This window comes from Rhea americana, unplaced genomic scaffold (assembly GCF_003343005.1).
Source record: "Rhea americana isolate MKP2758 unplaced genomic scaffold, rheAme1 scaffold_206, whole genome shotgun sequence".
Taxonomy (NCBI): Eukaryota; Metazoa; Chordata; class Aves; order Rheiformes; family Rheidae; genus Rhea; species Rhea americana.
The window spans coordinates 1,124,946-1,197,034 of NW_028186217.1; positions in this window are offsets into that span (position 1 = coordinate 1,124,946).

Genomic DNA, 72,089 nt, shown 5'->3' on the forward strand with positions numbered 1-72,089 from the left:
AGCCTGCCCACACCTCCAGGGAGGTTGTCCAAGAGATGAAGCCAGCCTTTTCACAGTGGTGTATGGCAGGAGGATGAGAAACAGCGAGCATTAGTTGAAACAAGAAAGACTCAGGGACTCAGGCTGGACGTAAAGCAAAATTATTACACAGTGAGGACAGTGAAGCAGTGGAGCAAGTTGCTCAGAGCAGCTTGCAGTCTCCATCCTTGGGAGTTTTTAAGACCAGACTGGGTAGAGGCCTGARCCCCGGTCTCATCCCCCATAGCTGGCTTTGCCTTGAGCAGAGGGTTCAACTATAATGACCTTCTCAGGTCCCTTCCAACCTGAATTATCCTATAATTCCGTGTTTACTTTTTATTATTTAGAATATATAGGTGACTTGATTGCTAGTCTTTGAATTTGGGCATATAGAAAATGAATAGTTTTGAGGCCAATGATTAAGGAAAGGGGTTTGGATGCATCAGGCAGGTCTGCACTATGCATAATGCAGAGATCCATACGRTAGCAAGGCTCTGAGCTGTAAAGTAGCTGTGGTGCAGGTTGATTCTGTATAAACATATTAGTTCTAGTCTGGACGTGGTGAAGACACTTGAATATGCTAATGAACCTGAGCTAGTATGTCTGATAATTGCCCTTCTCTGATAGCTGGCAGTGGGGTTGGTTTGGAATCTGGGATACTTGCAGATTTGCTTGTTCCTTAGCTGAGCTGGAGCGAGCAGTTACTGCTGTTACCCTTGCACTGTGCTCCTGATCGCTTCTGGTTTGGACTCCGAGCCAGGCAATGCCAAGTCWGGGAGCACAAGGAGCAGAGATGCTTTGGGCCTGTTTTGACTATTTCAAGAGCCTAGAGAAATAGGTGGAGAGGGCTGGGGCTGTGGCGGAACAGGTACCGAGGAGAACAGCTCTGCTAGGAGCAGGAAGGTGCCTAACCGGTGTCCTGGGCTCAGCCCTTCGCCTCCCTGTGCTCTGCRGGATTCCCGGGCTGGGGGCAGCAGGACGCTTCCAAGGAAGCTGAGAACCAGGACTGCGAGGTCTTGTTTCCATCTCTGGCTCTTCATGTTTCAGTTCCCTTCCTCTCCATGCTTGTGAAAATGCAGAGTTATGATGAGCAATATGAAGTCAAATTGGTTTTGTGGTTTTAGCACCAGAATTCTTGGAAATATCAGCATTTTTGAATCAGTAGGGAATACAATTTTACAATACAGGATTATGTATTCGGAAAATAACCTGTTGTTTGGTGAATTTGCTATAAATGCAAACACATTATTCTGTTGAATCAGTTCTTCAGGTGTTTGAAAGAGTAATATCTATGGTCATTTTTAAGACTATACCTATCCCAGTTGAATTCCACCCAAAATTCGGCTGCAGAGGGAAGAGGGAGTGAAAGTTTGAAAGCAGTATTTTGAGCACAGAATGGATGGAGTCTGTGGGATGCAAGCTGCTGGCAAATGCTAAGTGAAAAGCTTAAGGGCCAGATAAACAGAGTAAGTGTGTAGGTTTATCATCTCTATCTACAGAACATACTAATTCGCTTTGTACTGAGTGAAGACAGAAAACAATGCAGTAAGTGAGCCTCCTCTCTTCTGTGTTTATATACTGTTTTTGTCCCTTTTATTTAGCAGCAATTACTCTAAATTCTTACTAAGGGTTAGCTTATTTGGCCTAACCTCACCCAGAGCTTTCTGCAACAAGTTTGTTATCAGTTAGCTTCTTGTGAATTCAGAAATTAGACCTGTAGGACGTGAGCCTGGCAGACGTTCGTTTCAATCGTTTTTAAGGTTGAGTTCTCTGAGTGTGTCATCTCTTCTTTTCCMTTCTTCGTTAGAAAGATGCTAGAATAGCTAAATGTGTCAGTATGCTGCTTTCCTTGCGTAAGGGTTTTCATGAGGAGCAAAGGAGGATTTTAATGTATTTAATACTTTTACTAATTTGAAAGGAACTTTTAAAAGTCCTTTTGGCCATATTGCAAGATAGACTTTTAAAGAAGGTGTTCCCAAAGGGAGGAAAAAAAAAAGATGGAAGAAAACGAGGATGAAGAAAGAGATGGCAACCTCTCTGCTTAAAGGAAAGAAAGAAAGCTGATATTGCAGAGGCCTAGCTATAGATTTCTGTCTGAGGTAGGAGGRCGTTTTTCTGACTTGGATCACCAGACACCAATTTGCTATAGCCAAAAGTCAGTACAATTAAAATGCTTTTTTCTCTACTCATCTGACCAGATTAGAAGGGAGATCTGGACCTTGGAAGAAGGAGGACTTTAGAGAATTAGCATGCTGACTGTAGTGGCTGAGCTATCAGGAATAGGGGTATGCATAATTTCAGTAAGTTTTAAATAAGGATTTCCATTTTTGCTAGAAAAAATGCAGAAACTTTGGACAGTTTATATTAATTGCCTCTTTTTTGGAGCTTGCAAATAGGACTGTAAATGTCCTTGAAGATGAACCTTTCTGAGAGAATTCAAGGACCCAGCTTTCTGTTGCTGTCAGGTAGTAGGGGCACAAAAAGTAGTTCTTCATAGTATTTAGTGGAGCTGCTTGTAGCCAAAGCCCAAAGAGGCAGTGGTAAAGCTGCAGGTGAGAAGCAGACTCATTCAGATATGTAAAGCAGACCAGTGTGAGTAGTGAGGAAATATTGGGGGTTAGTGTTTGGGAGCTTATCTTTAGCCTGGATTTATGCATGTTTGGTGGCATCAGGCTGAACTGCCAGATCTACCAGTAATGCAGTACTTGGTTTATTTAGCATATTATGTCAAGGTAATTTGAGTGTTAAAGACCCTTCTGAATGTAAGCTAATACTTGATGGTTTTAAGATGATTTATTTGGAGGGCAGCATTATTCTTTGTGACCCAGTGAGCAGTAGATGTTTTGGATCTCCTGAGGTTGGCTTGGCTGTCATTTTCATTGTCCCTCATCATGTGTGGATGTAAAGGGAGTTGGTCCAAGGTTTGGAATTTATTGAGACGGATAATTTATGTGGTGATGTGTCATGCCCTTGTCCATCCACTTGTTTTATCCATCGTGGCCAGAGTGCATAAATAACATGCTATCTTGAATGCACTCCAGTCCTGTGTTTGTAGAAATTGAGGTGTGTGTTTTCARATGATTGAAACCCTCTTTTTCTTAACCCCTTCATGCCCTCTACAATGAAAAGCAAACTTTTCTTTTCTTTTCTTTTTTCTTTCTTTTTTTTTAATATTCACCACTGACAGAAGAGATTAGAAAGTAGGTTTTGACCTCTCCATGGCAACTGCCTGTTGTTTTTCTTGCAAAGTCCTCATTGCTCTCTTCAGACGTGAGAACTTCGTTGCAGGATCCATGTCAAAGTTTGTCCCCAAGAAGCCAGGTACTCTGCACTAGGCAGAGTACTTTCCACAGTGTTTTATTCTGTGGCAAGGTACTTGCAAGATTGGGGCGCCACGCTGAGAACTGTTGGTAAAAGAAGATTCTCTGTAGGTTCTTAATATGTTCTTAACTTTCTTGTTTCACCTKAGCAGAAATTAACTTTCTAGGCTATTTGCATGTACTGCTTTACCATGTAACGCATTGCATTTTAGCCTTGCAGAAAAGACAGTGACATCAGTTAAGCATAAGTTTAATTCTCTGTAATAAAAGAGAAGTGACTGTGTTAAAACTCATTTGGAGTTGTAGAAGTGTTGACACAATTAAAGAATAGTCTTTAAAAAGCGAACAGTCTATGACGGCTGAGTCGGTCAAGGCCCACCTTTTCTGTATACCTTTTTGGTCTAGTTCTTCACAGATTTTACTCAAATGAGTTACATCAGAATAATTTCATTCTTGTCTTCATATAAAACTATATTTTTGTTGTCAGTAGTCTTTTCTGTGTGTTCTAATAATCTTATTTGTTGACTTATTTATTTACTAAATAAGTCATAAATAAATTATTTACTAAATAAGCAATGTTTTTGATTACTTAAGTGAAGCAAGTGAATCGCTCAAGTGACAGCATTGTTGTGGTTGAATTCACCAGTATAGGCCCCGCATGCAGACGTGCAATGCRTGCACGTGAGTCTGCGTGTTTAGGAGGAGGATTATTGGCAGAGAYTGTGTGGTTGCACACTGGTTTTATACTTTGTTAAATTGTGCCAGWTAGGGCTGTGATGCTTTCCTGAGACTGTGTGAGTGTGGCTGCAGAGACAGAGACACTGGTATTGCTCATTCCTCTCTGCGCAAAACCAAATTGTGCTGAAATAAGCCCTTTATGCCATCTCTCTGTGTCAGARTCACTCTACTTTAATCATACCAAGAGAGATAAGGTCTCCAGTTTTTGTAGACAAGACCTTGAGTAGTACTTCTGTCCGGTATATTTACCTTTAGCTAATGCTATTAGAGCCTCCTTTCTGAGAGCATAATGAAAACCTGTGACACCCCATGAAGTGAGCAGAGAAACTACCTTAAATGCAGTTGATAATTTCTGTGAAAATGTTTTATTCTATTAAATAGAGGAATTAAAAATTCTTTGAAGTATACTAAAGTATGGATACAAAATGACAGAAATCAAAGTATTCAAACTTAAGACCACGACTGGAGTTACACTCTTGCCCTCCCGCCCTTCCCAGCAGTSGTGTGAATTAAAGACAGTGTCAGCTGTGACTTTGCATTTGCTTGCTTTTGTCAGTTTGTGTCACAACCTTAGCATTATTTAAATGAACTTTTTTTGTGTGTTTAATATTCATATGCAGGTAGTCAAGCCATAATTTCTGTTAGTRAAAGTGACATTTTGTAAAGTTCATTATTTTTTTACAGAGAAATCTTAGACATTTAAAAAAATAGACATAAAACAGTGGAATGGCAGTGCCTCTAGGCTAGTAGTCATCCCCACAGTTTGTCATTTTAATACCTGAATACCTGTGAAAGAGAAGTTTGATAATACCTGGGTTATTTAGCCTGACCCGGGCTGCTGCCTGCTTGGGAACTGCGTCCGTCAGAACAGACGGCATCTCCTGCCGTAACAGGGACTTTGGCATCCTGTGGAAACCTGGTGTCTGTGCTTCCTTTGACACTTTTGTATGGCATTTTCAAACGGGAATGCACCATGAAAACCTCTGTCAAGTTTGTCTTCAGCTCTGATTTTGCAAACGTATGGTGCCAACATGTGCACAGTTCATGGGCTCGTCAACAGAGTGCTTCCCGGGTAGGAAGCGCGTGCGCATGGTATTTTGTAGGTAGTCTGTATGAGTAAGTGCACATGGATGAGGGCCTTTGGAACCTAGCTATTTTAAAGTGAAGGTTATTATTAAATTTTTTTTTATCACTGAGAGGAAAGGTGAAGAATCAAGCAGGATGTATAGGAGAAAAGGACAAGACATCTGTGTTATCCACAATCTCCTCCAGAACTCCTCCCTGTGGCAGTTGGGCCGTTCTGAAATCCTAGCGAACATTTCTTCTTCTTCTTCTATCCTCTATCAAAGCAATATAAAAACTCAGGATGGAGTAGGTATACCTCGATTTATTTCTAAGTGACATTGCAACAAGATATTGCTGCCTGTCCTTGGAATATTATGTTCACATGGGAAAGCCATCCTTCTGTACTTGTATCTCAATGTCAGTTTGAAAAAGTAATGAAAAAGACCTATTTTGTGACATTTTTTGAGTGAATTGTAGTGTAGAATTTGTTCCTGTTTGGGAATACTGTAAGTGTACCCACTGCCTTTTTTTCATAATTTGATGGAATTTTTTCCTGCGTGCTTACCGTTTGTGATGTTTGGTAGCTGTGAATGCCAGTGAGACCACCATCTGCAGACACCGCTTTTCTAACTGTACTTTCTTTTTTTCTGTGACTTGCTGTTTGCTGAGCTCAAGAAGAGCTCTCCTGAGCTATTTAGATTATGCAACTTTGTCAAGAACATAATCCCCACCAGCAGAACGTCTGACTCGCTCTGAGCTCTCTTATGTTTCCCCTCTCAGGAAGCAATAGCAGGTAAATAATTCCTTTAGCTGTTGTTTGCCTTGTAATTTAAAGTCTTGAGAACATAGGTGTGTGCACACCAGTTTGAAATGTGATATGCTCAAGAGTGCGAGCAGCAAGATGGGCAGGTGGGCGATGCCCACACAGTGTGACTCTGCAGGATGCTGGGAGGCCAGCAGGAAAGGTGTCAGGCCAGCCTGYCTTTCCCAGATAGAAACAGGACCAACTAGCACATAAGATTTGATGTTTTTAAGTCTTTTCATTTGCAGGGACACAATCAGAGAGAAAATACATTCAGTAATACTTTTCTTAGGGTCCAGTTACACAGATCCATTATCATTTCAAAAATTAATTTATTATGAGTAACTGACAGATATGAAAAACATTAAATATGAGGAAACTTAAAACAATACTGATATGATGAAAGCATAGAGTATATTTTGTTAGTGGGTGATCTTTGTTGATGTTACTGGAGCTGATCATATACTTCAAAATTRAATTTAGTGCTATATTAAGTGCTATACTGAATTGCCTATCTTAGCTTATTCTGAATTTTAAATATTTTTATATTCTGGTTCTCTTTTAAAAATCTTTTATGACTTGCAAGAATTAAAAAATTCTTCAGCYGTGAGCTATTCCTATCTCTCAAAAGGTAATTAAGATAGTATGACAATGTATACAGGGTTAGTGAATTACATAGTTCTGTCAGTTACTGTCAGTTAACTGAAAAATACGCATTTCTGACAAGCATGATAAATGCGTACTATGTTTTTCCTGTATTCTGCAGTACTATTTTAGAAATCTATTTTTTTTTGTCTTGAGGAGATAGTTTAATCTATTGTGGCCATTGTTTTTCATGAACATAATAACTCCTGGAAACTATTGTCATTTCTTTTGATAAAACTATTCTTATAGAAGAACATCATATTCTCATACTGCTTGGCCTTCAAAAGTGTTGGCAAAAATAAACACTTGCTTAGAGCCACATTTCTAACAGTAACAGCTTCAGTTCATTCTTTCCATAGCTCTTAGTAATTCCTAAGGAGGCCTCAAGTTAATGAATATACATCTCCAACTTGCTCCAGTATCAAGGAGTGCCAAAGGCAGGATTTCATGTACTGGTGGTGCTTATATTACGTTCRAGCCCCCAAACTCCAATTCAAAAAACAGGCCACATTAATTAATGTCCTGTAATATTGTTGTGAGACTAGATATTCTACTTTTGAGGAAAAAAAAACATGTTAAGAAGGAATAGTAATTAATTTTTAAGTCCACATACTACAGAAAAGGGTCTAACGCCATGGAGGTCATATGCCAAGCAGAGGCAGGAGGTCTGATGAGAGCAGAGGGAATAATAATTCATGTAATTCACCKAGACTTTTGTCTTTTAACACCATGAACAAGTAATCTGACACTTTTTTCAACTACATTAGTAGGAAGTATTTTTTTAAAAGATTGCCTTATGTCGTGGACAAAAATGGCTACACCATTCTGCAGAGAGGGGATCCAGGCTGGTGTATTTTTCTAGGACAGTTTYGGAATTTTGCATCATCTAGAGTTTAAATGAAAAGAAAACAAAATTTCATATTTCAAGTGTAGTTTTGCAGACGTTGTATGGGAAGGCAGGCCAGCTCTGCAAGTGACTTTCAAATAGAGCCTATTTGAAAGCATCTACAGGACATAAGACCTTATGYCTCTTGAACTTCAAGAGAACTAGTGTTCCTAAATCCTAACTATTTCAGTTACTTGAATAAGTAACCTGGCTCTGGGCRTTATACCAATAGACTGTAATACCTCCTTTTAGGCAGCAGTTTTCAAAAGGAAAGCAGCGAGAATGATCCTAGCTTCTGAATTCATTGTATCCTGCTTCTGGTTTTGTGGAAAGCAACTTGGATTAAATTTAACAYGCTTGAAAACCAGGCTGTTTATTTAATAGTTAAATAAAGATACCATAGCTTAAATTAGGCGTTTGGCTTTCAAGAGCTAGCCTGGGATCGGCAGCCTTGTGCGTGCTGCGCGGGGCAGTGCTGAGCGGCTCCCGAGGCCCTAGGCTGGCCTGCCGCTGCGAGCAAGCAGCTGAGCACCTCCGTGGGCACAGACATCGCTGTGTRCCTTCCCCGTGGGAATGCAGACCAAAAGGAAGGTGAACAGACACCTCAGATGGTATTTGAAAATCTAAACCAGGCCTTACCACAGTAGGTGCCACTGCTGCTTCTCCCAAATACAGGGGAAAACAGGGAGACGTCCCAGGGGGTTTCTTCAACAAAAGACATGAAAAAGCAAGTTTTCCTTTTCAGAGCCTGTGAGAAATGTACGTCTGGATTTCACTCAAAGTATAGATGTTTCCCTCAGAAAGTGAGACACTATTTCTTTTTCTAAGCTGCAGCGTGAACTTGTTTCCATGAACCTAAAACAACAATGTCCCTCCACAAGTGAGTGACTGAAGCAAACCAGTCATCATAGGAGGATGCAGTATTTCAAACACTGTTTATCTTTTTGATATTGCAGTTGCCTCTGTGACTTTATTTCATGATATATTGCAAACATTCCTAAAAAAAGTGGAACTTGAAATTGCTGCTTGTCTTAAGAAGAAGGAAATACARGAGCTTTTTTAATTTGGGAGTGAACAGTTTATTGTACCCTGGAGCTCTTCCTGTGAAATGGGAGTGTGCACTGTATAAATGATACAGAGACTTCAGAGATAAAATTAGAGTATTTATGATTATAAAATAATTAAAGCATGCAATATATGCATAGCATCTTCTAATTGCTGTGACTCTCACTTGTTACCCATATTACAGTAACACACAGTCCAGATGCACAGAAAAAACCCAACTTCTCTAGTGATCTTGTGGTCCCTGTGGTTTTGCAAGCAAACCAGTAGCAGTTCTGAAACCACATGAGCATGCTTAGCACAGCAAAAATATGGCCCCAAGGTTAGAAACTGTGGTTTTTAACAGGGTTTATTTGCTGAGACTTGATGCATCTCTAATAGTGTTCTTGGGGTTTCAAACTGCTTCCAAATGTAGACAGAGATTGCTTGAATCTGCTTGCAAAGGCCAGCATGATCTGAGAAGGGTAGGAGTGAATTTAACTAATGGACAAAAAGAGGACAACAATTGGAATGGGACTTTGCATGAATGAGATGTGCATTATTTGTTAGGAACAACTTTTACTAAGAGATAGGTAAGTACAATAGTCTCAGTTGTTCTGTCTAACCAACAGCTCAAATATTTAAGGTTTAACCTTGACAGACAAGTTTCTGAGAAATCTTTCTATTTCATTTGTGTGTTCATGGTATTGGATTGACCACCTGGAAAGTAATGACATTTTCAATATACCTATAGGGAAGGAAGCAAATACAGTGATTCTCCAAACTTGCTTCRGCCACCGATGCAAATACTTGCTGTGTTAGTGTGCTTTAGGAGCCATCAACATCTGGCAACATTTTTCAGTCTYCATGTCTGTTGAGCTAAGCCTCATGCTTAGCCTCATGCTAAGGCTTCTGTAGGGTGTCATTTTGCCGTCTTTTTTGGCATTTGAGGAAAACTCTGGGTTAGAACTTATAATAAGATGCATCTTTAGTAAAATGACTTGGTAAATGAGACGATGGAATCATAAGTAAGTCAGGGAGAGAGAGGGATCTCTTTGTCACACTTTGTGTCAGGCTGCTATCACCAGCTGATTTTTCATAGCGTCTGAGTTGAATGTTATAAGCTTCATAAAGGGCCAGATGCCCCTACAATTGCAGTGGTGCTCCATCAGGTGCCTTGTGTCACATACTTTGTATGACAAACATCTGATGTGACACTTATGCATGCAGGTTGCTCCAGAGATATTTTTATAGGTCACACTAAATATCACACATTCAACCTTTCAGTCAGGTAGTGAAACAGTCTGTGATTGTGGCTAATAGTCTTGGAAGTTGCTATGGTTCCTGATAAACAGTGTCCTGTGGCCTCTGCCTTGCTGCTCTCCTGCATCTGAGTAAAGGGGAAGATAGCAGCAGGGATATAAAGTGAGTTGGGTCGGCAGTAGCTCTAGGTTTCTCTGGCCAGCTAATCCATCTGGCCATAATTTGTATTTCCTCCTCTGTTGGTAGTTCACCTGGTGTTCAAATATCCCTTGCCCCCAAAATTCAGCTCTGCTCAGCTTACCCAGCCTCCCAGTCCTAAGCATTCATTCAAACCTCATCTCGCTCTGTAAACCACTTACCAAGACTTTATTCCCTATATTGCTTGTCCCCAACCAGATTTTGCAGTAGCTGTTTCCTCCAATCTCATCATGTCAGTACTCAGAGACAGAGGTATTGGCCTTAAGATTGTACTTACCGCTACACAGAAATTACACAATTGCAAATTATGTAACAAGCTAATGTATATTTTTAAACCAGTTTGCATAAAGCCCATGGATGTAGTCATCATTTGTGCTTGACATTTATCTCCTTTACTCCAAGTAGTAAAGCTTTAACTAGCATTTTACGTTTCTTTCCAGAAGATGGCTCATTTTAATGTTCTACTGAACCTGTAGCAAGAATCATCCTGTCAGAGATGTTGGTGAATGACTGAGTAAGAAAGGCGTGGTGGCCAAGTCAAGTCAAGGAGCATGTGAGCGAGTAGGGCCTTAGAAACTCCTACATACTGTATAAAAATGATGTGTTCAGCAGATACGTAGTTGTACTAATTCTCACCTGAACCTCTTGGATTTGCCTGTCTATCCAGGAGATCTTATGAGAGCTAATGATGTTTCTGATGTGTTTAGTGTACAATGGGGCCATAAATGCAATGAAAACAGTCTGTCTTTCAGAGGTTCGCCTCTTCTCGTTCCAGTCCTCATTGGCATCCTGAAGCAAAGAAATAGAAAATAATTTAAAAGCTAGAGCAAAGAGAATTTTGATTATCTAAGTTTTGAATAGTTTCTGGTGTCTAGTATGAAAGAATAACTAAGGACAGAGAAAGATCGTATTTGGAAATAAAAAAGATACATGATGATTTTAATTTTAATCATCTTAAAGATCTATTTTGGCTGATAATTTGCCATGTAGATTTTCTTAGTATTTCTCTATTATCTTTGGGATAGTTTCAAGAGAACAGGAAGAGAATGTTACAYCCTGAGAGACAGAACGATCCTCTTTGCTTTATCTTTCCTCCTCCTCACACACACACCGCTTGGATGCTGAGGTAATTCAGCACAGAAATCTGTGATTAGCTCAATTTTCAATTATGCTTTGCAGTCACCTTTAAACAACCACTGCTTAACCTGTGTTACAGAGAATGAGTTGCAGATTCAGAAACAGATATCTATCCAATTATATTCTTTTATGTATTCCAGATAATGCCAAACAGTTTTTATGTTTACTTACTTAGGTTATTCTCATGCTATTTGTGCTGGGGTATTTTTTATCTACAGTTGACACCACAGGGGCTCTATGACAATGAGTGTCTGTGAACAACTCTGTCTAAACACCTTAAATGCTTCTAGTATAAATACAGGAGGACTTCATGTAGCAATTATTATACTAGCACAAATGTTTCGCTGATTTTAACAGCATTCAAGTGGTAAGTTTTTCTTCATTAAGATAAACAATGGAACTAATTGGAATGCCACAAAAAGATCTGTAARTAACAGGAGTATCAGGGACTCTCTCCTGCTTGATGTGATCAAAGGAAAGTTGTGTGGGCGTCAGGTTCGTGTAAATTTTGCCATACATTTGAATTTGGGAAACAAATGTATTATACTGAATTTTGGAGGTGTGAAACTTTTAAACAGATGAGAATCTAAAGAATGGAAGTGAAGATAGACAGTCCGAACATATTTTTTAAAATGAAACAATARTGAAGAGAATTTCTAGAGTAGTATTAATTTGTTATCCACTTTGCAATGTGATACTTACTTATTGTACTTGTGCTGGACATTTACTAATACCAATATGTAGGAAAGTCTTCCTGATCATAGCTACCGTGAGCTAACGAGGCAAGAAGATGCTGGATAGGAGAGAGAAGGAGAAAGTTTGCCCAGGGATGTATGTCAGAGCCAAGAACAGAATGTAATTCTTGCTAAGTCTATTGTGATATACTGAAAAAAAAGATAAAAGTTAGGATTTCGTAGGTTTTGCAGGTAATCTGGATGTTGTACTGTTTCAGAATGTACTCTGGAGCAATAGCTTTAGATTTGTGATTCATTGGTTTTACTTTGGATGGTGTGGATTATAGTAGTTTTTAGTGTTTATGAATTATAGACTATGGTCTGTAAAATTAACCCGTGTTGAATTACTGTAAAAAAAAGCGAGCACCGTATAGCATTGTAAAAACAGGGAGACAACCTTAAGAACCTGTGGAATAACTATGTCATTTGATCATCAAGGGTGAGACCTGTGGTGAATTATAGTACCCAGTTTTGGGCAGCCTTTTTCGAGAGACTTAGAAACTGTTGGGGAAGAAAAACTAAACAGGTGTATGGTGAGAAGTATAGCAGACATGACTTATGAAGAAATACTCAAAGATGAGACACTGTGTATTCTACAGGGTACTAAGGGAAAGCATATATTCAGCCTTTAAATATGTGAAGTGAGTGCTGCTATGAGGGATAGAATAATCTGCTTTCCACATTCATTTGGATAGGATGAGAAATAGTATTTCCCTTATAGCAAAAGAGATCTACATTAGCTCTTCGGAAATGTTTCCTATCTGTAAGAACAGGCACGCGCCAGAACAGGTGCACTACGCGGGGTGTGGAAGTTCCGTCGCTGAAGGCTTTCAAGACTGAGATTTCCAAGAATGGTTTAAGTAGGGTTGGTCCTGCCTGGGTGTGGGAAAGAAGTGATGCTTTTTTTAGAACCCCTGTATTGCTACTGATGAGGACTATGAGGGTGGTTCAGTTATTCCTAGGTTAACATCTGTTTAATTATCTGATAAAAACAAGATCTAGGCATTCTAGATATTGCAGATGTTCTAGAAGCCTGCCCCTCCAGGGAAAGTTTTACCTTGCTATGTAATTTTTTACTAAATCACAGTTTCTTTCTCAGTAGTTATTTTATGCCATAGTTAATAATAATGTGCACTTGTTAAGCTACCACTTGGTATGGCCTTCTCCTCCCAACATGCTTTACTCTCATTTCTTGTACTGTGATGGGTTTCAATTCCTGTTAGCTACGTGTTTCRTTCAGGGGCTGGGTCAGTGCAAAATTCTGTGTTTCATTCCAATGCAAGGACTCGGCAGTCGATGAACATCAGTTCTTAATTTTTTCTGAGGTTTTCTGTGACAGCCTGGACAAGACTGACACTCCCCCCCCCCAGATGAATATCTTTCCAGAAATATGTTTGAAAGGTTATGGTTAATTTGTTGTCACTGTCCATATGGTCTGGAAGAATCTAGTGAGCCACCTTCATGGCTTCTTACCCAGGGACCCTGAGCTGTGCTGCCTGCTCTATATGATTCAGTGTGCTTATAGTGTCTCGATAAAATAACATTCTCTACTGGAGGGTCGATTTTAGTTTGACCAACATTATCCTCACATAGGGTTTGTTATACCTTTCTGATACTTGGAGGTATCTGTGGTTTCTTTTGTGTTATATGRTCTGTATAAACTTCCGCAGTTCTCAGCCAGTTATTGCTCTACCTTTCTTCCCTACGGAGATCCCCAGAGCTTCCTTTGGTTCTTTCCCAGAGCATCATCTCTGATACAATCAACACTGATTATTTTTCCATGGAATTATTCCATGTGGAACACATGTAATATGCATTTTGTGTAGCTTAGGAAGAACCTCACCAGGTCAGCTAACCTACCATAGGCATTAAAATGAGAATTAAGCAAACCTTGTCATTTAGGATCCAGTCCTGTAATAGGGAATGAGCCAAAACTGATGTTGTCTTCCTCAGGTAAATACTGTTTGCCTACCCCTTAACTTCAAACATGGCCTCTAATAATGTCTATATTTTAAGAAGTACCAGTATTTTTGCCCTAGAAAGTTACTGTAGTGGTAATCTAAAAAAGGCAACTAACAAATTTTCTGGTTAATTTAATGATGACATAACTCTTTGCTGTAAGTAGTAAGTGCGATTGCTCAATAAGGAACATTTTCCAGGAAAGAGCAATGTATAGCATGGCTTACTTACCAATCATAACATACCTTTCTTAAAATGAAATCAAATAACACCTTGAAGAATTTTGCTAAATCTAGTCTTTTTTAAAGGATTTTTTCTTCCTTCAGGGAAAAGAAAAAAGAATTCTTGAAGATTTCCCTTTAAATATTAGTATTTCTGTTYAGAAAATGAGCAACTACCTGAGTCTTCCTCTCATGCCTGCCTTTTTATCTTCAGCTCTGATCCTATAGACACTGAAATGTGAGYTTGGCTTCCGGGGATGGTTCCAAAGCCCTTCACGGAGCTGAAACGTCAAGCACAAAGATGAAGGTCTGTGGCTTTGATCTCTTGCCCTTATGGCTTACCTGCTTGGGTGACTGAGGCAGAAAAAAAGTTATAGTCCCAAATTGTTTTGAACTCAGAATTAAAGGCAGCAAACTGTGCTATTTACATTATTCTTGTGGCCATTCTTCTTTCCTCAAACATGCTCATTTTCATGCAAGGTCTCTGCTCGTTCTGAAACGTCTGAATTCTGTTCAGATGTTCCGTGAAGTGCGGAYGTGAAAACATAGGTGGTCAGAGCAGTACGAGGATACGTTGTTATGAGAGCGGCGGCTGTGCTAGGCTGTGGGAAAAGTGAGCTTGACAGTGATATTGAGAGCTCCGATAAACTTCTGTGCACTAAAAAAGCCTTGATTAAAATGTCACTATGGCAGTGTCTTTAAGGGAGAGGAGGAAAACAGGAAGACATCACGATGAGAAATGTCATTACATTTAGGTTTATTTTCCAAAAGATAGGTGGCCAGAATTAATTTTAAAAATTTTGATATTCAGTTGATGCAATTGTAATGCTGTATCTCCATCTGAGGTTGTGCAACTTTTTATTAATATTTTGACTGGCCCTTTCCTGCTAAAAATCTGTAAAAAATGGGAGGCATAAAATCTGCCCTGAGAGCTGGGTGTAATGACAGTATTGACATTGACCTACATTACCTGTGTTGGTTATAGTATTTTCTYCTCTCTAACAGTTTATTAGGTTTAAATCCTTGCCCCCCACGCCACACACACATACCGTGTTTGGATAAAGTCACTTTCAGGTATCTGCCTGGTAGAATTTTAGAAGTATTTATTATTCTGTTTCCCAGGTTTCTCCAGATGTTTAGCTACAGGGTAGTATTACTGAATAGATTAGTGCAGCTGGTTAGGAGACGCTGCGCTAAATAAGTAGAGCATCTGTGGTTTGTCTAGGGAGGTTGAATTTCAATTAATTAAATGTGCACCTAACTTGCAAAGATCTTTTGCATTTAAGTTAAACTGACTTCAGAGCAGACCAAAGATTTATTCTTGCCTTTTAAATTAGGTGTTAGATCCTTAGCTGATATAAATCGCTGAACCTCTGTTGATATCAGTACAGCTCAGTTTACACTAAATAGGGGTGTGGATCATGACAAAAAAAAATGCCTTTGTATGATCCGAAGTACTACTTGTAGGCTATACAAGTACAACAAAAATACAACATTTATTCATTTGAAAATCAAAAGAATGTTATTTATTATTTGTATTTTGTGTTTTTCCCCAAGGATTTTAATATAATACATCTTTTTAAATGTGAGATTAACATGTTTTAGCTTTTTTATTAAAAAAGAGAACATTGTTATTTGTAATATTAGTTGATTTTATTTATACGAGTGAAAGAGGAGRTCAGTAATTTTTCCTGGTAAAATAATGTTGGGACAATTATTTATCAAGATCATAGCTACAGTCTACACCACTTACGATTTTATCTGTGATGTTTAGATGAATTTCAGCCTTAATATTCAGTTAAAAGGTCTTTCGTCATTATTCAGATGTTTGGAAAATGGATTTTTTGTGCAAAAACATTCTAACACTGAATGCTTTCAAAACCTTTTCCAGAATATCGGCAATAAATTAAGGAGCCTGCTATAAAAGTACTGTGTATTAAATAAGATAACTTGGAAAGTACAAAACTAGACTAATGTTGTTCTTTTGTTATCTGTTAAATGCTTTGAATATGTTTCATCTCCTGATACCAGGTTGGCTAACCCTGGCTTTAAGACTCACATAATCTCTTTCCCTTGTTTGTGACTTTACACAAATTGTCAGTCCTAGATAGAGCAGGAGTTGATCATCTGTATACGAAAATGTATGGAATTGCTTTTCCTCCAAAAATTTCCGTGCCCATCCATTTTAATGATGCTGGGACAATACTGTCTTGCACTGGGTAAGATTATAAGTGTGTGAAGCACTTAAAAGTCGTGGAAGGGCCTTGCCGCAGCTCCCTTGATGTGCCGAAGTTACCAAGACAACTAACTTGCCCTTTAAGTCATGGGCGAAACTTGCACATGAATTTATAAAAGGCTGAACTATTTCTCAAAATCTTTGCATAGATGTCGTCCTTTCTTTGGTCTCTTGCATTGCATATCACTAGCCCCTGCACTCGTATGTTCTCCAGATGCAAGCCCCTGCGTCCCCCCGCCCTTCGGAAGCCGCAACAGGAATGTGAAAACACTTCTCCCCGCAAAAGGCTAACCAGCCCTTTACAGATTCTTTTAAATAGGTATCAATACCTGGCTTTTACAAACAGGAGAAATTAAACTTTGTAGCATTTTGCTATTTGAATGACCTACTCAGTGGAATTACAGCAGCAAACTAATCCTTTAGGAGAGATGGCTCTATCAATCTTTGGATTTTTCTAATGTGGAAGCTACTCAATTGCATCTCAGAAATCAGGGAGGTAATTACTCATGCAGACAGCACAAAATGAAAAAAAAAAATGCAAGTTCTGCTGAGTATCCCTTTTAGAACAAGCAGTGGAACAAGGAAAACAGCCTCTATAATCAGTCAAATTCTTCCACTAATTTTTCAGGTGTTGAAGGCTATAGTGAGGATACATGCTATGAAAGTTAACAAAGCAAACTGGCTTTAACAGAGGATTTTACAAGAGAAAAATACCTCTTATTAGGCAAGCATAGTATTTTAGATGTAGTCCTATAAGTTACAACTTCATTGTTTAAAATAAACATGTTCTAAGATAAATACATTCACAGATCTCTTCTGAGGCATTTTGCTACAGTGATAATATTCAGCTGTCCAGCAAGCTGTGTACCACTGTAGATGCTGATTCTGTGTGATAAGTGCCATCAACCTGCAGATGAATCCAGGGAGACAGAGCATTATAGAGGAGCTGTTATGCCCTGTTATCACTGATAAATRATGACATCTTTACTTTTAAATTAAAGTTTTACTAGAAAGATACAAAGTAAAGAAAGACCATACAGAAAATGTATGTTAAAAACGTAAATAATAGTGGACATGACTGAAAAGAGCTAGTGTTTTGAACATGTTTTTTGATTTATTTGCTTTAAATCCCATGCAGATTTTTAGTCTAAAAATATTATTACCAGGGTCAGAGAGACCTTCCTGTATGAGTGGTTCTGATGAGGAGGTTGATAGTTCTATTTATAGAATAAAAAGCTTCTAATCTAGGGGAAAGGTTTTAATGTAACATCTCACATTAACACCAGTAAACTTGGTGTTCAAGTAGGTGTCTGCAGGCAGATASCAATCTTCTCTGGTACAGGACATCGCCTTGCTCATGCCTCCTGTAGGTCAGCTGAGCTCCCGCAGACCCAGTATAGAGAGATGAGCTAGAGTTCAGATAAAGCAGCGATACGGTAATGAATTGGGCCATCTTAGGAAAACTAAGGGGAAAAGAAGTCATTTCCTACCCTGTTGAATAACACAAGAAAGCCTTTGATGGTCTTACCTAAGTGCCTAGTTTGTAGGCGTGTTTAAGCCTAGTTCGTAGGCGTGCAYGTCAAGTACAACCAGTTTAAATTTGACTCAAATATTATGTTGTTTGCTTTCTGTATTTCCTCTTAATGKTTTACCTTAAATGTATCTTCAGAGCAAAATACCCATAGGGTGAGTAGGTGCACATGAAATGCAATGATAATATTCCCATTTTYTAATAGAAATAACTCTTTTACAGTATGTAAACATATCCATTTTTGTATCTTGCAATTTAAAATTTTGTAATTCAAGTCTCGCTTTTAGAAAATTACACAGACTGTTTGGCTAAAATCATCATTACCCATTTTCCTCACAAAAAATATCCACCTCTTATTTGTACAAAAGCACTGTGGCATCTGGAGAGCAGGAAGAGAAACATGAACCTTCTCTATAATAAGACAGACCAGCAACAGCAGAAAAATAGAGTCCCATCAATTTTATTCTCCCTTTAATAGACACAAATGATTTTTTATGGCAAAGTAAAGTAGGGCTATGATGCAGATATAACAATATTCTTCAGTCTCAGAAGCTGAGTTCATATGTTTGTACATGCAGAAAATGACCCAGGATTTACACATTTCACAAAAAAATGTGTCTTACTGAGAGCCATGTGATTCATAAACAACTTTTATGTGCTATACACAATAATGGCTGATTGAGTAATACAGTTTCCTATGGTACGTATTTATATAAAAAAAGGAAATATTTAGCTATACAATTTCAGGCTTCATTCGAAAAAAATAGGTGTGTATTCATTCATCCCTTATTCCAAATTTTGTGTGTTTGCCCCTCAAGTTTTAAGTGATTTCTTGGCTTTCTGATTGGGTTTTATTATAGTAGTCAGGAAAAATAGAAGAGAAGCTGAAGCAGAATTCCCTTTGAATAGGCAATTGCAATTGGGAGATTTTTCTCTCTTCTAGTATAATGTAACTTTGGGTTAATGCAGCAACGACTGCATGTAGTTAGACCGGTCTGAGACTGTGCTTGACCTAACGCAGGTTGGTTTGGTTATAATGGGTCTGCTTTTGGAGGGTGGTGTAGAGTTCTTCGTTGTCRGTGAAGGCTTTCTGGTTGTTAGGTGAAGCTGCTGGTGCAGCTCTTAGACTATATGGCATTCAACCGTATAGCCCATGAGTTTTTTGAAATACGTACTCCAGCCTGTCGGGATGCCTCGGAATGGCAGCACAACCTCTGGGCTATCAGCCTCTCCGCTCAGCTTTGTGTCATCTGCAGCCTTGGTGAGGGTGCACTCTGTCCCATCGCCCAGGTCGTTAATGAACGTGTTAAATAGTACTGACCCAGTACTGATCCCTGGGGCACGCTGCTGGTGGGCGTGTGTATGTCCGGTTTGCCCCCGTATTCCCTAACCTGATTCTCCTCCACCAAGARTAAGTCTTCCTTGCTCCAGACTTTTCCACTGATCCCAGGGAACTGGGATTGCTGAAGACCAGTGTTACCAGTAAGGGCGGTGGCGAAGAGAGCAGAGTCCTCTGTCACCAGGTGTCCTGCCCCAGGCCGCAGTGAGCCCCATCTTCCCTGCTCCCCCTTCTGCTGCTGATATAAATGTATACAGACGACAATCAGGCAACTATTCAGAAATAATCAGCTCCGAGTTTACTTTCCCTTTCCCCTTAAAGGTGTAAAATGAGCTTTTCGTGTAAGGCACGTGCCTTTAAACATCAGGAAAAGATTAAGCAAATACTTTGGAGAGCATTACTGTATTAAAATAGCAGCAACTGCCACGTACTGTTGTTGATGTCATTGTGGGCCTGTTGACATATGCAAGGGTTTTTTCAGAAATTCATGAAGTGAAAAGTCATACTTTTTGTTTAAATTTGGAGACTCCTGAGGAAACGCAGGTAGCAGCACTGTTACCAATTGTGCTGTTAGTTAGATTAAAAATCAAAGAGATGTTTTTGAATGAATGTGAGGGCCCAGAGGGTCTCGTAGACACTTTATGCCAGATGCTAGAGCAGAGCTTGAAGTGCATTCTGCGTCTAACATGAGAATTCCTACTGCTCTCCTATGTTTCGGGAAGCCCAGTTTTTTTGCTCACCTGTAGTTCCTSATTTGAAATAATAATATTTGGAAAATACTGATTGAGCCTTAAGCAAAGCAGCTGAAGTGCCTAAGTTCTGCAAGTTTGCTGATTTCAGTAGAGGTATGTTAATTCATGCCCATGGAAATCCAGCTGTAAAAGACTGCAGAAATAGATACAAATGTATGCAATTATATTATGTCCAAATCACTCATTTTGTTATGTAGAGGCATTGGAAAAGAACGCTACATCAACATAAATTTTACAGGTTGCCCTGTCAGATAATTTTTGCCTCACTTTGTAAGGCAAAAGCGTGAAACAATGTAGAGATACTACATTCTTGATTCTGTAGGTTGTTTGGGACATGTGTGTTGACCTGCCATTTCACTAAACCTCTGAATCCTCAGATGAGAGTTTCAAAAATTTGTGTTTGTCACCACAAGTGTGAGACATGAAGTTATTCTGCCTGTGTTCCAGCAGAGAGAACTGGGTTTTAGGTTTGTCTGTCTGTTTTGTTGGTTGTTTTTGATAGCTGCGCTTGATTTTTCAACTCAAATTAGCTCACATACACCAGGAATGAGCAGAACACACGGAAGTAAGTTGTACCTGAGTCACACCACGTCTCTGAGCTTTCTGAACAAACAGAGACAGTGCTCCTAGCTTGGGCGGCAGTGCTCAGTCTGTCCCAGCCTCCCATATTTTCAGCTGCAGATGAAATAGCTCGTGGCTTCTGTCCTCAGCTGATGAGGCTCCTGTGTGTGTTACAGTTACCCTTCCCCTCCTCCAACTCAAGGAATGTTTCAAGGCTTAATTATTCAGTATCTGCAAAGCACTTGGGATCTACAGATGAAAGACTCCACAGAAGTGCAAAGTATTATTTTTATTACAGGTTTCACAGAAAGAAGTGGGGGCATGCTTGACCTGATAACGTTAAAAGCCTGGTGGGCTTGCCAAGCTTTAATATGATCTGTTAAACTCAGCATTAGTGGGGTGTCTGGGTCTGAACAGCTGTAGTTCTAACTACATTAATTCACATTCCCCTTCTGTTGTAGACAAGACTCCTTATGCAGTTGCCATTGGGATTTATGAAAAGAGAACATATTTTTCACTGGTATTTCTGTTTCTCCTAATTTTTGTCCATTCTTAGCATCTTTCTAAATGTTTTGACTGAGTGGACATTTCCTAACACTCAATTTAAGGAATTTTATTTTAGAAACATACTAAGGAAATAAGCCTTTGCCAAGCTTTGTCAAACATTTGACAAATTAGAAGAAAGTATTTCTCCTTCAATTCAGTGTTTATTGATGTTATACATATGCATAATTGATACAGATCATGTCTGAATGTTTGTGAAATAATTGTAATGCTCTATCTAATTACTTTAAAAAGGAAAATAATTCACCTCTTTCAACACTCATACAGCTATACATACACAGACACACTCGACTATGTATATATAATGTAYTGTGTCTGTGTGCTTTCATGTATCCATTTAGGCTATTAATAAAAGTTTATAATTTATGCTAGTTTAACTTGCATAAAATCACAGCCCCTCCTCCAAAGTCAATTTGTTAACTGTTAGAACAGGACCAGAAAAACATAAATATTTTTCAAGGYAGTCATTTTGGAAAAGTCGCAGTCTTCGAAGTGGCTTACTTCTGATATCCTGAGTATAATGAAGATATTCATAAAGGTAAGAAAGTACCCGCTCCTACTGAAATCTTGCTTGCGCCTTTTGTTAGTGGTAGGAGATTCATGTCTTCATTATAATGATCAATAGTGTATTTAAAGAGGCTGGTCATGTTTAAAAGTGTTGTTTACTTTTTAAAAACATGCATATTTGCCACTTTCAAGGTTTTTTTTTTTCAGATTCTAAAATGAAGCAAATAGATTCAGTGCAATGCATTCTGCAGAAGCAACTTTCTAATTTGGGGGAAGAAAAAACAAACAAAATTGCATGCACATAATCCACTGCATAGATCATTTCATTCTTGTAAGAACATTTAAAAATCCTGATCAGATTTAATATGCTGCATGAAGGTAAATTAATGTGTCATCGTTTGTTTAATTGCAGTCTCAGTATGGAGCAGCATGAGATCCTTGATCTCTAAACTGAACTTTTTGGTGTAAGCTTGCTCCTGCCACTGTCGGTGGAGAGCAGGCGTACCCCGTGAGTGCACCCCTGTAACGTCTGGAGAGACGCCTAAGGGAGTCCGTCTTCCCCCGCTCCGCGAKGGCGGCCGCCGCGGCTCCTGCTTCTGCGGGCCCGGCGCCTCCCACCTCCCTGCGCGAGCGCTCAGACCCGTCGAGCAAATAGCTGTCAACGAGCGCTCCATGTGGGAGCAAACGCGCTGACGAATATTTTCTGTTTCGGTACATTTGCAGAAAAGGAGGTCTAAGCAACCTTCTGTGAACCTCTCAGTGATATAGCACTGTAGGTTTAAGAGGAGTTACTATCAGTCTACGAAGATCTACTTTTTGGTTTTGTGTTCAAATGTTGCACTGTTGGAATCCTCAGGCTGATCCAATAACATCTTTCCGGTTACTTCTCCCCTAAAGAAAAGTTTCTATTTATGACTGTCGCTCCCTCCCCCATCTGCCCTTTAGCTGATGTCAATCCATTTTATGTTACATTTATGTCTATTCCACTTCCTTCCTTTCTTCAGACCTCAATCTCTGTACAAAGACCTTAATCTCTGATGTGGAACTCTGTGAGATGCAGCCGGAGTGCAGGCTGCCCGCTGAACGATGTCCAGGGTCCCCTCGGCACAGAGGTGTGCCTGGCCTGGGGAGCTGCTGGGGCTCTGCCATGCCAGAAGTTTCATGGCCAAGCGAGGCTGCTGTGAGCCTTCTGCACCCTGCTGTGTAGTCCTCCAGCCACACGCCGTCACCAGACGCCGTTCCCACTAGTGCAGGTCACCTGTTGCTTGATGCAGTCTTTCCTGTTCTGAAAATATGACGTTTATTAACAAAATAGTTCAGCTAAAATTGATTTCAGAAGGAACACTTTGGTCCTTCTACTTGACAGTGTCTAGAAGAGGTGGTTGTGAGCTTGCCTTACCTATGCGATGCCATAACAACAGCAGCAGCAACCAAGAACGCCTTCCTGTTCCGGTTCACAAAGTCCGATGCTTTCAAACTGGTTCTGTTATTAGATGCCGAAATGCATCAGAAATGTAGGTTGATTTTAGCATTACCAGATCTACATGATTTTGTGTAACTATTTTTTCATGAACGCTGTTTCCATTAGTTCATTTTTTTTCTTTTAGCTTTTTTTTGCAAAGATACAAATTTTATACAAAATGGAAGATTATCAAGTGTATCATCTGATAAATACTTGCAGATGAATTTAATTAATAATTTCTGGTGCTGTTAAGTACATACTAAATATTATTTTTCTTGAAGTGTGTTTGCAGAGAAAAGTGATACTGACAGTAGAAGAGTTGAATATTGTGGAGTTTTGTTTTTTCATTTTACTTTCTTTATATCAGATATGATCTTGGGGGGAAGTAAATATTATCAAATTTGTGTAGAGAAGCACTTGATGTCTGTGGCATACTGTTAGTTTTGCCACTGCCAAACATTTGGAAAGGCTCTTAATCTTTACATATATCTGTGTTTAAAAATAGGTGTTACTTATCAGTCAGTGCAACTGAAGGATTTTAAAGCCTTTGCATGGAAGGTATCTTGGAAGTACCAAGAATTTTGGTAACTAGTTTCTTGCTAACAATTCCCTTTTTCTGACTCATCTGCAATTTTTTAAAAAATGTTCTCCTAAACAATAAGGAAAATTGTGATAAACAAACCCTTGTACAGGCCTCCACTTCATCACACCCTGCTTTCCTACCCACTTGCCTGGCCCAAACAAAGGAAAAACTGAGAAGCTGCTTTTCCTAAAGCAGAACAGCGAAAACGAAGAACCAAATGAAAATGAGGCGATGTGGTGCATTTTCATTACTCATCAGCTAATTGTTCCTTACATTTTCAGCTAGTTTTTCTTCCACACCTACATGAGCCTGCCTGGTCTGTCATCAAATGCCCCTCTCTCAAGCTGAAGTCTTGCTGCTCATCGGGGTATTGATTCAGCCCACGAAAATATGTTGCATGTTGCAGATGGAATTTAGCCTCTGACCTTCAGCTCCCCCTCTCCTGTGACCAACAAGTATTGTTTTCTCTTGTTTGCTCTTGTTTTGCCTTTCGCTAGTGAAAGCTGCATTTAGCTCACTGCAGACACTTGGTCTTGGGCCAGTGACAAGTTTCCTTCACGCCCCCTTCTTTTATGAAACCAAAGCAGCAGCAAAATGTTCCATTTTCCTCTGCAGATGGAAAAAACATTTCTTTCCCAAATCCACTCCAAACTCCACTCCAGACTTTATTTCCGAGTGGCGTGAGCTGCAGGCCCGTTAGCAGAGCCCTGTGCCTCAGCACTGGCTCGTGTCCGGGCTGCCTCCCCCGTTCCCCGTGCGCCCGGGCTCCCTCCCATGTTCCCGCACGTATCTGGGTCCCACAGGCGTCCGGGCTCTGCTCCTGCCGCCTGCGTAGCCCTTTGCCCCTCGTCCCGCACCGTTTGAGCGCTCCTCCTCMTTGCTTGTGCCTTTCAGCTCGCAGAAAGCTCTGCTGTGGGGAAAGTCTGGCCCCTTTTTGCAGACCAAGAACAGAGGAGTTGTTGGCATGGGACCTGGCCTTGCAGTTCCTGAGTGCTAAGCTAATGCCATGCTCTTTTTTTGATTTTTGAAAGATTTGGCTGAGGCGGTCACACTTGCAAAGAACCTTGTTTTACCTTATTTCGTAATGCACACAGAAGGAAGGACTTTAATTTCAAGTGCAGTCAATTTAGGAAAAATTAAAGGAAATGCCTCTTCACATGCTTACCAGAGGTTTTGCAAGTCAGGCACTGTGACGGGACTTAGAAAAGGGCTTGGATAATTTTATGGGCACCAATAAAATTGTATTCTTTTGCAAGGAAAAATGATTATAATGGTAGATACGTCTCATGCATTGAGATATAGACTGATTGACAGTGGGAAAAAGGAAAACCAGTATCCCATGTACACAAGAAAACACGGTGTTTGCATGGTGTTAATTTATTAGTCATTGTAGGAAGAGGGATGAGGTCTGTGCTGATCTTCCCTTGCTTGATCTAACGGACTTGCTGGCTCTTCCCAGAAATGGATGTGCAGGAGATGCAGCATCTACTGGGTTGGAGCCTAATTTTAGTCTTTGGTCTTTCCCACTTTTTTCATCCCTCCTCTTTGTGTCCTTCACAAATATTCTCAGACTATTGCCAGCGTTCATTCCMACTTCAAAGTCCCGCACTTTGGCATGGTACTGTATGCTGCAGGTAGCATGTCGCAGTTCTGCAAAATGCAGCTTGTTTCTACAGAGCGCTGTGAAAAATTTCACGTGCGTGTTAAAAAGCAAAACCACTTAAAAGATTCCTCTCTTATCAGAAGAAAAAAATTCTTTTCATGTGATGCTTGTTTATGAGTATTGTGCAGCTATCATGAGAAGAGACTTGGGAAGAAAACTACATAAAATGAGAAAAGGATCCTGCAAAATGAAAAAAAGATAGCCTCTGCTAAATATTACTGAGAAAGTAAGGAAGTTTCCATTTGGGAGCTGGTGTTGGTGAAAGCAGAGACTCTCCTGTGTTGTCTGAATTCTTGCAGTTACCCCTTTCAGCCCAGCCTCTTGGACGTGCTCTCCCTAGCTAGAGGACGCTCCTCTGTCGAGAATTTGCCATTACCCCAAGAAATGCCTGGGTCTGTTGCTTACTGCTCTTTTTCTTTTCAGGCAGCAGATGGAATTCAAATACCTTTATTATTCATCGATGCTTTTTTCTAGAATTAGCTAGCAAAAGTGCAAAGTTTGGTTTCAAAAGCAAAATGAAAATACAATATTTCATCAAGACAGATCTTTTGTCTTTTAATTATTGGCCCGTGATCAGTCTTTTGTGGATGATCTTTTTTTCCCAACTTGTTAATATAGCTGAGTTAACCCAATTTTCCCATTACTTTAAATGAATTGATAGTTTTTTCCACTGAAAGCCTAAATGTTGATATATTTTTAAGTATAATTTTGATGCCTCGTTTTAATGATAAGAAAATTGTCAGCAAATATGTTCATTAATATTATGCAGATGAAATGAGTAAGGATTCTTCCACTTATTTTTTGAAGCCCTAATTACTATTGCTACTTCAGCTGGCACAATACTGTATTTTAAACATACTTACAGAATCCGTTCATTTGTAGACACTTACTTTTCTGTTTAGTTTACATCCATAGAGAGAGAGAGATTGTAGCTATAATGAAATGAAAATGAACTGGATTTCAGAAAACTTTAAATCTGATCGTATAAAAAGATCATTCTTCCCTACCTGTTGGAAGAGTGTATTAAAATGAAATATAATTCTGAAGTTATCCCAGAAAGCTGCAACAGGTGAGAAATAAAAATCTTAATACAACTTGCTATGCTATAGTTTCATGTGCCAGTATTGCTGAGTTTGTAGTTAATTCAAACAAAGTCTAAACCCAGTTCTTCCTTCTGTTATATCATTTTATTAGAGAAGATGCTAGCCTATATTAGCCACTTATTAGATAAATACAGGCAAACTGCTTGTCGTTTATGAGTTTATCCATTATCATCTCAAACATAGGATAAAGTAGCCTAATTTCAAAGTGACAGCTGGTGGAACCTCTTCCTGATTCATGGTAATCCAGCTTTTATTATGGAAAAATTGCCTGTGCTTTCAGACAGCGAAGGGCAGTTACGAGACATAGTTGCTGGAGGTGGGACCTTATGATCCATTATCTGCAGTGTAAGAGCATCCTGATAAAATGTGGCCGTAAGATAATTTATGTCAGGAACACATCRAAAGGTACAGTTACTCTCTCTTCCACGTGGTAAATAAAATATAGCCAGATCTCCGGTGRCTCTAGTTAAAGTGATTAATGGTGTAATGGGAGTGGACAAAGGTGCACCTGCCTTTGGCTGCATCCAAAAGAATTATTTGGTGCTGTAAAGGTGCCTCTCAGGTCGAGAGTTATCTCAGCTCTTTGCCTGCAGGGGAGAAAGCATTTGAAAAGAATATTTTGAGGACCCTCACAAGCAGGAAGAACATGGGTCRTGGCTGGTGTTCAGGTGTCCTGCAGACTGAGTGTAGGTTGTTATTTGATAGCCCTGATTAGTTCTAGTATCATCAAGAAAGTCCTTGAAGTCAGACACAGTTGAAGCGGATGAGGTGAAATTCCCCCCCCCCTTTTTTTTAAGAGAGTGTGGGGAAAAACAGATTTAATTCATTAAATCTGACCTGTGGCCTTAAGGGAGGGATGTCAGGGTAAGCCTCAGGATGTGGTCTGGAAGGATGACAAGGGGACGAGTTTCAAAATCCAAGATAATATATGAGCAGGAGCTGCCAAAACATACTGGGCCTCTTCTTGTCAGATCCAAACCAAGATCGTCTTAATGCTGCTAGTGGAGCAGAGAGGGACAGCTAGCTATAATTTGGACTCCTGGGTGACAGACAGAAAGATCATCTGGCTGTTTCGTTGTTCCCCAATTATTAATATATCAATAAAAATATTAACTAGATAGCTACAGCTAATAGAATAACATTTAATGTGGAGAACAGTAGTCATTCTAAATTTTCTTTCTTCTTTTCCTCTTTGAATTTACCAGCTCTCCCTCTAATGTGCTTGTCCCATCTCTGCTTTAACTCAAACACGCATAGCCTTACCTTTGAATTGTAAAAGAATTAGCATTGTGACATGCATGCTTGATTCACATTTTGAAGTTTAAATAGTTTCATCAAAGTCACAAGTTTACAAAGGATAATTACTCCTGAATGTACAGACCGTGAAGGCACTTTTCCAGTTATCTGCAAAGAAAGGAAAACTCCCAAATGGAGCCAAGTGCTAAAAAAAACAGGATTTCTGGCTTTGCTTTTATTTCTGCTTCTGATTTTTTACTTTGTACAAATTACTTGCTTTACTCGTGGTTACCTTCTGTATGAGTGCTATGATTATACCTAYCTCAGCAGGGTTTGAGGCGCAGAAGCGTGAATGTGAGTGTGCGTGAATGTCTAACTGCGTATAAGAATATCTTGCAGCTTTTAAGAGAAACAATAGAAAGTATAAAAGCAATAATGGACAGAATAGAATGGTGGATTTGGAGGAGTTTTAATTTTTACCAGGGCTATATTGACAACTTAAAAAATTAAGGATTTTTTCTCCAATTTGAAGCTGTGTTGACTGCCTCTCACATGGTGTTGGCAATCACAGTTCAGGTCAAGTGAAATTCAAAATGAATTCAGGTTACACAGAAGCAAATGAAGTCATCATTTGGTCCCTGAAACCATGAAAGCTGTAAATAGATCAAAGAAATACATGAGAATGTATGTAAAATGTCAGTGTGCTCTCTATCCCAACATGTCTATTGCTTTTATTCGGCTTCCTGAATTTAACTAAGATCCCTATATATGTATATATGTGTTGCAGCATAAAATAAATTATAGCAGTTGATTTAATTAATCTTGACATGTTAATGTAGCTATAGGGAGCTTTTACTGTTGTTTAAAAAATTGTATTGCTAGTGATTCAAGAATTGCCCACAACACCACCTAGAACCTGCATTTTCCAGAATGCAGTATTAGGGTATTGTATTACTAGTCAAATTAATTTTAAAGCATGCCCCGCAGGAAAGAAAGATAAAAATGAGTATTAAAATMCGTGCCACAAAGGAAGAATGAATGAAACACACCGAGACCGGTGTCTGTAAACACGCTTGTGTTGACACTCCGTGCAGTGGTTGTCCTGCTCCTGAAGGATGGAATGCATGTTCCTCCGCCGTCGGAGAGGGGGCTTCTCCCCCGTCACCCCCGTCCCTCGCCCGGTTAGAAACATTTCCTGTCCATCTCACCCCTGTTAGCCGCTGCAGTTTGACAAATACTACTTGGCTGAAATACTTTCAATCTTCATTTAAAAACAAGAAACGTTTAACTACCTTCGCCTGATTTTTTTTTAAAAGTGTAGCGCCATTGTATAAGAGCGTGGCCTGGCACTTGAAAGAGCGGGTGTTAAGGAGCGCTGCCCGTCAGCTGCCGCCGGCGGCGGGAGGCGGCGGGCAGCTCTGCGCAGGGCCAGGAGYGGGCCCGCTCCCTGCTTCCTTCGGAGAGGGGGCTGCTCGCAGGCCTCTGCTGGGACCCGCGTGCTGTGCGGGGCCGGTGCTGCGGCGTTCGCCCCGCTGCCTCRGCGGGGCGGCGGCACCGGGGGGCCGCGAGAGAAGCCTTAACGAGTTCGGCAGAACCAAGAAACAGTTGTTTGTAAGGATGCTGGGAAAGGGGAAAAAAAGAGTCTTAGCTATTTTTTTTCTATTTTTTTTCCTAATTTATTTGAAGTAATTCTGGGCACTGAAAAAACTGTTCATTATTCCTTCACTAGTTAAAAAAGAAACTTTGAGAGATTTCTCCTTCACATTATTTGCTTATTGGCTCCCAACTTTCTAGTTTTATGTCTAGTGCTGAAGACTAATTCTTTAATGTATTTGATTTCATTGATTTGTGAACATTTATGGGTTTCTCGGGGACCACTGCTGTAAAAACCTATCACTGCWCTAGATGAGGGTACTTGCAGCTGACACAGGCTGGGATTCTGCTCTGGTAAGCAGTAAAAAGTTTGGAAACCATTGATTTAAACAGTAGCAATTGTGGTACTGAACATTTGCTGGGGATTAATGACTGTCTGGGAGAAGCTGATAGCAGGAGACTACTCTTTCGACCATTAATTTGAAGGAAAATGCTCTGGCCCAAAGATGTTATTGTTATTATAAGGTGAAAATGGGAGAGAAAAGAGGCAAATCAAATTTGTATGCAGTTTAATTCAGTATRGGGGGGGCATTTCAGTCGCCACGTGCAGAACTTGGTGCCCGCACCTTCGGCAGCTGGGATGCTCGGGGCGCCTTGCAGCGTGCTGGCAGCCACCGGGGAAGCAGCCAGGTGCCGCCTCTGCCGCTGCTGGTGCTCCTCACCTGGCTCGCCGTCCTCAATCAGAAAAATTCATCCTGCGTTGGAACGGGGCTTCAGAGTCAGAGCCTAAAACCATGTTTTAAAAGGATCGGTCCAACTGTTTCCCAGGTGTGTGTGTGTGAAATAAAATGTTTCAGTTGGATTTTTACACCTGTAAACTAAAAAGGTAGAAAAAAGGAACAAAAAACAGGAATGAGAAGTCCTTCTCAATCTTGATGTGCAACTTGGGACTCTGCAGCAATGCTGTTAAAACTGAAAGCCGAATTTTTTCTATATTTTTCCAAAACAATTTTCAAAGTTTGAGTCAAGCATTAGCCAAAAGCTGAATGTTACCTAATAGTTGTTCAGTCCCTACTCAGACACAGCTGGACACATGAGACCGCTAGAGTGGCTCTGTGGAGAGGTATTCATCCTGTCCGAACTAGATTAGACAGTTTGCTTTGATCCGGAATACATGAAGTTGGCAGGCTGTCTTTAGGTAGTCAGAGGAGCAATATAAACATCTCCCAGATACCATTCAGAGAGCATGGCTTAGGTGCATAAAGGTAAGTGGAGCAGATATTTCCCCAGGTAAATACTGAGGGAAGATTTGGGGTTTGGAAATAAGAGATGATCCACCACCTGTGTAGATTTCTGACCTGGCGAATCCATCCCTCAGGGCTGACATTAAACTTGCGTGAAATGCCTGAATGAYTGGGAAGGTGTTGGACACCCCCCGGCAGGGACAGCTGCTCACTGAACATCCCTGGTCCCCTYCAGGGGAGGATTTACCCCAACAGAAAATGAGGCACAACTACCTGTAAGAAACTGTTGTGAAACTAGGGGAAAGCAGTGTGTGGGGGCCTGGGCCGATGTGCAGCGGGCGGTGGGTGGTAGGAGATCTCCACCGCAGCGGCAGGCCTGTGGCAGAGGTGGAGTACCATCGGCACATGAATCGTCCTGCTGTGCGGGAGCTAGAGCCGGGGCTCTCCTGGCTGCTGCTGCGTAACTGCAGGTGCAAAGCTGCCATCCAGTTTATTTGGTGGCAGGGGAGTTAYTTGATATAGTCCTACTTCTGTCTTCTTTCTTAGCTTTGATTCCTGGTAGCAGCCAGAGTTTACTGTTGTCCTCTGGCAGTGCTGGTCGCAGAGTGCCTGGAGGATAAAATGGCCCTTGCACAGTAAATCCCGGTGGAACGCGAGTGTTCTCCCATGCGCCTCTTCTTTCTGGTGCATGGACAAGCTGGCCATAGCCAYCTCAATGAAAATCATACCATATACTCATACAAAATTCAATTTTTGAAAGCATTTGGGACTTACTTCCTGGAAAACTGACTACAGATTGATTTGATGAAGCTTATTAATACCTTTTGTTCATACAAATAGCTCTTTTTGCTGTAGTGAGTGTAGGCTACATACATGTCTAAGAGGTTTTGTTCTGGTTTCCAACATTAAAACGTGTTTTATTTTGTAAGAATGTTTCTAGATTCTCGTATGCAATTATGACATATGGTATTTCTGCCTTTCCTATAAAACAAAGAAATCTTAAACCTTAAGAAAAATGCAAAGAAAGAATACCGATGGTCCAAATTAAACTCGCAGCAGCAGGGAAATCCCGACTTTGCRTCTCGTTGCTCAGCTGACACCATTGTTCCAGAGCTCCTAATTGTGCCTGATCTCGTATATCACAAGCTCTAATATACATAGACACATGGGCGAGTTAAGGATGGTGTTTCATCTTCAATTCTGAATTTCCTGGGTTTTGTGGATTTAACTTATTTGAACACAGTTTTCTGTGATTTAATATAGAATTATTTTAGATCAAAAACTGGTAGGAAAATAGCTGACTCTTTTTGCTGCTGCTTCTCCCCCTCCCCACCCCCCACCCCCCCCCGCTTTAAAGGAAAGAGCTTTATCTTAATTAAAGTTTAATTAAGGATCACGTTTGGCAGTACTTTTCACACCGATCTACACCAGCAGATTTTCTCAGGCTTAACTTTATCGTGCAGAAAATCCTCTTTTATTACTCCCAACCTGTTGTAAAAGCTGTCGGCACAGAGCGATGGCTGCTTCATTCAGTGGCCTTGTTTGCCGCTGGAAAATTCCCAAGTCTCTAGAGATAGCACCACTGTGGTTCAATTTAATATCTGTCCTATCACTACAAGRCTCTAGCTCATTATTAATGATACTATTCATTAATTTCTTGTTGGGCTGATGTTGTTATTTATTAAAATATTAAAGAAAGCTCCTGAGACACATACATAATGAGGGACACCTCCATTTCGTGAGCTGTACCAGCTGAGGGAGCGAATATACTGTAGATTTACCCACCGCACCGTACTATATCCTTCCCTCATTAGTCCTGCTGTAGCTCTGAGTGACACTGTAAATTCATTTTGTGCACTGTCCAATCGGAGTCTAATACAAATGTGGGACTCTTTTTTTTTAATGAGCCATTCCTATGCAAAATGAATTGACTACTGYCTAACTCATCTAATCTGCCTCTATTTGGGGGAAGGACTAAATTGCCTATATTTATAAAGGAAATAAATAAAAGTTGACATATTTTTCCCTTTTCAGTCTTGCATTTGGAAAATTTCAACATAATAAATTCTACATTTTAAGAACCTGCCACCTTAGTTAACTAAATCCCAGCATGACATTTAAACGTGTGATAGTTTTATTTAAAAAAGCCTCAACAAGCAGTTTGTACACTGCCTTGGTCATTTGATGTGTCTTTCCCCACGCATTCAGGTATAGCCTACAGAAATTCTAAGGACACTTGATATATTGCTCACCCTTTTAATCAGAGATTTCAGATCACATCTGCTTTGAGCAGACTGGGCTGTTCAGACTCATACGAAGAAACTGCATACGGCAAAATAAATCACATGAACTTGTAATTAATTTGGCAATGATGTCACATTTTTATTTYGATTTTTGGAAGAGGGACTAGAATTGAGGGTCATTTTTGGCAGACTGAAAATGATGAATCTGCATAATAATTGAGGTAGCATCTGAAGGTAAAGTTTTAATTTGTTCTATATGGTTCTTATTTTCACCCTGTGCAAATAATTACTGTGGTGAAGAAATACCTCACTGTTTTAAGAGGATTAACTGGGCATAATTGCRGTCTGTTTTGATCCCTCTTTTAATAATGGATCCTCTCAGTCCATATCCAGTATAGCAGCTTTGTGTTGACTGAGGGCTAGTTTCAAAGCATTTGTATGTACCTAGAAGGTCTTTGTACTGTGAATTCAGTCATTTGTTTATGGAGGAAAAAAACATTGTGTTACGTTTGTACTTCAGTGTACAAGATACATGGCACAGCATCCTTATTCCCAATGAAAGAGCAGATAACTACGGATGCCTTGCACAACAAATTATAGTGACATAATAACGGACTGCTGAATGCACTGGCTATATGGCAGTAAAAAATTCTTTACAAAATAAACTTACAAAAGTTTCTCTTTCTCTTCTTCTTGTAATGAAATATGAGTTTCCTGAAGGGAAAAAATATATTGCTTTGGTAATATGTTTTTAAATTCAGAAATTCTGCTCGTTTAGACAGAGTTTTATTACAAGTTCCTTGCTAATAGTCTACTCTGACCACATGGATTTATTCTTCAACTTTGCTTTCTTTCCTCAAAGTTGACACCAATTTAATACATTTTCAGATCCAGCATTCAGGCATTTCATTAAGTATTAGTTAGCACTGTCTAACTGCAGTAGATCTGTCATTCTGTAGATCAGGTTTCAGAGCGTGGGCTCAGGCTGTTTACCTCAGCCCTGCAACCAGAGTTCAAAGGGAGTTAGTCTTTAAAAAGGTTTCTTGGGGAAGTGTTATCTTTTAATGTGATTTTATAATCCCATGCAGTGGATTAGTATACAGATCACTTGCACGTGGTTAAGAGTGTGCGTTCACTAAGAGCTAGATTATGCATTTACGGTCAGCCCCGAGTAAGGGCAGCACACGGACGCCCTGACCTGGGAGTTGGCGAGGGAGAAGCTGACTCCCTGGTCGCGCGCCCTGGGTGGCTGCTGGTGGTGCATGCCGGTAAGATGTGAAATCATTTTCCACACTGAAGTTGTGGATGTTCACAGGCGGGAAAGGTGAAAGTGAGATTAGAACCATTCTCAGTCTACCTAGTTTGTATATTTGCATCTGAGAGTTACCCTGGAAAGGCTGCTACCTCCTCTGCTCCCAGCAATGTCCCCCGGCTTAKGAGGGGTTCAGTAGCTGTGGCGGAAGTTCAGAGGCAAGCTATGCTGCTGAGATAGGCAACGAAAGCCCTCCTGCAAGGACCTGAGGGTGAGGATGTCGCGAGGTGGTGCCTGCCAAGCTGGTGGGTGGGTGCTGCRGGTGCTCGCTGAGCAGCAGCAGTGGGTCTTTCTGTAGACATGCCCCAGAAAAGGTAGAAGTGATCTGATTTTTTGAGTAGATTTTTTTCTCTTATTGGTTATTTYCCATTGGTTTTGTTTCATGATACTCATCTTCTACATGTGAATCTGAACAAGCCTAAAATGAATAGCATGGAGTAAGAAGAGAAAGGACATTTTTGTTTTTGTCTGACGGAACCACTATTGGTTCCATTGTTGGTGGAACAGTTGAGTAGGTGGTACGGACTGGAATTGAGACTTGAGAAGAAATAGCAGTGGAACTCAGATTTCTACTCGTTTTTCAGTGACGATGCAGAAATTTTACGGACATGAACATAAGCAGGAATGACTAGATTTTAACCAAGTTTTTTAAACYAAGATTGTAATTTGAACTCATTTGATGTGAATAGGGGCTGGATCAAATAATTGAAATTGATGATTTTTTACATACTTTACTGGCATGACAACAGACACTTTGAAGGTATGTCAGCCTGAAGCGGAAAGTTCAGCTTGGGATAACAGTCAATATACCTGTTTGCTTTATAAATCATGAGTTAGCTGTGGGCTGGAAATAAAAATGCTTTGGATAAAGCAAAGCAAGAACACTTTTCTCCTGTTTCCCCCCAATATTTCATCATATTAAACATAATTTTTTATGAGATGGATTTGAATTTTCTTCTTGAAGATACTCAGTGAGTGCTGTCAGTGACATTTGGGTTTTAAGGTGCATATGACTCCCTTGCCCAAGGACTTTCCACACAGTTTTGAGAACTCAATCAAGTACTATTTTTGACAACTTTTTTAATACACTGTTCAAGCCTTTTAAATCAACCTATTATGCATAAAGTGCCCGCAGGCCACCGAAAGAAATACGGACCAGAAGTTGTAAGGGAAATTTTCATTTTGCCTGGACTGAGAAAAGGTCTATTGYGAACCTAAACATGAACCTAACGATACCTCTTGGTTTTGTAAAGGTATTCTATACTGTAAGAAACATAACCTATGCTCTTTTTGCTCAAAGCTCAATATTATTAATGATAATTTAAAAGGATTAGAAAGTCTACAGTTTCCCAGTAGCAAAAAGAATAGAGCAGATTTAATGAAACTACTAAAAGGACACATATTCAGAGTCTGTATGTCTAACATCAGAGACTATTTGGAGTGTTCAGATAAAATTTCTTCTTATATGTTTAAGATACTCGGGCTCTGATCATCTAAAATATTTAGGGCTTTTTTTTTGGACTTACGTTCAAAAGTAAATTGCACATTCAGAGTTTTTGGTCTGTCTTCTGATGTAGTTTTTTAAGGCCTTGCAGTAATTTTTGATTTGGAGTTTTTTTGCAGAAGTCTAGAACTGCAGTATTGCCAAGTCAGTTAAAATATCGTCAGATCACACCCATGCGTTTACTAAATAAAATTAAAAAAATCTTTGCATGTTTTAATTCAAATACTACGTTCTTTACATAGAAGGCAACTTTTATGACTTGAAAAGGTAACTTACAAACATTATGGTTTGTTTCAAGCTTTTCTTGCAGAAATTAACTCCAGAATATGTTTAATCTGCTATGTTCATGTAGGTTCATGTTTAAAAGTCAGTAATACTGARAGCATTAAGCATCAGTAAATCCTGGACTCACATCAGAGTTGTCYGTTCCTGGAAGCTGTCCGAGTTGTACTCGGATTCTGACAAATCCGTGTCAGCGAATCTGGAGGGCTCTTCCCTGCTGTGGAACTGAAGGACTTCTGCTGCTTTCGGGTGGGCTGGAGTATTCAGAACAGTGTTGTAATTAAATAGTCCCATCTATTTGATCAGAAAAGTGCATTTATGAGTTATTCTCTGAGAAACCATTACAGCAATTTTAACATTTTTATTTCAAAGTCTGTGATTTTATTTAACTTCTTTCACTTAACTGGTAAAGGTTTCAATCTGACTTTTTTCCATGATGCAAGCTTCTGTTGAAAATATTTTGCCAAAACAAATAGGATTCTCGTCATTACAATGGGATGTGACTTGCGGTAAGTCACAGTTTGCTGGAGGTCTCTGACACTATGTAGGGAGGGTCAGTAACTCTTGGAGAGAGAGGGGAAAAAGAAAGAATGTGATGTCTCCTTCAACCTGCAAGACTCTGAAATGTTTCCAAGAGTAATTTTCTTGAAGTTAAAGTTGAGGTTATTAAGGTTCACTTAGCAGATAAAGTTTGCCGTGATTTCCTTGGTCTCTATGATAAGATGACAAGATTTCTAATTTACAAAACCAGAACAGTATGTTGGGGGCTATGAACCATGCCCAAGGGATACAGTGAGGTACYTGGAGTTCTTCTCTTTCACATGTATTTTTATTTACAAGGAAATTTGAAAGCAATGTGCTTGAACTTCACTCAGTAACCTGTCAGAGTTGGTTTCAATTTTTTACCTTTGTAGATAGGAATTGGTGGTGTCTGTGCAACTCKCAGGAGGAACCTGGAGCTGGAAGCTTTGCTGACAGGATGGCTCCTTTTACAGCTCTCGTATTTCGGAGCTGTGCAGTTACTACATTTCTGTCCTTTAAAACTAAATGGCTGTTAGTAGAAGCTGCCTAGAATACAGTTACCTTTGAGAGAACAGTTTAATATCGAAGTAAAGAAAGGAAACTGCTTTTACATGGAATTTGGAAGATTATTATATTTCTTACTTTGTTACAGTCACTGTTTTGGTGCTGTACAAAAAGTGAGAGGTACCCTACATGAACGTGCATTTATTTCACTACAAACCCATAGGAAAAGCACATTCAGAATATCTGGGGGGGGGGGTGTTAGAGATGATGGAGATCTTCTGAGTTTGGAATGGCTTTACAAAAAACATCCTAAGCAAAAAATCCAGAGGTCAGCCAGACACTGCCTCCTTTGGTGCGGCGATGGGTGGGCTGGGGCAGAGCGCTGGCGGGAGCAGCTTCCAGCGATCCAGCGGGAACGCCTTGCCCATCACTTACGGCCAGGATTAAAGCCAGGGTGGAAATGAGAGCAACCTGGGTTATCCTCCCTACTACTGCTTTGGAGTTAAAATCCTGTAGTATTCTGGTTTGTATTACTGTAAAACAGATCTAAAAACATACAATATTTCCACAGTTTCAAAGTAATTCAAGACAATAACACAAATTCTACTGAAATTTTAACAAGGTATATAAATTCTGCTGCTCTCCCTCTTTCTCTGTAYACCAAATCTCTCTCGCACACACCACACACACATAAATCGTAGGTAGGATGCTGTAGTGTTAAGCAAATCTGTTCTTGTGTGAGTTTTGATGATATGCAGCTCACATGCAACTACAGAGTCCATGGTCTGTCTTGTTACCAGATTCCTAAGATACAGGTCAGTTTAATATTAAGTTTTGCAAATGCTTCTGTCGCCCCTCTGCCTCCCGCTGCCGTGGACCAGTGAGGCTGTCCTTCTGCAGCCTCTTGCATAGTGCAGACTACAGAATCTTACCCAAAGGCTTCCAATGGGAATGCCATTTCCCTTCGGTCTGAATGAGTCGCTTATCAAAAGCGGCACTCCTGCTTAGAGACTCCTGTGCTGAGAGCAGTCTGCCCTGCCGTCAGGAAAGTTTTCCTAATAACCTGTACTTAAAAATATACAGTTACTTTGAGTCCAAATGTGTCTGCCTTAAGCTTCTAGCTGTTAGATCTTTGTAGTCTTTGCCTAGTAAATTAAGGAATGCTCTGGTATCAGGAATTTGTAACCCAGACATAATTTAAATCATGATTAAGTCAATTCTTAACCTTCTCTTCAATAAACTAAGAAGATTGAACTTCTTAAGTTTCTCACTATGCAGAAGGTTCTGCAGACTCTTATCTTTCCTGTAGCTCTTTTCTGAACTGTTTTTGATTTTTTCAGCATCTTTTTTGAAATGTGTACACTAGAACAGGATACATTGGTCTGTTTGTGGCCTCGCTAATGCCGTATACATTGATAAAGCCATATTCCTACTTCTACTTAACATTCAGCTTCCTCTCACTGACATCTGAGATAAAGAACTACAGAAGGCACCAGAAAAAGTTATTTTTGTCTTCTTGCGGTGTTATTAGTGCAAAAGAACAGCCACCTCTCATATAAGTTATGTTTGTTGTATTAATGAGTGAAAAATACCATTAACAGGCCTTGAGCATGTACTTGAATTTCAGTAAGTGATTTCCTTGCATAACCAGGCACAGATTACAGAGCAGACTTAGTAGCTGCTGGATCCGGCCCATTTTTCAAACATGGAACTTAATTTTTCAGGTTTTCAAATGCAAAGAAAGATGGATATCTTAAATTAAATACCCAGTCATCTAAACTCACCTAGTGTTTGATTTTTAGGTCTTACTGTTTCATCCAAGTTACAGACGAAAAGACTTGAGTTAAAATGAACAAATATACTCTGTTGCTCAGCCAGCCTTTATTGGCCATTACCCCTGGCACATTATTTGAAAGTGGATCTTGACTGAAGTGGACTTATATATATTCCAAGGATAAAATGTTTTTATTCCTTGAATAGGTCTCATACTAGAAGAAAGCAACATGACAGTAGTTTGTCTAACACAGCTCTTGAGATTCTCAGAAATGCATTAGTTTTAGACACAACGCAACCTTTTTGATCATTGCAATATACTTAAATATTGAAAAAGACGTGATCTCTGTCTCGTTCTGCAGAAATCAGTTGCAAGAGCTTTGGGATGAGAAAATCGCAGCCGAGACTCCCTGGGGTAGGCAGTGCCTACCTTGTTTTGAATCACACACATTAGAAGCTTTACTCACGGCTGTAAATTGACTCTGAGTGCACCTCTGCATTTAAATCTTGCCTTCCCGTTTTCAGACGTTATCAGTCTCTGCTGGAACGTGGTCGTCACTCAGCACATACGCGTGTGCTTTTATCGTCCAGACCAAGACATTTACGTTAGGAGCTAACACAAATTCAAATCCGTGTTGTCCTTTTTGTGTCCCTAGCAGCTTTGTGTTTCTGTTTTGGTCTCATGTTGTTTTGTTTTGTTTCGTTTGGAAGCTCAAACGTGAACATTGTGTGCATTTCACAGCTAAAGGCTTTTGCTATGGCCTGCCGTCGCCTGGAGAGCACCAGTAGACCAGCTTACGGCCTCAGTTTCCAGTGAATGAGTGAGTTGCAGTCAGTACAGGTCGACCCTCTTCAGTAGAAGGAGGGAGGGATATGCCTGTCTTAATATGTTCTGATTATTTCTTTTTTACTTCTGTAACTGTAATATGTTACCCATAGCTTAAGTTCGTAGGCGGAAAGAAACTGAGCCTCTTACTGAACTCTGATCTTCCTCCAGTGCACGTGCCCCAGAGGATGCTGCCCAGCTTTGCAGAAGATAATAATTACAGCCAAAATAATGTTGGGCGAGCTTCCCTTATCTTACGTTAGGATAAGATTAGGGTCTACGGATTCGCTTTGCGTTAGGTTTGGGGAGTAACGGATGTCCAGTTCAGGATTCTTCAATATTCTAGAATATTTATTTTTGGTTGAATTTGTACTTCTTGCTGACCACTCAACCTCTTACCTTTCGTAGCTGAAAAACAAGTAATAATATAAAACCATGTTTCTTAAATTAGTATTTTATTTGACAGCTGTTTCRAAGTGTGGGTTTTTACATATGGTAGTCCTTCTTCCAGACATGCTTTGTCTTGAAAGACATGTTTTACCATGGAAGGACGTATAAATAGTACATTCTCTGTTTGAAAGTCATTCTTTACTCATTCTAGGGTTATACAAAAACATAGGGGTTCATATTCAGGAGACATATCTGTTTATGTGTAGATTATTCATGCCATCAACTCGAATGTTGTTGAATTTAAAATTAAACAAAAATGTGTGAAACTTTCAGAAAGTTACAGAAAATAGAGCAGGGCTTTGCTCATTTACCAAAGTCATCTGTGTGAAAGTAATTTTTATTCGCTTCTTTTCAAGCTCAGTGTACATATGTTACGTGGCTGTAATTATGCTCCTCAGGGTGTGCAAGGCAAAAGGTGGTAGTCAGGTGAAAAGCAACACTGGGAGATTGATGATACTGTATTTTGCTAATACAGTGCAAAAGATGCTAAAAGATTATGACACTCACATTTGCCTGTTCTATTACTGTTGTCTAAATTTTTTTTCCTCAATGACTTCTGAACTGATATTTCACTTATCTCAACTGTCTTTATTAAAAAAATGATGAAAGCCCCCCAAGAAAAATGAAAACAGAGGAACAAAATAATCTCACCATCATTTTCCATGAGACCATTTTTAAAAGACTCTGAGGACATTGTTTTTCATCTTCAGATTAGAGATGTGTGCTTATTCAAATAATCTCTTCTGCATGCATGACAGGCTAATACTACCTAGCAGGATGCAGAGGGGAGATTTAAGATATTCAGAGAACTAATACAAGCAAGATTCTGCTGTACTTTAAAATGGGCAATAATGCATTATTGTCAATAAATTTGCTAGGAAGAAAGTCCAGCAAAACCAGTTAAGAGTAGATTTTAAATATAAGCAAAGTGGTTATGAATTACTGCAGTGGATTAAAGTGATGTTTGCATGTCAGTTATTTCCTGATGACTGTATTCTTGGTTCTGTAAAATACACAAAGGCTGGAAGACCCAGAAGTGTTCATTTGGGTTGGTATTTTATAAATATTACGTGTTTCTCAGCTGTTAGGAATTATTCTTCTGATCCTGAGGTGGRCAGGACTTGAGCACCCCTGTGTACAGAACAGACTTTGCTCATTTGGTTGGACCACTTCCATTCCCATTTTCTGTATGAGAAATGTTAAAATGGTAAATGTTGTGCCTCCTCCTTTTCCGTCACCTTCTTCCCCTCCCCATGCAAACGTTGTCTTAGATACCAAGTTTGGGAACACAYAGACAGCTATTCCAAGCCATTGGGTACTACTCTTAAACCTTTTTCATCATTACTTGTTTTCTTTTAAGAACTAGACCTTTGAATACAACAGTGATATCAATCACTGTATTCAAGATTAATTCAAGCTAACTTTTTAGAGATGAGGACTTTTGGCCARTCAAGGGGTGGAAAGGATTTTGCTTGATTGTATCTTGGAAAACTAAACAGTTCTTCATGTAACCTTCCAAGTGGTCGAGGATATTTAGGAGAGCACCAGCTCTGTGATGGTCTGGCTGGAAGTGGTGGGGTACAGAGACAAGAGATGGGAGGAATTTGCATCGTGCCTCTTGCACCTGCTCTTTTGTTTGTCTTTGATATGGGAAGCTCGTAGGGGTCAGTAATCATCWTCTCTGTGAGTTCAGTGCACTACGTAGTGGGATTCAGCCCCACTTGACAGTGTGATATGTGAACAATAAGTAATGATGATATGAATTGAACAGAAGAACAATGTTTGATGATTTTTAGTATCATTTCTGAGTTTGGAGAGACAGCAGAGAACCATGGTGTTTGGTAATCTTGACAAAATGCTGGAAAATGATTGTAGCTACATCTGTGTTCTGCGTAGTTTGAGGTTAATGTATGCAGGACTCTTACTTTCTATTTCACAAATATTCTTATGTGAACAGTGATGCCCAGGTGTATTTGGAATATCTTTTTGAATCAATCATATATGAAATGAATTGTTTTCTCCTAAACAAACATGAATCATTGATGTTAGTAAGTGGAAGAATTTATCTCAAGATCTTCACACAGCTATCAAGATACAAAATTAAAAATAAAATTGATTAAAGATATGACTTTTTTYCATCCTGTTGTTTACTACAACCTTTCACTTCTGGAATTTGTGGATAAGACTCTTTTCTGGCATTACACAGCATAGCCATACGCCAGGAACAGTATGGTGGATTTTAGGTCTGCTTTGACCTARCAGTTCTTTTTTTCCCATTGTAATTACAATTGTAAGTTGCTGACTTCACATTTAATTTTTTATACTAGTGTAACTGAGCCCAAGAACCAGTTCCTGGGTATTTTCATTTACCAAAACCAAGGAAAAACACCCTCCATTTTTAAAGGTGCTGATGAAGTGGCCTAGAGGAGCTTCATACATTGCAGGTTTAGCAGAATGGAAACTGTTACAACATTATATTCTGTTATGAGAGCTCAGCRGTTGCTTTTTCCTTCGGTTTTGTTTCTTTGTTATCTAATATAACAAAGAGCATTCTGCTGGAGCTGAAACAGAGCAGCCAAGGAGAGAGAAGTGYGTTCGCAACATTGAGCAGTTTGAGCCCCATGGTTTGATGGACCTCGTGTGAGCGGATTTGCACCTACATCTCCTGTTTTTGTTAAGGCATACCCAATATATAGGGTGCTTGGGGTTATTCTGTTTAACTTCTTGTTGCAGTTGTTTAGCTTGGTTTAAAGCAGTTAAGTGCTATGAAATGGAAAGCAAGGATAACTCCTTGAGCTGCCAGTTACCGCACTATTTTACTATAGATCTGAAAAAAATGAAATACTGCTCTGTTCATGAGTGAGCTGGATACAACTGTAAAGAAAATAACCACGTGTGTAGGAAAGTGGGTCGCATCCGGCAGTTTCTACTGAGGCTAGAAGTCCTGGTGTGTTAACGCTTGTGTTGTGCCCCCAGCAGTGTGGGGCCCAAGCCAGCCCGTCCACCAGCAGGGACCTGCGACGGTCTCAGTGCATGCCACGTGCTGGAAGGATTTCTGGGATTTTCCAAATACTTCATCCAGTGGAAGAGCTTCCCTTTTATTCAAAGGCACTGTATTTTATGTTTCATCCCTTTCTTCAATGTTCCCCCTTAAATTCCTCTTTGGTTTTCAGGAGCCCCGTTAATCCGGCCTCCTGCCAGTGCCAAGCAAAGAGGTCCCTGGCAGTCCCGGGCTAGCAAAGCCCTGCTGGGTGCTTGGGTCCGGGTAGAGGCTGGCTCTGTTTCTGCCGTGGAATGCTRCGGCTGCAGGCGCTGCTCCCGCAGCGGGTGGAGGTTACTGCGCTGGAAGGGGTGTGTTCAGTGGGTAGCACAAGGAGTGCTGTTAGGACTGACCCTAGTTAGCATTGGAAGAAGAACATAAATGACACTCAAGTGAAATACAGAAAGCTGTAGTATGGAACAGTTTATGAGTTAAGAATGGATACAAAAGAGTTTAGGGAATTCAGAAAAATGAAATAAATCAATGGAAGAATGGAATTATATGCCTAATTTGTATGTAAGTGTGCATTAAAAAAAATACTAGTCAAGATCATCTGAGGAGAAGTAAGTTGAAGAAAAGTTGCTTAATGTGAGAGAGCCTGTGTGCTGTGGTGGGTGACAAGTTAATCAGGAGTTTGCAATTCAATCTGATTTAAAAAAAAACAACAACATATTATTATAAAGCAACAAAATGGACCAGGCCCGCATAAAACAATAAAACAAAAAAAAGGAGTTTTATAGCAAGGTAGACTTATACCTTACATGATTTGCCAGTGATGGCTGCTCGCTGCAATTGCTGAATTTATTTCAGAGCCACTGAAATTGAAGTACCTGAAGCCACTGAAGCCCCACTGAAATCTTGCCAACCTGGAAGAAGGTGAARCAAAAAGCATCATACCTTTTAACTGACATAATAGCTCTTTCTTAATTATTTGCTGGTAGAAACAGTCATAGTCTCCAATTACTATCAAGATGTTGTGGTCTCCAAGATTATCAAGATCTTGGATAGAGAGAAATTACTTAGTGTTATACAGGCATGCACTAGTGAAATTAAAAAAGGGAAATTTAGATGGAATTTCACATCTTCTGTCAGAAACAGGTAAACAAAATGTGAAATAAAACCATTTTCAAAATGATGGAAATTCTCCTTTCAAGTTAAGACTAGAAAATGTTTAAGGAGAATGGAGACAATTTTCTAAAGAGAATTTTCTAAGTTTCCATGTGCTGGAGGAGAGAGTGACTGGATGATTCATTGAAGTCTTTTCCATCTTTAAAACTATCACCTAGCAATGATTCTCTGAATTAACAAAATAAATGTGAAATTCCTATAAAAATGTTAGTAGTCCTGCTAGGAGCATAATGTCGAATTCCTTTTGGTACTGTCAGCTGCATTGTTAGGTTACATTGTACATTATTCCTTTTTGCCTCGAACCCTTTCCTTGTGCCGTGGAAGCAGTGAGATTCCCACCGGATCGGTACGTGCAGGATTCCCTGCTGTATTTCAGGCTGTCATTTTAGCAATCTCCTGCTGTTACCCCATTTGAGTGATACTTAACTGATTTACGGTGGATCAGCTGTGGATCAGACCCAGAGGTGAAAGCCCCTCTGGAAAGAGGGATTCTGCAAAGTTGGGACTGATTAATCTGAGCCTTCTGGTTTTCAGTCATTAGGAAGTCTAAGCTTTCTCAGTAGTCCTTGTATTGATCATACCTTGGTAGTTGTTGCTATTTGTAAATTGTTTAATCTTACTGTCATCAGAGATCATGATTTTCCTAATGGAATTGCAAACACGTTTCATTTAATGATACTACTAAACACTCTATTACTAATTATTTTACTTCTTTCTGAGTCTTTCATTCTACCTGTGAATGTCCTGTCCTGCATGGTCTCCTGTCCTGTCTTTTGTAAGAAATCTTAACCACGGCAARGCTTTAACCATGAGTAATGTTCGAATCTTGTTGCTATTTCTTAGTTAAAATGAAGTACCATCACTGCAAGAATTGACACAGATGTGTTCCATGAACAGCATCATTTCTGCAGCACATTTGTAATATGTGTCCCTAAAAAATCAAACAGAGGTAGCCCCCACAGAAGCTGTAAAATTTTGAAATCAGGATGCACTTACATCAGAAAATACATTGTAAGAAGTAATTACACACTGTGACTTTTACCTACAGGGAAATAATTTGGGATTTCTAGACACATTACAGGTGCGAATTTGACTTGCATAGTCTTTAACAAATTGGCATTTCTATGCGCCTGGCCAAAATTATTAGATGTGTTTTGTCTATGTTTCTTTTTGCTTTTTTTTAAAGATACATTTTTAAACTGCTTTATAAAAATAGGTGATTCTTTTAATATGTTTGGTAGTTCACAGTTTCTAATTTTGCAGTGCGTGTCATTTTTTCTCACATTTTAGTTCCTAGAACTTGAAAAGCAGGCAATTTTCTGTATTTCCTCAGGACTCGAAGAGCTAATACGCTTTAAAAATCTTTTGTTAGGTATTCAGTTCCTGCTGTAGGTGGGTATTTTCTCTGCATTTCTGATGTTGGACTAACAGAGAYGCTTTCACAGTTTCTCAGTAGCTTTGCACCCAAAATATCAATGCCCTTATTTTGACTCAGATTTGATTAGGACTGCTGTCACTTATTACAGATTAAAATCACATTCAAAGTCTTCACATTTTGAGCTTTACAGTAATCCAGTCAAAATCACCATCCCCTCCCAAATCAGACAGTCTCAAAGCTCATCTGATTCTGCACCCCCCYTTTTTTTTCTAAAGCTTTTTGCCACCTGCATGGAACTCGTGCTATCTGATTTTTTTATATGCTACTGCCATTAGACTGAAATGATTTTTCTTCAGTTTGCTCAAAGCCAGATTTAAAGTCAGGTCCCAGAGGTAGCAGGAAAGTCGATCCCCTAAGCTACTCAGTCATTGTTTGCTTTTTTACATGTAATATCCTATTTCTAAGCCAGAGTGTAATTTAAAATATAACACACACTACATAAATATATCCTTTGGAAATTTTGTAATATGACATTTAATGGAAATTAAGTGCTTTTATTGTAATGTTTTGTTGCACCTCCAACTTGAAAAACTGGTAAATCTACTTTAGATTATTTAGAAACATTTCTCAGTCTTTTCTTTTTTCTGGAGTTCTGTGACTTTAAATCAGTGCAGCTGTAATAATGCTGCTGTGTGCATTTAAAATATACCCAAAGATATATAATTTAGAGTACAATCACCTAAAAATGAAATCTGTATCTCTCCTCTGTTAGTTATATTTTAATAGCACTTCAAAACACACTGATCTGTAGGGAAATACCAGTTAAACCTTCATATTTATTGTAGAGCTGAGAACAGCAAAGGGTTACTTAAGCCTAAGCATTCTAAGTACAAGCAACAGGACTCCATTGGCTTTAATTTGTCCATGTCTTTCATTTGATACTACCAGTATTAATAGCTTTGCAAGGAAATTCTGCAGTCATTAATCATAATAATTAATCAGATCCAATTATATTGCATATAAATGCGAACAAATTGCTGAAAAAATAATGATCTATCACCAACATGTCACAAGGAAAAAGAGACTAAAATAGTAATTAGAAGCAGGGATTTAGTTGTGTACAAGTACTCTGCAACTGATTTTAACAGTATGATGATCTGATGATGTAATTAGCGGAGAAGAAAGTCTAGCCAGCTTTTGCAGCAGACCCCTTAATGACTGTACAACTCAGGAAGAGGAGAAATCCTTGTATCAGTGACTGTTTTTTCATTCCCCTCTAATTCATTGTTTTTTACAAAGAAGATTAGAAAAATACGGCTTCATGCATTTTAAACTAAGTTTGCTTTGATATACTTCAAAAATTTCAAAAGCCATTCTTTAAAATTGGGATGAGACAGTAGCATTTTCTCCAATAGAAAGCATGTAATTTAGAATACATTTATACAGTTCAATGGAAATATTCAAGTGGAAATATTCTATAAAAGGCACCCAGATTTTCATTTCAGTAACGTGCATTGTATAACCAATTTTTGTTCAAAGCAGTAACCTTTTTTTTTTTAAATTGCACTTGCACATGGCAGAAGATATTCTGTTGCCGTTTATGAGGTACCACCCCCCCCTCCAAATCTATGCATTCTTTCCTTTTCCTTCAAGGCATATTTTCGGGGGAGCTTTTAGTGTGCTGAACAGTGTGCTGTGTTCTTGTTATGTACACTGCTGAGTAGCACACATTTAATGAGTATCAAAACATTCTTTTTAGGAAAACAATTCCAAATCTTTAAAATGTTTTGCACTGGTCCAGTGGATTACACTTTAAACAGTTAACTGAAGATTGATGAGCAGTTTTGTGATAGATTTTCTACTTGAAAATAAGTGTTAAGTTCATCATAGTTTTCAATACTAAGCACTGCACTTTACTGCCTTTGATCTCAGTGTTGTGACTACTACAAAGAAATAAAACCTTATCTTACCTTTTCCAGCATCTACTGCAGAAGACCTCAATAATGCATAAGAACATCTGGAAGTACGGTAATTTCAGCTATCAGAGATAAGAATTGACACAAAACAGGTAAACCCTACAAAGTCATCGTGTTGAAATGAGCTGATTAAGGTTTGGTAACATAAAACATCATGTATAGTGTTTTCATGCTTGCTACATCTTCCTATTTTATATATAAAAAAAGGAGTGTCAATTATTTAATCCTTTTCAGTATGTTTAATAGGTTGATTAGCTGGAAGCTATATTATATTTTTACATAAAGAGACAGAAGTGACTGCAAATCTATTGCCGTATGCATCTATTTAGAGTTAACTGTGAGTTCATAGAAAATACATGGGCATAGTAAACAGGGTTTTGAAATGACAATTTTTTACTGGTTGCAAGTGCTAATTGCTAGTTTCTCAAGGGTATAGAATTAATCACCTGCTAGATTTACAGTCTCTAGGTTGAGACCTGAGGATGGAGGCAATAAGAAAAGCTCTTGAGGGACATATCATATGGTGAGTCTAAATATCAGTCTCTATGCATATGTAAATTGGCAACAAAGTTTTTTCAAAGCTCAAGTATGCTAATTTCAAACAGGCAAGACTAAAGCTAGCTTTTAGCAGCTGTTTAACGTCTGCCTGTGGGTGGTAGAGAGAGCTTAAAATACAAGCAAACAGTGGTGCATAAGTAATTAAGCAACATTTTGCTGGGCATAAATAATTCTGTTTATATTGCCCTTTGAAGAGTATAGAATACAAAATAACAGATCAAGTGCACCTTTGGTCACCAGAGGTTAACTGTTCTTCCTCTTTACTTTTCCTTTAGTCTCACATTTTTAGGGAAGAACTAAATGAGGGTCAATGCTGTTCTCTGTCATTTGTGTATTAAAGATCCTCATTTAACATTACAGCAAAACAAATGCTTAAAAGTTTTTAACRTACCATATTAACAATTCAGTAGCTATTCTCAGATAATTTCATGTTCTGGTATAAACTTTCTTTATGTCATCTGAAATGGACGTTTATCTACATTTAGGGCACTGCACTTTCACTAGATTAGACAAAGTTGATAAAATTATGCTAGATGTTTTGTTAAATTGTAAAAATCAGTGAGTCAACTCGACTATTTTCAAGGTCATAAGGCTGTTGATAGTCCATGAAACAAAACAGCCTGACTTTTGCAGTTGTTATAATTTAAATTATTGTATACATTAAAATAATAAGATAGTTGTCATTATAATATTCTCATAAAACTTAGAGTTACTGATGTGGCTGAAYGCAGAATGCTCATGTGATTTTGATAGCTGCTCTGAACTAGTAGAATTGACTAAAAGGTTGAAAAACTAAAGCAGAAAGGTTTAAAAAATGTCTCATTTGATTCAGTAAAGACCTTGAAATTAACCAGAAAGAAGATGAAAGATTTAACATGATTTGGAAACATTTAGTCTGGAAAAAAGGATTATCAGTACTAACTGTGATAAGAGTTAGGATTTTAAAACTTGGTTTTGATTAAATGTTAATGGTTTAAAGAATTAATAGTTAAAAAACTAATAGTTAATAGAGGAAAGTCTCTGTACATATGTGTTGCGTTGCTATAGCAAAAGCTGATGTGAACATTACGATCGTTTTGACAAAACTGCCCCTACTAGTTGTTGCACTGGCAAAGGGAAACAACTCGGAGAGAAGGAAAAGATGCCCTTGTACTGCAGAAGCGCTGGTTGCACAACAGTGCTTTGCATTTGCAAAATTACTTTTGTGCATATGCAGTAAGTGCAGAATTGATGGGAGCCACAGAGCAGAAGACCTTGAAAAAGCAGGCGTAGGCGAAGGGAGGAGGCCTGTAGGCCTGACCTGCTGCTGGCATTGCCACACCACCTGGCCAGGTTGCTGTGGTGGATTTCTGGCCTGGGTCCTGGATGCTGTCAGGAGCGCGGGGGCAGCATGCCGTGGGCTGGGGTGAGGCCGGCCAGCCTGCAGGCACTGCCGCCGCGCTCTCCCAGGCGTTGAGCTTGCCTTTTGGAAGCCCTGCAGGACACTTCTGCTACCAGTTTCCTGTAATTCAGGCTCCCCCCTCCAGATCTCCCTACCTATTTAATTTTATTTAATTATTCATCTCCTAATTCAGTTGCCGCTCCATGCAGAACTCGTCTGCTAATTTGTCCCGGTGGCTGCACAACCCTGCCTGCTCAGGGAAGAGGGTTAATGCTAACATGGAGACTCTGAAGGTGACAGCAGGAGCAGAGGAACTGGCTGCAAACGTGGGGCTTGGCTGGGCTTTGGCCTGGGGAACTGGGCTCATTCGTACTGAACCRTGTCCAGCCGAGCTGTAGGCGCTCGCTGGAAAAAGAATGCAGGGTTTGTTCTGCCTTCAGGACGACTAATCTGGGATGGTTTGAGGCAAACCTGGTGGTAGTCCTCATCCATTTTATGTTTGATCTAAGCTACCAACAGTCTCCATAGTTCATTAAAGATCCCTGGTTTGGCCAGAACTTTATTTAAATAATGTTACGGAAAAATCACTTTATAGGCTCCAAATCCTTAGCAGGAAGTAACCTACAGAATTTTGAAGCAGCAGCCGTTTCGTTCCAGTTTCGAATGGAGCCTCATCCCTGCGGTTGTGAGGGCATCCCCAAAAGTGGAGGGATCTTCTCTAGTCGCGCAGACCAGTGGTGCTGGCTGCAGAAATTATTCTGCATAGCCCTTACCGCTGACTGCATTGCTGTGCTGAGGTGTCTTGGGTGYGTTTGGCGGACAGACGGCAGATTGCCCAAAGAACTGGAAATACTCCCTCTATAAACAGAATGAAACAGCTCAACAAAATACAGATGCAAATCTCAGTGCTTTRAAGAAAACAAACAAACAAAAAAGCAGATTTTGGCTCTGCCAATTTCAAGATATTATATCTTAAAACTCTGAGAGTTGAAAATTTTGTTTCCTCCATACTTGGCTATGCCATGTTCACGTCGTGAAAACTTTGATAGAGTTGAAAGTGCAGTTTTTTCCTAAACTGCTCTCAGCGTGCTTGCTTCGTTAGAACAAAGCTGTTTAGATTGTTTGACCCATCTGAAAGAATATTGCATTTCTCAGTGTGTATTTTTAAAAGGCTAGGTATTTAAATCTTCAGTGGGTAGCCTGTATTTGCTGTAGTGAACACAGTTGTCATTATCTAGCACTTTTGCTAAAGTTTCTTCTTTMTTGCCTGTAAATGTATAGAAAGCAGTAGTTTTCCTCTCTGAACCTGCTCCATTTCACTTGCTTTGGGTGGTAGTAGCTCTTCTGTCTTCCCAGTTGSAGGAAGAGCATGTTTTATAGTATTCAACATCAAGAAAGGAAGCAAATAACACTACAAACAGTCTAGTCATTAAGATATTTTTTGGTCAGAGGTGATAATTGTGTCCACATTTATTTTGTGTCTTAAAGACTTGCTTACAGCCTTCAGTCTCCCTTTCAGTAATTGAGCAGATGTTTGTTTTGGGGACTGGTTTGGTTCCTTTGAACAAAAGGGAAGGCTCTAGCTGAAGGACAGTTTATTCCATTCATAGGTGGTTTTGATTTCACAYAGTTCTTTGTCGCAGGTCATAGACGTCAAGCAGATTTTACAGCCTCTTCTGCTACTGAGTAGATTAGACATGCTTCCACTACTGCTTTTTACCCAAGTCTTCTCTTCCTCTTGTACTMGTGATGGTTGAATTTGCACCGCTTCAGACAGAGGCAACTACTTCTGAAAGGATTTGGTAAAAATCAGGCTGTTTACGTGGGACAGGGCATTTATTGATCTCCTTAAAGATTTTTTTTCTTAATCCATGGAAATTAGGAGCAATTTTCTGGGTACGTACAATAGACAGATAAGAAAGAACAAAACACAATCTCCGCTTTTCTTTGTTCCATCAGGAAAGTATATTGGCTGTGTTTCGTGTTTTTTTTTTTTTTCATTCTTTCATTTTTTTTCTCTCCTGAGGAGACTGTCTCTTTCCACACCCTACTTTCTCTCAATAGGGAGAATGCACCCCAAACTGCAAACCCTAACATCCCGCTCCCTGACATTGTTAGAAAGTCAAAAAGGTTAAATAAATTTCTCATTTTGCAAGTCCTGCATGTGAATCATCCCTTTAGCAATAAAAAACGAATTAGTAAAAAAAAAAAAAAAAGAAGAAGAAGAGGAAAAAAAATCAGTTGTAGCCAAACTGCTAATTACTTGAATAGTAGAATTCTTGCAGGAACATTTATTTTAAACAGATTTCTGGCCAGATTTATTGTCTGGGCTTTAACTTTTTAAAGACATACAGGATCTCAGAAAACTTCCAGGTGTTTCACATTGGCACTGTAAAATCCTGTGCTGCAGTGACACTTTCTTTGAGGAGTTTCAGCTTTGATTCATGTCCACTTAGGCACCCCTCTTTGCAAAGCGTCGTACCCAGGCTGTACTCTTTTGTGTGTGCAAGTGGTTTCCTTTAGACTCAGCCGGATTTTTGTACGTATCAGGGAGGAGAATTTGTCTCTTAGCTTATCTTAGAGCAAAAGGATCATCCATTACTGAGGACAATAGTGCAGCTCTGGAATACTGCATTTTAATTGTATATCTAGAGAACAACATCCTGTATTGATTTTTCATTTCATTTTGTTTTTCTTCAGGGCTTTTTTTATTGGTATGAGTATGTGAGTTTGATTCCACCTGCTAGCAAGCACTTTCTTTCATCTTACAGGCGCTAATTTACATAAAAGCTGAAAGCAAGAGATAATAAAATGGGAATTTCGTATTTCTCTTCTTTTGACAAGTATTTTGCATTTTCTTGAAAATAAATATTTTACTATGAAAGCAATCTGATTAAAAGAAAGTCCCCTCCCATCATTGTTCTTAACTTCCCAAGAATATTACACTTTTGAAAGTACATATCAAATAAGATAACAGGCAAGTCCAGTTAGTTTCCACCAATCTTAGAAAGATTTCTTTAACTCCAAGTAACTTAAATATTATATTAAAAAAAAAATCTTAAGCTGCTACTGCTGTGGCAGAATTTAGTTCTGTTCTCAGGAGCTTCCTTGTCCCATGAGTATAAAGACAATAGTACACTATATAGAGAGCCAATAAATCAATTAGCTTTAACAGCCAGCGTTCAGGAAATGCATTTATTCTCTTCAGTGAAAACACAGTTTTTACTTGTAGCCATACTTCATACTGTTAAGGTCAATTTTTCATGTGGAAATTAAATCCAGTGGATGAAAAACTGCGTGTAAATTCTATAAAGCAGCAAAGACAGGCATGCTCAGGTGGCATCACCAGTTTGTTTTATTTGTAATTATCCTTCTTTAGAGTAATTGAGATTCTAAACAGCAGCTAATAGCTTGGCTGTCTCAAATTACTGCTGCCTGTAACTTTACSTTTCCAAAAATAAGTGAGCTTTTCAATTGCAACACAGCTACTAAAGCCCTGGTCATTTTAGAGCAATTAATTGAAAGAGGTGATTAATAGCTTAATAATGGGTTGCTCTCTTAAGAGCAAGGAACGTGTAGGAAAGGAATATGTAATTTTGTATCCCTAACACATAGCCTAATTGAAAACTCAGTGGTTAGCCTTCCATACAGGAACCTGAGAATGTCTTTTGAGGTCCTCATTTGATGTCATCTGAGGCAATGTGTAGATCTGTGCTTTTACTTAACCTCTTGAGTGCTGTATGCTGAGTGACTTCGAAGGAGGGCAAGATTTGGTCAGCACCCTGCACCTGAAGGCACATAATAGTAAAGAGTCTTTAAAAATTTAATGCACTACTGATGCAACAGTGCTTGGAAATGGGTAAGTATTTTTAGTTCCGTTTTACGGATGGAGACATCAGGAAGAAAGGCCAAATGAATTGCCCAGGGCAACAAGCCTGGAAAAGAATCAGAATTCCCACTCCTGTGCTCTTTCCTCTGCTTTGAGGTGTTTGACATCCTTATTCATTGGTCCCAAGAGAAGTCTATGAGCTACTCTTAGAGTGGAGAAGTAAGCTGGAGAGGTGCAAATGTAAAGAAAAAGGAATAAATTTATTACCAATAATCTTACATACTTTTCCAGAGAAAAAAGCAAGGGGATTGCAAGTTAAAAAAGGGGGGGGGGGGCAAAACAAGGAAACATTAAAGGAGAACCACTGCTCAAGATCGCACTGCCTGGGGTACCTCCACAAGATAGAAAAAAGCCACCCTATGTTGCCTTACCAAGTGTTCAGATGCTTGTATCACGTGGTTGTAAAGCATCTACCATAAGTAGTTACTAGCCCACTTCTATAAACTAGGAGCTGTAGTAGTCAAGAAGAACAGAGTCTGCTTGAATAAAATCAGGAAACGAAGACTCTCACCTGCAGCATCTCCTGCTAGTGCTGATTGGTTTTGGATCCTCAGCAGGTGTGGCTGCTCATCCTGGCTTTCACTTCTGCCCAGAGTCAGGAAAAGGAAATCCTGGGCCTGAAAAGTAAGTTCTGATTCCTTTTCCTGTTTCTTTAGCCTGGATGTATGGGAAAAATAGGGGAATATGACTTGTACTGCCAGAATAGAAGTGTTCCTGCTAAACATACACCCAGCCGGGCTGTGCGCTATGCAAAGTAGGTATTTAGAGACTCCTCAGCAGTCTTGGGCTGAGCTGTACTTCCCTGGGAACCTGGACTTCCAGCTGCTGCTTGGGATACAGAATGGTGTCAGCAATTGTAGCAAATGGGATTCTTCCCTTTCTCCACTAAATCTGCAGGCAGGCTTTCCCAAACAAGTCAATTTGGACAAAAAATCAATATATTGCTTGGGACTGCATTTTCAGAAGTGCACTTTGGAGGAGCTGGGGCGGCTGATGGGAGAYAGCCGAGTCCCTCGTGGCCAGGCTCCTCCCGGCCTCTCCGGGAAGCTGCTGTGTCCCTCTCTTCCGCCCAGCTCTGCGCTGGGGCTCCGCAACTGTGCAAAGCAGCTGCCTGGACTAGCCCTACCTTTTTCCAGCTGGCTACTGAGGAGCCAGCTAGGAAGAAGAAAATGTGGGGAAAAAAAACTCCTCTGACGATTGAAAAATGTGGAAATATGGGAAAACCGTGAGAAATGTAACATCACAAATCACAGTCACATGCCAGATGCGAAGTTGAACAGTGTAGGAAATAAGGAAATTCTTAGGATGAAATCTTGGAGCAAGAGGAGGGGCTGGAATGAAGAAAGGGCTTGCAGGAACAGAGCACTGGAAATGTGTGTGAAGTGTCGCAAATGTCTGCAAGCACATAGTCATTTTGTATGCAGAAATTCCAGCATCGTTCCAACAAGGACTGTAACRAAACAGAAACATATATTTATGAAAAGAACTATATGACATTTCTCCATCACCATACTGCATCGTGAACTATGTATTCACGCATTTTATGGCAGTGGCATTACACAGACATGCTTACACGTGCAGCTGGCTCTGTCTTTGCCTCCTTTCTGGAGGCAATTCCAGTAACTTTTGGAAAATTTAGCGCCAAAGCCCCAGCTGAGGCCAGAAGGGCAGCGCAGGGGGCTGGAGCCAGGGCTGCTCTCGGCACGTGTCTGCTGGTGCCGGCTCCCCGTTGTGCTGCCTCCCACCATCTGCCCTGGGCTGTGGCAGCACAGGGAGCAACGAGTTTTTATTCGTGCCCCTTCCAGTGCTTTTTCTGTGGGCATAAGAAGTGTTTGCAGTTCCCGGCGAGGGACTGGAATTGCCTTGATGAAGAAGCTTTGCTCTGTGTACCTAACAGTTTCCTCTRCCCAAAGTCATGGGCTTAACTTCTTTGGTTCAACTGCATAGCTGATACAGGCACTTGATAGGGCTGGTAGGCTACAACTTTATTTATAGATAACTGCATATTTAAAATGAGACATGCAATGACTCTGACTATAGGGTTTATTGATTCCTTTTCTGAATCTTTTCAAAATCCCACAGCTGGGTATTACACCCTCTCTAATGAGGATTTAATCTTTTTTCTTTCTTGGAAATTAAATCTTCTGCGTTCCTAATGTACACTTGGATAATTTACACATTCTGATATAAGGCTGTGTGCAATTGAATTCAGCAGCAGTGTGAGTACAATTAGAAGTCATGGATCAGTAAATAGTCCTGGAGGTGGACAGCGTGTGTGTGCCAAGTTGGATGTTGTCTGCAGAGGTTTGTGGATGATGTGTTTCCATTTGCTTTCTTGCCCATGCTTAACTTGTGTCTGGTGTCGGCTCTTGACAAGCCATCACTCGGGTTTTGCGCTCTCTACTAAATACCTCTGTAGGCTGGCCAGCATTGTTGCTGTTATTAATTCTTGCACTTCTCTTATAGATGATCTGTTTCCTTGTGGTTATCTTGCATTCAACAGATGTATTGCTACAGAAGATTTGGCCATCCTTAAGTTTTTTTCCTTCTTCGTAGTCTGCTTTATACTAGCATATTTTCCACTGGCCCTTTAAAAATAGTAGCTTTATTTATAGCAGTTTTTAGGAACTAGTGCTTTAGTTACTAAAGAGTGTTTTTCTAGCCTGCTCTCATTTCAGTGGGTCTTTGCCTAGCTTGGCTGCGAGGGAGGAGCAAGCTGGGGCCGGCTGGGAGCCCCGCAGTGATGCGCTCTTCTGGCCAGCTTGGGACCTCCCAAGAGCCTCGCTACTGTCTGCATCATTGCCAGGACATTTCCTGCTGACGAGGGCGATGCTCTTTCTTCCTTCTCGCCCTTATAAACTGARCGAGTGGAGCTTAGTCCAGCTTAGCACTGGATCAGGTTGCCCAGAGAAGCTGTGGAGTCTCCTTCTCTGGAGATACTCACCTCGATGCAATCGTGTCTAACATGCTCTAGGTGACCCTGCTTGAGCAGGGAGGTTGGACTAGATGATCTCCAGAGGTCCCTTCTAATCTTACTGATTCTGTGGTACTGTGATTCTGAGCTGCTGTTGGAAAGGCTGCAGCTCTCGTGTTTTCTCTCCTTGGTGAAGCCAAACCTGGTGGCTGGCCCTGTCCCCTGCTGCGCCGTTTCCTCGGCTGACAGTAAGGGCCGGGCAATGTCTTTAGGAGAGGAAATTCTTTGCAGGAGTTATTTTATCCTCAAACTTATGCAGGCCCTTTGCATCTCTCGTATGTTCGTCGATCTCAATTTCTCAAGAAAAATGTGTCCTTGCTTGTGGCCACCTGGGCTGTTTACAAACTGAAAACTGCGGGTGCTTCTGGAGGCCTGTCCCAGCACTTGTTGCTTTGGTCTTTATTGTAATGCAAAAGCCAATGCAGCTGAGAAGAGTGGGCTTTAAAAATGACACTGTCCCTAGTCTGTGCTCACAGGGAAGAGGCAAGAAGATGCCAGTCTTGCTGCATTTGTAGCTAAGCATGACCTGAGCCAATTTCTGCATACTTCAAAATCATGATCTTTAATAAAATATTCTTTGTACTTGGTAGAAGTTTAAATCAATTTCATTTTAAAACCAACCAATGAATTAATTTACATTAATTAATGTACCCCACACTATAATAATTGGTTGTAATTATCATTTGGCTAGAGTGCAGGTAGAACTTGGAGTGTGACTATTCAATCTGATATTTTTGCATTTTCCATAGACAAAACAACGTCTGCAACATATCTGCAACATGTAAAGACATTCGTGGATAGCACATATTTCTCCATATAGATTTGCATATTTGATATCAATGAATAGATTTTCAAAATTTCATAAAAAACATTTTAAATTGTCCTGCAGCATTACATGACTAATGCTCTGACCTGCTCTTTGGCCATACCTCCAGTGAAGTGTGTTTTGCGCCAATTTTCCATGTACAAGGTTTAGGAGAGCTCATGCCAGATGGCAACCAGAAATGTCTCTTTGGGACTCCAAAGGATGAGAATGGCAGAAGTTGTTAAGGAAGCCTGCTACAGCCTGAGTACTGGGTCCTGAGTGCTGGAGTTCCTACTGGAGCAGTAATGGGGAAATTGCCCGGGAAGGGATTTTTTAAATCTCTCTTGCAGTAGTTGACATCATGCTGAGTTTTCTCAGACTTAGGTCAATAATGAACACATTTATTCTCACCTTTTTGTCTGAGAAGTCCATCAGAGAGAGTGAATGGAGGTAAATGGAACAAAGCTTTGAAAAGAGCAGAAAATAAGATTTTTATCCTAGCATTTGCATAATAGGCGTCTTGCAAAATTTCTTGGAAATAATAGGAGGAGGAGATGGGGGTGAATAGGGTAAATAGAAGGACGCTCAATTTTTTGCCATGTTAGGAGCAGTGATAGTTTCTCTCCTCTTTCTGATGTGAGAATAGTAGTCTTCATGTAAAGAGCAGAGTTTGTGGCAAGGTTATGTGAGTTATTAATGGAAAAGCATATGAAAAGCTACAGAAACAGTGGCTGCGATTGCAGTTTCTGGCCATGAGAGAAAACTGCGAGGTCAGTATTAAAGCTCGAGAAAGAGTATTTTGGAAACTCCTGCTCCTCACCGGGATGCACCCCAGAGAAGGGAGAGCGCCTTCGTGCCGCGGGCTCGTGCTTTGGTCTTTCGCCGCGGAGGCCGGCTGTTGCCCGGCCGTGCGCCCCTCGGAGCAGCCCGCGGTCCTGTGCCCGCAGCCCTTCTTGGCCAAAGCCGCTCGCGAGAGTTGGCGCTTCCTGAGAAAACGGTGGCCAGCTTCGTGGGGAGTGGAGCGACGGAGACTTGCTCTGCTGCCTGCCGGGTGCCCACCCGCGCGGCTCCCATCCCGCCGCGGTGCTGCCGTGCCGTGCCGTGCCGTGCCGTGCCGTGGGGCCGGCGTTCCTCGCCCTGGGAGTCGCGGCCGGGGGTGCGCTCGGCCTGGAGGCTGCGGCAAGGCTTTTGTGAGGACGCTGCCCGCTTTCCTCCAGACCTGCAGCCGGAGCTCGCTGCTCTTGGGGAAGTTCAAAGGAGCATCGGAATGTTCTTCCTGGCTTTTGCATTTGCTTTGCGCTGGCGATGTCAGCATGTTCACTGAGCACCAGAACAGTCTTTATTTTTTGCACCTCCATGTCAGGAAGAGTGTTAATTAATATAAARTATTTTATATGACAATTAGCAACCATAGCTAAACTGATGAAACGTGTTTATTTTTTTGCTGTTTTTCAGGATATTATAAAATTTGGAGAGAATTTAAARTCGTAGTGGAAATGTATTGATTAGTGAGACTTAATTTTTCTTTAGCTCTCTCTGATAGTGTTGTAAATATTTTCATCTGTTACGCATAACAAAATATACATTAATCTGTCAGAATATAAATGGTTTTCTTCTGGCCACTATGGCTTGAGGGATTTATTTCAAGTCAGTTGTGTTACTGTTTGCCCTCAGGATGTATAATATGTATTTCAAAGGAATGCGGATTACTGTAAGACACTTGTATTATTTGTGATTAATATTAGTGTTACAAAGAATGAGGTCCTGTGGTCTCTTATAGTGACTTAATCATTTCTCACAACAGTAAAGTCATCTTAATAAAACATTCCATACAGCGGTTTGTTTTTTCTTACCTATAACAAATGCAGCTGCAGTAGAATGTGAATTTTCTGTTATTAAATATATAGTATCATGAATTTAGCTTATTGTAAGACATGTACATGATATCACTATATAGCTGAGCAGAATTTGAATTCAGATCCATTTCTGCTAGCCTGGGTGGGACAGACGTGAAGACTATTTTAACGCAGTGTACTTGCGAAGTTCGTTTCTCAGGACAGGAGACGTGTTTCTGAAGTTTCGGACGTGGAGTTTTACATGCTGAAAAAGGTCAGCCTTGTAGAAGCGTGTTTCCCGTTCCCGTTGGTAATTGGTAGTGATATGCAGAGGTGCGTGATCCGCCGTGCCAGCGGGTGACGGCCCGCCAGCCTGTGCTCCCGGGTTTTCCCTCTGATTGTCGGACCCTCTGGTTTTGTGGTGCAGACGTGCTCAGGAGATCTCTCTGGTTTGGGTTTTTGTTTTCCTACCGTGAAAAAGTTGTGTTACGCAGAATCGTTCTAAAATACAGAAGCAGAGAGTTAATCTGTAGGCTATGAAATCAGTAGTGGAGTGGAGGTTCAGGCAGTGCTTTGTTGTGCTGTGCTTGCTTTCGCTCAGTGGAAGGTCCCGTGAGCTGGCACACTGGGAGAGTTGGGCTTGCTACTGCTGGACTCCTAACGGGCAAGCTGTCCTCTGACTAAATTATTTAATCATRTTACTTCTTAAACTCTATCAGTGATATTTAATGGCTAAATCTTAAATGAGCTAGTTCCAGTTATGTTTCTGCATGCGCTGGTGAATGCGTGGGCATTCACGTGCCCCGAAGAACGCAGTGAAACGCAGACCACGCATCACAAGCCTTCACCCCGATCAAACGCCCATCTAGAGCCGATGCCACTGTGCTTGCTGCGTGCTTGCCCACAGAGGTGAAGCCTGGCAGGCCAGGAGCCTTCGCACCACGACCCCATGCAGTGGGCATTGGTGCAGCGGGAGGGCCGGATGCCCCGAGCTGGAGCCCTTGCTTCCCGAAGCCCTTGCGTCTCTGCYGGTGGTGCCCTGGGGACAGGGATGAGCTGGTGCCTGAAGGCACCGGGCTAGTGCTGATGGACGCCAAAGCATGGAAACCGCATGTGCCCTGGGAAGTCCCCAGGCTGAAAGTAGCTGCAAGCTTGGAGAGTGAAAAGGTGAGAGATCACCCTATTGCCTACCCTCTGGTCCTGTTCTTCCCTGGATAGCTGTTAACAGCCACTGCCGGCTCCTAGGAAGGCCGGATCCTGGGAGTTTGTCAGGCTTGGTACCTTCGGCGGCGTTTGGGCTCAGAKCGTGCACGTTCTCTTCTGTCGTCCCCGAGGCTTATTGGCAGGACGCGTGCAGTTCTTCGCAGCGGCGATGGCAGTCGTTCCTTGCTGGTCTGTGGTGCTGTTCAGCGAACAGCTAGGAACTGAGATGCTGGGGTTGTGTTCCCAACGCGGGTCAGTTGCTCAACTCTTTTATTTGCGTTATTATTGACCTATTAACTGTTCTTCATCTCAGAGCTCCAGGTATCTAAGGTGCATGCAWACTGCCCTGAAAATGTACCCAGTGTACTGCTGCATTTTCTCCTCTCCTTATGTTGTCAGCTCCGTATCATCAGCATTACTTTATGGTACAGCAAACGATAGATGTTCAGAAAGCAGAATTCTTTCTCAAAAGCTTTGAAAACAGTTTACATGGTGTAAACAGGATGCTTTATGAAAGAAACTCAGTAAAATACTGGCCTTCTTACATAGCAAATGTGTTCCATGCATTTTACGGTTTAAAAATACATAATATTATTATGCTTCTAGTGAAAGTTGTCTACAGTACGAAAGAGTGATGTTTGTAATTACAATAAATTCAGCTAGGATACGGTGGACAAGAGCTTTAAAAACTTCAGAAACATCAATTAAAGCCCAAGTTCTGTGCAATAAGCATCAAAAATTGATAAAAACTCAAATTTAGGTTTTTAGATTTAGTGTTTAAATCAATCAACTGCAAACAAGATTTAATTAAAGAATATTATTTCAAAGTGTAATTACCTACTGGGATTAGAATGAACCTCTATTGCCCATAATGTTCTCCTACTGTGATCCCACACTGAAAAATGTTGAGTTTTAGATTAATATGCATCTTGTAAGTACAAGTCCTAATCTCAATCTTAAAGGACATTTAAAACACACTTGGAACCTTCTATGCAATCAAGCACAGTGTGACTACAATGTCCACCATGCTAAATTTGTGATTACATTTTTTATGTGCATGATTTAAATCGCTTTAGCAGCCGTCCAGGGAGCATTTTACCCTGCATATTAATTACACAAAGGCTTTGTCATGTGAGGGTCTCAGTGGTCATGGTCTGTAATCCAGCTCATTTGAACTGTGAGTACAGTTTTTGAGCATGCTGTGCACATCAAGCCTGGCTTTAAAGCTAGAATATGCTGAGATGGTTAACAGGTATGGTTCCTGCTTAAGGAATGAATGCCATTTATTTAGTGACATCTGCAAACTAATTGCTTAAAAATCTGAAACTGAAAAAGCATGCTCACAACACTTTTATAAATACACAATAAAACAAACAGTATTCCAGCATCCTGTTACTCTAAAAAGCAAAATCCCAATAAAGGTACCAGAAGACAATTACGATTCTTACTCAAAAGACATAAATTATTCTTTAGGTTCAAACTACTGATAGTTAAAGCTGCTTAAAACATACTATCTTTCAATAAAGTTTCTTCCTTTTCAGAGAAATATGCTTTCCTTAAAAAAAAAAAAAGTAGTTTTTTTGATCTATTTTAGTTAGATCATAGAATCTTAGATTGCAAAGAATTTACTGTTCTATAAAAATACTGTAAATCAATCAAGTGAAAGTGTAATGAAGCTGAAATAAGCATTTTGATACACATACTTTGTATGTAGATCTTTTTTTTAATATGCTTTTAGTCATTTTAAAATCTCTCATTAGAGTATCTATGAAAAAAAATTATCTCTTACATTAAAAAATTCAGGAACCAAAGAGGTGAAAAAGCCGATTTGGTCTTGGAGCACCGTGTTCTGTGCGCAGGAGCCAAGGCTGGGCCCTGTTTGCCATGTTCGCTTAAGCAGTGTGTCCTGATCAGTAGACTTGTGCCAACAACGAGAACAGAATTTGGCTTTTTAGTTTAGCTGGAGACCAGATTCTGCAATCCGTAATTATTCCTCGCTTAGGAAACAYGTAACGGAGGCCATAAGCAGGCCATATTTTTGTTATTCAATGAGATTCACAGGACTAATGGCTTGGAAGAGACAGATCTGGAACCTCTGCTCCCCTGGTTTTTGCTCGAGAACAAAATGTCAGTAACGATACGGAAAACTCTGCTCAGCCCCTTAGGAGGAAACTCTTTCTGAAAAATGCGTGGAACTCGTTGCCACAGCAAGTCGTTCTGCTCCGAGTTGTTTTTASTTCAGGGCTTACAAGGATTGCAGAGAGGTGCACGCCTGCCACAAAATGGTTCTTCTTCGTTGTCACTATTAATGCCTAAAGGAGCATTAATGCCTTGGGGAGCCCTGCGTGCCGCCGGGGAGCGCGGGAGGGCCGTCGCGCGGCCGCGCTCGCGGAGGAGCGTGCTGCGCGCGGGACCGGCAGCCCCCGCGAAGGGCGATCCTCACTCGCCYGCACACTGACTTCTCTCCCTTCGTCCGGCCTTCTGAGAAAGCAAGGATTCGTTTTATATTTTTGAGATTTGTGCAAATTCAGATTTTCTGAAAATTGGCATTCAGAAAAACTAACTGTATTTTGAGTGATAGGAGTTTTTGGTTATTAAAAGGCAACTCTTCTTCCTCTTTCCTCTTTTTTGAACTTGTTTTTATTAATTTTTCCGGTAGTTCTTCAGCAGGAAAAAAATGTACTGCTCGCAAATTAGTTTGGAAAATGTATTTCTGTGTTCTGATCCCCGGGCATAGTTGTGCATGTGCTGCCTTCCTTGACCAGGAGGAAGAACACCCCGYGGCCCCCAGGCCTCCCCTGCGTTGTCTGCAGCAGCCTGGGTTACTGTGGGTGCTGGGTGCTGGGTGCTGGGAGCGAGCTTGCGGGCAAGGTACCAGCCTGGGGCTCCGGCTGGCGGGCGAAGCAGCAGGGCTGCGCGACTTTGCGGTTCCCTGCCAAACGTGCAGGGGGAGAAAACCGTTGCGTGCAGCTCCGTGGCATCGTTTGGACGGAAACCCAGGTTTCTTTCAGAATATTTTAAAGACTAAACTAGTGGGCAAATTGGAAAAGAACGTATTATTTCAAGATAAAAACCTGGAATATTTAGCTTTGAAATACCCATCTAAAATATTTGATTTTCCTGTTCCCTCCCCCCGGTAGAAATTCTCCTCACATATAGCCAAAGTTGTGAATTTGGTCTTTTCCCGGTGTTTTTTTTTCCTTCCCCCTCCAAAAACATAATTAGTCCAAGAGAAATTCATGGAAATTGAGCTGGAAATATTTCTTCTTTGTAATTCCTCCTTTTCTAGTGTTTCCTGATGGGAGCAYGTGGTAGCTTCCAATCAGCTGGTTAATTTGTCAATAGAATTTTGTTCCTTATGATCATGTTCTGGTTAGTGTTGGACTTTCTGACTTATTTTGCTGACCTTTYTTGAGACGTAGCAATTTCCTTACAAAGGAGAGGGTCGCTGCAGCAGGGGATTTTGCTTCTTTCGCTTTTCCTCCGTTTGTCCTTTAGTGCATATTTGTCATTTATTTTGTGCAAAGTGTAGTTACTCAGTGGGCACTGTTGTTGCAGGGTTAGAGTGCACACACCTGCACGTGTATTTGAACACTGATATAATTCCAGTGGTGAGCAAGTTTGTTTCGGTTATTGGAAGGAATAAATATATCTGCAGATACCCTTCGTCGTGAGGTTTTGCACACAGATCAAAGTGCCGATAGACGGGGGAGGACTGAGGCGAGGGGACGTTTGGTTCCTTGGAGTGGGCTTCGGCTCTGGCCRTCGCCGTCAGCGCGGGTGAGGACGCGCGTGCCGTCGCAGGAGGCGCCGCGGGAACGTGCCCGCRGCCCTTCGGCGGCCTCGTGCAGGAGAGCTAAAGGCGCCGTTGGTCTCGCCTGGTTTTCTGGGGCTTCAGACGGAGCTGGCTTTTTCTTGAGAYGTGGGCTAACGGACCCACCTGGGTTTCGACGTGGAAACGCCGTTTCAGTGCTCAGGCCATGCCTCCAGTGTGTTTTGTAGCGCCTTCTAATAGTGATGGTCATTAATGAAATCTAGAACTGGGAAGCTATTTCTCTTGAAAACCCACCCTAAATCCGTGGCCTTTTACATTAAATTTTAATCAGTCTTGAATTTTGAAATCTCAGCATAAAGCTGTTGATATCACTCTCCTTTGATAAATTATAAAGGTAAACTTTAATGAACAGTGAATAGGATCACCTTTGCTACTTGGGGGTAATAGAATAAAAAAGCAAACAAACACATTTTTCTTACTGCCACATGCCTCTCCTTAATAATAAGTTTTGTGTCTTCTGCAGAAATAGATGCTGTATAAAGTCTCATTAAATTAGCTGACTGATGGAATAAATGCACAGCCCATGGCTCTCCAGTCCATAGGAAACTGAGAAAGGGTCTTGATATCTTAGAGTTCTGCTTATTTACACATGCCTTGGACTCTTCTCACAGATATGTAAATTATTCTGGTTAAAACTAAATGCTAAAGTCTACACCATTAGTCTTCCACTTCATGATCTCCACATGGGGCTGTTAGAGGGATAATGTACCATACAATACACGGTTTACTTTTAATTAATAGAAAAAAAATGTGAAATGAATATTAAATGTAGCTTAATGTGAAAGAAACCTCAAAGCAGTAGTTTTTTTTTTTTTTTAATAAATATTCAGCTCTGCTTCAGCATTAGAAAATAAGAATTGCGGTAGCAGCCTGGAAACATCATTAAAGCATTGGGGAAGAATGAGGAGCAGGTAAAGGCATGGGCAAAACAGGGTCGGCGCTAGCCTGCGCGGCGGGCCGGGGCCGCAGGAGCAGTTCAGCCCCGCGCCCCTGCCATTCCCCAAAGCAGTGCAGATCCCAGCTCCCCGGGCGCCCTGCTGGAAGTGTACCCACCACCTAACGCCTGCATTGCAGAATCGGGTATTAAATCTTAATATAAAAAAACTCATCAAATAGAAGCATTTAATTAAAACACAAGATCTGTTTGTCTGGTGTTATAATTCAACRTGTCAAAATTAATGCCCCTGTTTTTAATAAATAGAACCACCAATTCACAAACAGTTTATCACGCTCTTCTCAACAACGGAATAGAATTTTAATTATATACTATTATTTATTGCAATGAAATGAGCATGTTTCATAATATTTGCCAACAGGACAAGTTAGCATTTAAAAAGAAAAGCTCCATTAAATAATGGTTTTCTCTAGTGGCATCCCCTTTGTCTCATTTGGCTCACCTAGGATAAGGTAAGAATCTGGGAATAAGGCAAGGAATATGAACAGCCCTGTCGAGGCTTTAGGAGATAACAGTACTCACTGAAGGCACTTATTTGTGAGATTAAAGGGTTTGAACTAAAGCCTGAAATTAGTAACTTTTCATCTCCTTTAACCAAGGCAAGCCAGTGTTTTGTAATAAAATARAGACCCTGCATTTTAAAACCTCTTCGGCAGGCAGAATGTGAAACTAAATGCTACTTACTCATTTTTAAAATATTCATATGTTCTTAATTGTGATGTTATCCTTATAAATGATAGTAATGGTACCGTTTAAAGCCTRAAAACCGGCAAGCACCTGCCAGTGAAACGGGTTCATTTAACGCACGACAGCTGAATCTTTAATACAAGGGATAAATGAGAAGGCTCTGCTGGCAAAAACAGAGCAAGACACTTGATTTTTTTCAGTAAGAAATCAAGTAACCTGACGCGATTGCGAGATCGGGAGGGAAATCCAGCRCGCGGTTCCCGAAGGAAAAGCACGGACCTCGGAGATCCGCTGTCCGGAGCTGCCGCGGGAGAGAGGCCCCGCAGTGCCGGCCGCCCCGCGGGAGGCCCTCGAGCGCTGGCGCCTCTGCCCGCCGCAGCGGAGCTCCTGCCCGCCGCCGCTGTTCGTTAYCGGACCTCGGTGTATCCACAGCTGTCGAGTTAGAGCACTGCGCGTTGGTTAGGCGGAGGCGGAGGGGGGCTGTGCCGCGCTGGTCCGGTTTAGCAGGGGGAGCGGGTCGCTGCCCGGGAGCGGCGCGTTGTGCCGCTCCTGACGCTCACGTCCTCCGGATCGCRGCGGGTCTCGGTGCCGCCGGGCCGCGTACGGGCTGCGTCGGCGCAGGCGGCGCTGCGGGAGCGCGTGGGGTTACGCTGCAAGGCTCTTCTGTGGCGGGGACGGGATTTTCCAGCCCAAGTGAAATGAGGCGGAGGCACGGAGCTCCGCTGCCTGCGAGGAGACGCGGCGGCTCGTGGCGGGCTGGGGCCCAAGCTCTTAGCCCGGACCAGAGCTGTCGAGCTGCTCGAGAGATTTCCGTGCGGGTCCTGTGGCAGGTGAACCTCGAGGACCTACAAACCCTCGGGGGCTACAAAGTTCATTYGAACAGGTAGCATCCCTTTACTGTGATAGAAATAAAAAGAAAAAAAGTTCCCGAACTTCCACTTTTTAGAGATTGACCCAYTGAAAACAAAAAACAAAGGTCATAATTGCATTTACTTGAATGTTTTAGAACTGCAAAAATACCTTGATTCATAGCCTTTAGGGAGGAGCCAGGCTCTGGAATTCCTCTTCCAAATGTAACCTAGCCTGAAGCTTTCGGTGTCCAAAGCCGTGCTGTCTTTTTTGTGATTTCTGCAGCGGGTCACAGTTTGGGAGAGTTTTAAGGGTTYTGTGCACGCTCCTGATTTTTCAGAGCCTCGTTCCCCTCAGGCTGGTTTGCAGGCAGCACAGGCGTGCTACTTCTAGCAACAGCGGCTAGTGTTGTAGCTGAATCCTGCCGAAGCTCGTCGGGTGTTTCCTTGCAGTGTCGGCGCAGTGGAGGGAAGCTGTTGCGTCCCGGGGGTGGAGGTGGTGGTGGTGGTGGGCTAACGCCAGAGGGGAGGGTGATTGCCTTCGCACGCCTTGTCGCAGYGCCGTCACCCCGGTGTGCGAGTGAGGGCCAGGCAGAGGCGGCCCGCACGGTTTCGACTTCAGCCTGGCGCAGCCCRAGCAAAATGACTCAGAAATGCAAAGTGATACGACTGGTGGAGTCCTAGGGGTGAGAATATTTAGGTAAGCTTTTTGTGAGTGGAAGTGAAAAACTGTTTTTTTTTACAGAAAGCATAAATAGTTTATAAGTATTCTATGGAAAAAAAATCACTAACAAAAACACTCAAATTCTTTTTTGAATACAAATTTCCTGTTAAGACATATTTTTAGAATCACTTTGGCTGATAATAGCATGCGTTTTACTCAGCGTTGACGGCAAGTAAATCAGGTTCACTTTTGTTTCTAATAAGTTTCATTTTCTGTTTCCGCTGCGGCAGCAAAAGGCCGCAGGGGCACAGATTGGAGCTGATGAGCTCCGACCTGGCCGTTCGGGCTCTGCTGTCCGCGGGAAATGGGGTGGTGTGCCTCTGCGCCCCCGACTTTTCAAAGTCCTTACTGTTGTTTGCTAAAATGTTAAGCTGGAAAGGARGGTAAGCAAGCTCTCGAACTGTTTTGATAGCGCATGGGATTCTCTGAAACTCCCTCTGTGGCAAAATGGGCTTTGGAGAATGTTAGTGGTTCTGTTTTCCAAAACGTACCTTTTAGGCCCAAATGGAACTGACGCTGCCTTTTATTACAATTTGTATTTTCCAGTTAAAAATCTAGAAAGAGCTTGTGTGTAAAACTGGTATTTGGAGCCTCATCTGCATTAGAAACCTCGTAAAGCTTGGAGTTTTGTTGTCTGAATTTTACTTACATTTGTTAAGGAGTATAGCAACCTGCACAGCCTGAGGGGAGAGGGGCCAGGAAAAGCAGCTAATTTGTTTCTTRTATATTGATACACAGAATTTTCCCTTCTGCAACTTTAAATTCTCGGATTCCTACCGACATGAGTGGGTCGGTCTTTTGCCAGCCGCTGGCAGCGAGTGTCGGAGGACGGCTGGGCACTGAGCGCAGCTTGCCGGGAACTGCGGCGGCGTGGAGACGTGGAGGCGGCACGTCGCTGGCGCGCGTCGKCGTCGCGCTCTTCAAAATCACTGTGCTCAGCTGAGATGTGCCGTGAAGTTGTTGCTGCAAATCCTGATTTTCTTCAGAATACTATTTAAGAAAAAGCAAGTTCCTAGTGCACTCCCAAATATGTCATTGGATCATAAACTATGATTAGAAGAATAGGAACATATTCTCATATTTTGCAAAAAAATTATGGAAAAGTATCAATAACTTTTCCATTGTCTGTGTTGCAAGAATACACTTGGCTCAATGTAATTGCAAACATCACATTTAACATAATTCAAGCAGATCCCAAAAGCCAAAATATATTTGTTTACAGATGAATATATCCCTGTGCTGTAGCAAATGCAGCAAATTCCCAGTAGAATTCCTTTTCCATGTTTGCTTCAAAGCGTGAGTCTCAGACAAGCTTCTGCATGGGTTATGCCTCAGGGCAGTGTTATTAGTGTGGGGGGGAAAGGTAGATKAATATAGTTAATCAATCTCATTTTTTTCTTGAGCGTCTGCTCTTGATAGATTTTCACTTTCTAAATAGCAAGGCCCAGAGCTCTGGTTTTTGGAGGCTTCTCAGCACTGCCGAACTTAGCTTTCCCGTGGAACGCGGAGTGAGAGAGTGTTTGTTGCCTTTGAGGTATTTTGGATCTCAGCAGAAGGAAAAGCGTAGTGTTAGAAGGCCACAGAATGGCGGAAGGAAACCGGTGTAAACGCTGTGTTCAGCGGGCAGCTGCCGGCAGCGTTTTGCGTGCTCGCAGGGCTGCGAGATGCCCCGGCTCGGCGGGCGGCCGSCTGGGCTCGTGCGGGGGGCTGCAGGGCCGTGGAGGGGCCGCCGCCTGCACGGGCTCCTCGCCGTGCCCCGCCGCGACCTCGCGTGTCACGAGCCAGTCCTGTGTGAGAGGTGTCCTGCTCCGGTATCCTTTGGCTGCGGAAAGGAAAGCTGTCTAAGCGTGTCTGCGGTGAAATTTGAGCACGGTGGTTTGTTAGGCAACATGGGCAGTCTTAATTCTGAAGGTATGAATGTTATTTGTGAATAAATGCCTTCTGAGTCTCAAAAAATTATTATTCAGGATGTCTCTCATCTCACAGATGAACTATGAACTAATGGTTCTTTTTTGCATAGTTCACTTGACAAAGAATTGGTAGATTTTCTGTGTAATTTGCTATTATCCTAAAACTCTCAGCAAACCAAAATGCCAACCTGGGTTTTAAAATGTGATGTGTTTGAAAATGGAAATTTGACCACTCCAAGTAGCAAAATCTTCATTTCTATTAGGATTTTTATGAACTGGCTGATTATAGATCAAAAACCTCGCACTGTTCTACAGCCTCCTGCAATTCAGTAGACAAAACGTTGAAAACAATTATTTGTACGGGAATGGCATGTTCCATTAAATGCTTTATCAGAGAACATAGTCTTATTGGAGGCTATTACATTTTCAAGGATTTATTTATTGTAAATGGCCACAGGTCTCTCCTAGGCTTCACACTCATGTTTGCATCCCATGGAGAGCAGGAGAGAGTTGCCCAGCGTGGGTGAGAAGGRTGCCGCGAGCTCGGCAGCTCTGCATCAAGCTCGTTACCACCTGGGTCTGCCCTGTCCCATGTCCCGTGGCATCGTGGCCACCAGCTCGCCAGGGAGCGGGTCCTGGGAAGGAGAGCRGGCTGCAGCGGGGTAGCACCTCTTGGGAACTGCCCCAACTTTCCAGGGATGCCTGCAGCAAAACTTCCCCAAAGTGGATCTTGTGTGATTCCCTCTGTGAGATTTTTTTTCCCTATTCTGTGGATTTTTCGCTGGAATGGTAGGTACAGCTGGAATATATTGCCAGCATGTGAGCAGAAGATCCTGCTCCCTTCTAATTCATTGCATTTGCCTTTGCAAATGCTGAGGTACTTGGAAGAAGGTTCCTTCAGGTGAAGAGGATTCCAGAGCGGTGTTGAAGGTGGGACCAGCTGAAGGCAGGTCGCGCRTTGTTCCCTCGGCGAATGGACGTCCTGAGCCGGGCTGCTGCAGCGCTGGAGCTGCCCGGCCTGCTGTGCTGTGAGCAGGTGCACGTGAGCAGCTGCGGTTTGCACGGTGCAGCTGGACAGGCTCCCAGGAGGCTCGGTTTTCCTGCTGCTCTCCCCAGGGTTGAGCCCATCTTTGSTGTGTGGGCAGCGGCTTGCGGCAGTGCCAAGCCTGGAGGATTGTACATGCGCTAGCTGCAACAGAAATCACCAAGGCTGATCTAGAAGCCCTGTGTGCTCCCCTGCCCAATTCTAGCATTGCCAGTGGACTGCAAAGTTACGATGCACGTCCACACTGCCAACGGGCAGAGACGAGAACAGCCGGAGGAGAAAGAGCAGTTCCCAGCTCCACCGAATGCTCAGTGTGCTTCCACGCTGGTCGAGCTTGCGCTGCAGCGTGTGTGTCCATTTCTGAGCAGGTCCTTCGCTTTGCGGCTCGTCTCTGCGGTTTGCCTGGTGAGAAGTTGCATTATACTGGGAAGCTGCTTGCTTGTCATCTGTTGGAGGCAGGTGCTGTCTGTTGTTCCTGCTTAGCATTCCTCCTGGCATTTGGAACGGTTCCCTGAAGAAAGTTGCATTCAGGTCGCATGTGAATTGTATCGCTGTTCACACGGGGTAAGCAGCCTGGTTTGGTGGACTACGTCGAGTTCAGAACAAAACACGGCACRAAGCAAAGCCTGGATGAAGTGACAGGGATGCTGCTCACCCCAGACAGCTGTGCAAACGGCTACTGCCAAACCAGCCACGAGCATCCGATGCCATGCTCCGCAACGTTGTGACAAATCCCTGTCTAGCTAGGACACGGCGCTGTGCTTGTCGCAGCGCTGCAAGCTCGGGACTGCGGCWCGTCTTGCCACTGGTGGGGTTGGACCTGACGTGCGTCCTGACGTGCGAATGGGCAGCAGCCCCGTTGCCGGTAAACGCAGCGTACGTGTGCGGATACGCACGCTCCTCCTCACTAGCGCAGGTCCTCTTGTGCGCCCGGAAGCTCAGAGGACGAGGCTTGGGAATTTTGCCTGTGATTTTTCTCCCTCCCTCCTCCCCGTACTTATTTCACTCTCTCATTGATCAGCAAGGTTAATAATTCCCGAGGCAATTTTATCTTTCAGAGTTTAACAATGGACCTTTAGAAAGGAATTTCTACATATATATTTGTGTGTGAAGAAATATTATTGGTTCTAGACCAATTTTAAGGCTGAATAAATTGAAAAGTTAGAAAGTTTTAGTCATTTAATTTAGGTGACAGGGGAATAATTTGTGAAAGTCTTGTCTTGGGCCCCTCGGTTTTGCCCGGGATCACACTGCCAGGAGTACGTGTTGGTTAACCGTGTAATGGGCTGAACTCCCCTCTGCAGCACAAGGTTAAAACGAGAAAGTGATGCATTGGCCTGCTGAGGAATCGCTGTTTGCTACTTGCACGTAGATGCTCTTCATCATGTCACTGGCTTGCTTTATAAACTAAAGGATTGCCCAGCTGTGGAATGGTTGCTGTAATCCCACCGTTGCTAGCAAGGAGTTTTTTTAAAGTAGGTGCTTTTTCTGGTGCTCTCTTCTTTCCCCAACAACTTGGCAGTCCTGCAGTGTCAGTAATATCGGTCTCTTATGGCCCTTACATAGGATCAAAAAGGGCCAGGTCTAATCAGCTGATAAGTTCTTGTAAGAAGTTTATGTAATCTCTGGCTATAATTTCCTGTCTTCCCTTCTTCCCCCCGCCCTTTCTCATTCTTGGCCTACTCTGCACATTCCCACTTCTCTCTTCGCCCCCGCGACTCCGTGGGAGCGCCGGCAGTCGGTGCAGCGCGCGGTGCAGACAGGCGTCGGGGACGCAGCGGCAGTTCTTGCTGCTGTCTGAACACCGGTTTGAAACAGAGAAACTATGAAAGTTGAAATGGGCGTTTACCTACTGTAGAAATGGCTGTGCTTTCATCATGTTGCAGGGGAGCGAAGCACTTGCGAATAGTGCAATTTTTATAGGTGCAATAGTTTGCATCAGTTGACATGAGGTCTTAAGTCCCAAATGTATTCTGTCAAAATTTTATTTCTTCTAATCATCTGATAAATGAAAAATGTCTTAAAATTTTTTTGGCTCTGTTCTTCATTTAACTGTTTAAAACTTAGTAACTTATTACATAACCAATGTCTGTTTAAGCAT